The sequence below is a fragment of the Scleropages formosus genome, chromosome 4 (genome assembly GCF_900964775.1).
Source record: "Scleropages formosus chromosome 4, fSclFor1.1, whole genome shotgun sequence".
Taxonomy (NCBI): domain Eukaryota; kingdom Metazoa; phylum Chordata; class Actinopteri; order Osteoglossiformes; family Osteoglossidae; genus Scleropages; species Scleropages formosus.
Genome location: NC_041809.1, coordinates 21,798,805 through 21,870,590, shown reverse-complemented (window position 1 = coordinate 21,870,590; position 71,786 = coordinate 21,798,805). Strand labels below are relative to the sequence as shown.

The 71,786-nt window shown below is 40.5% G+C and overlaps 3 protein-coding genes and 1 long non-coding RNA gene across 5 annotated transcripts; 3 read left to right on the top strand and 1 right to left on the bottom strand.

The window, feature by feature from the left end:
• Positions 1-16,241: 16,241 nt before the first annotated feature.
• LOC108936126 (uncharacterized protein C11orf53 homolog) lies at positions 16,242-29,011 on the top strand. Its single transcript, XM_018755218.1, has 5 exons — positions 16,242-16,379; positions 20,965-21,065; positions 26,162-26,204; positions 26,704-26,999; positions 28,169-29,011. The coding sequence occupies exons 1-5, from the start codon at positions 16,370-16,372 to the stop codon at positions 28,574-28,576; spliced, it is 858 nt and encodes a 285-aa protein (XP_018610734.1). The 5' UTR covers positions 16,242-16,369; the 3' UTR covers positions 28,577-29,011.
• Positions 29,012-41,814: 12,803 nt separating this feature from the next.
• stk36 (serine/threonine kinase 36 (fused homolog, Drosophila)) lies at positions 41,815-57,577 on the top strand. 2 transcript variants are annotated; one of them, XM_018755590.2, is made up of 20 exons: positions 41,815-42,159; positions 42,400-42,540; positions 42,961-43,038; positions 44,342-44,472; positions 45,253-45,502; positions 48,744-48,837; positions 49,053-49,219; positions 51,122-51,291; positions 51,662-51,785; positions 52,107-52,235; positions 52,512-52,691; positions 52,805-52,893; positions 53,155-53,218; positions 53,361-53,471; positions 54,401-54,475; positions 54,715-54,826; positions 55,065-55,191; positions 55,363-55,552; positions 55,982-56,869; positions 57,277-57,577. In XM_018755590.2, exons 1-20 carry the CDS (start codon positions 42,076-42,078, stop codon positions 57,418-57,420), a joined length of 3,348 nt encoding a protein of 1,115 aa, XP_018611106.1. In that variant the 5' UTR covers positions 41,815-42,075; the 3' UTR covers positions 57,421-57,577. The 2 variants fall into 2 exon arrangements, with proteins under 2 accessions (XP_018611106.1, XP_018611107.1); XM_018755591.1 differs by lacking the exons at positions 41,815-42,159; positions 42,400-42,540; positions 42,961-43,038; positions 44,342-44,472 and adding an exon at positions 44,499-44,861.
• A 2,564-nt stretch (positions 57,578-60,141) lies between these two features.
• atf5a (activating transcription factor 5a) lies at positions 60,142-66,091 on the bottom strand. Its single transcript, XM_018755025.2, has 4 exons — positions 65,866-66,091; positions 63,375-63,611; positions 61,772-62,957; positions 60,142-61,467 (listed from the first exon to the last, which is right to left on the bottom strand). The coding sequence occupies exons 2-4, from the start codon at positions 63,514-63,516 to the stop codon at positions 61,281-61,283; spliced, it is 1,515 nt and encodes a 504-aa protein (XP_018610541.1). The 5' UTR covers positions 63,517-63,611; positions 65,866-66,091; the 3' UTR covers positions 60,142-61,280.
• A 524-nt stretch (positions 66,092-66,615) lies between these two features.
• On the top strand, positions 66,616-69,818 carry LOC108936132 (uncharacterized). The gene is made up of 3 exons (XR_001966253.1): positions 66,616-66,675; positions 67,568-67,626; positions 69,392-69,818. It is a non-coding gene; the product is annotated as an uncharacterized LOC108936132 (long non-coding RNA).
• Positions 69,819-71,786: the final 1,968 nt, after the last annotated feature.

Here is a 71,786-nt window from a genome sequence, read left to right as displayed (position 1 = left end):
GCAGCCAGAATGGATCCTTGCTTTTTTTCCCTAACTTTTCCATTGCATGTTTGGGAAGTAATGGAGAGCGTACTCTGACGCAAATGACAGGAAAAAAAAAACTCTGGGACACCTGTGATACTTTCCAGTCACCATGATGTCAGCCAGCTCGCATCTGGAGTCTCACTGTGAAGCGTTTTTTTTTTTTTCCTCATTTGTCTTTAGTGACCACTGACATAAATGATACTGAGACATTTACTGAGAGGACTTTGTGGCAGGACTAGCAAACAAATGTATGATTGGTTTAAATGATACAAACTGTAAAACCCAGCAACAACCTAGGAGAAATTCATTTAACAGTATAAAGTAAATTTTAGATAAATAAAACAACCATCTGGTAATCTTTTATCATTGTGTAACAGGACAGATAAAAACATGTTTCCACTTTGTTTTCTTACAATACTTGAAAATACCATACACACACACCATCTGAAACCGTTTGTCCCATACGGGGTTGCAGGGAGCCAGAGCCTAACCCGGCAACACAGGGCACAAGGCCAGAGGGGGAGGGGACACACCCAGGATGGGACGGCAGTCCATCGCAAGGCACCCCAAGGGGGACTCAAACCCCAGACCCACCGGAGAGCAGGACCCAGGCCAACCCGCTGCGCCACTGTGCCCCCTGAAAAGACCACAGCAATTAATTATTTTTTTACAACATGGTAAATGTTCTCAATGTTGAATTCAGTTTTTTCCTTACTAGCAGAAAGTTTTTGTAAACTTACGAGCCACTATAATTAAAGGAAACTCTTGTAGCTTCACCACTAGGCTTATGTCCTGTAATAGCCTTTAATTCAAAATAAAAGGTGACCTTTATTTTATACCATATTATTCCAGGAATTCCCGTAAGAGACAGCACTATTTACAATAACAAAGCAACAAGGCGATGCCAATTAAGGCACACACCTCTGAAATGCCACCATCTGAGACCCCTGCATACAACACAAATCACAAAAACGCTTCCAGATGTGCTAGGTATTCATGCCAGCAAATCGGGTTTGCTTCCATCAGTGATAAAAGCAGGATGTGCTTTAACCAGAGACAAACGTGCATGAGATACAGTGTAAAACAGTGTATTCAAAAAACTACGCTCCAGTCATGTTGAATCAGGAAAAGGTACAAAAAAAGGTTGATAATGTAACTGACCATAACTGATCCTTGCTGAGGCATCCCCAATCTGTACATGCATAAAAAAATCACATTTAGTACTTACACGCTGATCTACTGATTGCATAGTATATGCAATTATTACATCATCTTCTCTGGACCAGCCCTTATTTTATAAATGCATTTATGGTAATTCACTTTGAGTATACTTACAAGATATATGCACCATAATGAGTTGGACAAAGTTTACAAGGTTAAATCAAGTTTAATCTCTGATTTATTCTCTTTGACCCGCTTTTGGCAAGAAACTAGATTCAATTCAGATTGCCTATGAGTTCTTACAGTGAGGAAGAAAAATCACACACACTCACACAGAGTCTGAAACCACTTGTCCCAAGCGGGGGGGGGGGGGGTCGCAGCAAGCTGGAGCCTACCGCAGCAACACAGGGCACAAGGCTGGAGGGGGAGAGGACACACCCAGGATGGGACTCCAGTCCGTCACAAGACACCCAAAGCAGGGCTCGAACCCCAGGCCAACCGGAGAGCAGGACCCAGTCAAACCTGCTGCACCACCACACCCCCTTGGGAAGAAAAATGCCAAATAGAAATAGTTAAAGCAGGGGAAAAGAATAATAGTCACACGGCATTAATGATAGTCACAGAACAATATAATACAATATAATATAATATCTTGAGAGCTCTCAAAGTTTCTTGGTTCAAATCTGCAGAATTTTTAAGCAGCCATTTAACCCTGTGATCCCTGTTACCTGTGTAAGAAAAATAATTCTTACACAAGAATAGTACTCACACTCATAGAGAGAGTGTTTCACTGAACTGATGTATGGATGAGTGACACATTATAAGTAGTGTATCTAGCAGTGTAAGTCACCTTGGTGAATAAGGTGTGTGGGCTGATAACACTACATAGTATCCATTGGAATTTGCTTTGGAGATGAGCGTCTGCTAAATAAATAAATGTACATGTAAGAAAAAAACTCATATTTCACCAGTTAAAACCCTGTTCTTGTGCTCACTGTCCCCAGCTGATGAAAAGCCTAAATAAAACGTCCCATTGTAACTTACTGAGTAGCTGCTCATTTTCCATTTTATTCATATAATCAAAGTTAATGTGGTCAGTCCTTACAAATGTCATAGGAAACTGCATTATCTTGACTGAATTTACAACTCAGGAATGCAGGAGAAAAATTATTCCTGGAATTTGGAAATGGCTGAAAAAGCAAAGTCAAAGTCGACTTTGTTGTCATTCTGCCTATATGCGAGTTACGTATACGGGAGATTGAAATTCCATTTCTCATTGGACCTCCGTGCCATATAAAACATATAGTACAGTTTGTTAAAAAAAACATAAATACAACCGACATTAGATGGTGGAGACTAAACTAGAGACGCTGGACACTAGCTACAGGAGCAGTAATAAATTAATTACCTATTTTCAGCATATTGCTATTTGTGTCCTTAAAACTGTATTTTGTTATGAGTACTGGAGTGGGTTTATTTTTTGGAAACATGAATAGTCTGTTTTCACATTTTTCCGGTGAGTATAACAATGTGGCAAGTAGCAGGCAATGTGCTGAACCTTTCCCAGAGTGACTGGCCTGAAATATTCTGTGTGGGATCTGATGTGGGTGGATGGAGGTGGTAATATGTCAAGGGATGACCGATCAGTATTCAAGTGGGGGAAAATTAGCCAGACTATAGTTCCAAAGGATGACAGTGACTCATTATCAAAAGACTTCTGCCTTTTTATTTATTTATTTTTTTAAATTAAGAAATGGAAAAGACTGAAGTATTCTCAGAAGCTCAAGGAATTTGTTTTCATCACCATAACAGCCAGAGCAGCCTCTCTGGGGCCACCAGAGGGACTCATGGCAAGTCTCACTGTTAGACTTACAGAGCAAAATCCTGTTTTTCTTCTTTAAAAATTATGCATGTATGTATTCGTCCACTTTGCACCAAAGTTTGTTTCCTTTCCTTCCAAGGATCTTCATTGCTTTTGACGTGCTAAAATATAATCACATGGCAATTCTTTACCACAGAAAGTGATATCATGCCATATTCTGTTTACAGTTAGCAGTTTCACCCCTGAAAGTATAGCAAACATACGGTATAATTTGATCATAATAATTGGCAGCTTCACATCTATCCTGTAATGGACCAAAGGCCAGTACTTACTCCGGTATTCTTTCAAAATCATGAGTTGACTTCAACTAGACTTCAAACAAAAGGAATTTCACATGGTGACCAGTCTCAGTCAAGCCTCTTCGTGTTAAACAATTAAACATTGTGAGTTTCTTTATATTTATTGTATTTCCAGCACAAAGATTGTAATACTGCCATTCACTCCTACTCTCTCCTAGTTCTAGAACACAGAGTACACAGTGTATTTTGTCTGTCACGCCCCAGACCACACCCCAGCAGATCAGGTTGGCACACCTGCACGAAGTTAAGGGCAGGCACAAAAGAGGCACCACCACCTGCTCAAGCTGCGGAGTATCACTGGGACAACCGTCCCCTCCGCGCTCGCTCCTCCGGTTTCGACCTCCGCCCAGACCTTTGACCTGGATTTTGGATTTGGACCCAGCAGAAATCAAAACGATTCAGACTGCAGTGACGACACAGGGAAACCTAGTGAGTTCCCACGAACAAACTCTGCCTCAACGTCAGCTCATTTTCTGAAGTCTGCTTTAATTACACAGTACCAGTGCCACTCGGATCACGTACGTTGTGTCATTCCTTATTGATGCAACATTGGAATGGGTGATGGCGGATTGGTAAACACAGGCTTCCGCAATGTATGGTCGCTTCACGGAACAGTTCAAAGCAGTCTTTAACCCTCCAACTGCCAGGCATACTGTGGGGGACAGATTAATGAATATCAAGCAAGGAAACAGGACAGTGGCTACATATGAACTTCCATTTCGAACCCTAGCAGCAGGCAGCAAAATGGAATGATGACACACTGCTTGCTAGCTTTCAAAATGGTTTTAACCCCCACATACAAGCTGAGTTTGCTTAGAAGGGAGAGAACAAGACTTTTAATCAGTTTGTGAACAATGCCATTCTGATTAATACTCTAGTGTAAGAACACTCCAGGCTCCCTCTGCCTGCACCTTCCATGTCTGGATCTATATTCAAGGACTCGGAACTAAAGCAACTGGGACATGGCTGTCATACTCCTGCAGAGCGAAAACTCAGATTCCAGGAGTGCCTGTATCTGTACTGCAGCAGGAAGGATGATTTCTGTGCCTCCTGCCCAACACGCCCCGTACCAGGCTGACCCAGACAAGGACTATAGGTAAATGACTCTTGTAAGCCAGCTTCTCAACTCCAGTTGGCAGTAAAAATTTCATGGGCTTCTCAGATGCTGTACACGCAGGCATTTGTGGATTCTGGAGCTGCTAGCTACTTCATGGATTTGTCATTTGATGCCTCAAATGGCATCCTAATTAGAGTTTGCGACTTAACTCTCCAGGCTAGTGCACTAGAAGAGCAACCTCAGGGGACAGGGGTAGTAGAATTCATGACTGAACCACTCAGTAAGTAGGTCTTTGCCACTTTGAAACCCTGTCATTCTATTCCTCAAGCAACCCCAATATCTTAGAGTATACCTGGTTGGCTAAACATGACTTGGTGTTATCATGGAGCACAGGGGAACTGGTTTCCTGAGGACCATGGTGTGCAATTGTTTTAAATTGTTTTTAAATTTTAATATAATAATGTAATATAAGGTGTAATATCATGTGTTGTGTCACTTTCTACCTTTCATTTTGTTTTCTTACTTTGTGTATTTTTTTTTTTTTACTTTTACTTTTATGTTTAATTGTTGTGGTTAATCTGTTTGAGCAATCTCTGGCACAAGAATTTCCTTCGGGATGAATAAAATTTTATCTTATCTTCTTATAAAAGAGTGTTAGTTCTCCCGTGTCGAGCCACCTCCATTGAAAGCCCCAATGGGGAACAGGTCCTGCACATTCCCACTGTATATCAGGACCTGATAGAAGTGTTCAGTGAGGCCAAAGTACCTGCTTTACCCCCCTACTGTCTATCAATCTATTGCCAGGAACAATGCTTCGTAGAAGTCGCATTTATCTTTTGTTTTTGCTGGAACAAAGAGCTATGGAAAAGTACATCTTGGAGGCATTAGCATCCAGGATCATGAGGCCATGATTTTTTTTTTATAGAAAAGAAGGATGGTGGCCTACACCCGTGTATCAGTTATTAGGTTTAAATGAGACCACTACAAAGTACCCTCATCGTCTAGCCCTGATAGCTGTAGCATCAGAACAAGTTCCCGGGGCCACTGTTTTCTTCAAATTAGACCTGCGCAGTGTATATAATTGTAGTCATAATTTCTGAAAGGGATGAATGGAACAACACATTTAGCACCGCCCTGGGACACAACAAGTACCTTGTCATGCCTTTTGGCATTGCGAACGTACCCTCTGTATTTCAGGCATTTGTAAACCAGTTTTGTGTTGGTGTATTTGGATGACATTCTTATTTTTTTGAAGTCCAAGGAGGAACATATTGGACATGTTTGTCTAGTCCTTCACAGGTTATTGACGAATAACTTATACAAGGAGCAAGTCGCATTCTTGGGTTTCCTCTCGAGTAAAACTGGGGTGGAAATGGACCTGAAAAAGGTACAGGCGGTGCTGAACTGGCCTGAACCCCGCACAGTAAAGGAACTCCAGCATTTTTTAGGGTTTACTCATTTTAACCACTGTTTCATCCGGGGCTTTTCTGCTGTGGTTGCACCACTAAAAGCCTTGTTGAAGGCAAGGTCACAAAGCTCTCATAGCTGGTAGGTGCATTAGATGCGTTCAAAGAATTAAAGGATAGATTCACCACAGCCCCGATCCTTGCAGTTGCCCCCGCATTTCCAGTGGACATGGATGGCACCCACACATATACCGTTAAAGCCCTCCTGGATTTGAAATGGCAGCGCGGGGTTTATATTACCTGGTAGACTAGGAGAGCTACGGCCCAGAAGAACGTAGCTGGGTTCCTACCTGTGACATCCTTGACCCCTTCCTGATATCTGACTTCCAAGGGGTGCATCCGGATTGGCTAGCTCCCTGTCCCAGGGGGCATTCCCCTTTTCAAGGGAGCGCCATACGGTCAGAGCCACCCCTGAGTGGGAGGGTTCTGTCATGCCCCAGACCACACCCCAGCAGATCAGGCTGACGCACCTGCATAGAGTTAAGGGCAGGTACAAAGGAAGAACCGCCACTTGCTCGAGCCACAGCGTCTCACTGAGACAACCGTCCCCTCAGATACTCATGGCCTGCTCCTCACTCCTCGCTCCTCCGATTTCAACCTCCACCTGAACCTTCAACCAGATTTCAGATTTGCTTCCCTCAACTTTGACCCTCGCTCTGCCCTTCAACCTGGATTTCGGATTTCCTCCACGCAACAAAGCACCCGCTGTAAATAAAAACCGCGCTTGAGTCCAACCTCTTGTCTCCCCGCTTCCTCTGTGCGTTACATTGTCCTTAATTTTCATGACCGTGTCATGGACTTCAAGGTTTTGAGCTCTGTCTGACCATCAAAAGTCAATGAACACCAAAGAAGAAAAGCACTTGGTTTGTTACTAACGGTTAACTGCTACAGTGTGCTGAAATAATATTGAGCAGTATCCTGACCACCAGATTCCTCCAACTCCAGTTTAAGAAAAAAGAGAAACACAAGGCAGATAAGATTTCAACCTTTCTTTGGTGTCAACAACATTTACTCATGTTTTTCTCCAAAGCAATTCACAATGTTAGTTGACCTACAATTATTTACCCGTGTGGGTAATTTTTACTGTAGTAATTTAGGGTAAGCACCTTTTTCAAGGGTACTACAGCCAGAGGTGGGGATCAAACCTGTGACCTTTGGGTTCAAAAGGAACAGCACTAACTGCTACATTACCAGTTGCCCCAGATTGCAGGTTAAACACTACAGATAAAATGTTGGACTTTTTTTGCTGTGCTATAACCAGTCAGTCAAAATAGAGGTCTGAGCAACAATCTTCTTTTTTTAATGACTGAAGTGATCTTTGCTGGCCGCCCAGAAGCAAGAAAAAGGATGAAGCCACAGTCTGATGAACACAGTCATGTGATCCTGCTGTCCCATGAAACTGGAGGCTTCGTGAGCAATCTGAATAATGGTGCTAAAACAAAAACGTAAACTGCTATTGAACGGGTAAGTGTATTACATAGAGAAATAGAGACCTCTGTTGGAATACAAGCAAGTTATGGATCCATTTCCAAATTTCTGGGAACACTGAAGATCACTGCTAGTTCAGGAACTGTTTGTGAAAAGACACATTTGAAAGATTTACAGATCCAAATTCTCTCTTATTCACTTTATTTATTACTCATATACTTATTTGTTTTCAAGTATTAAAAGACAGTACGGGAGTAAGACTTTCATTTATTCATGTAGCTGATGCCTTTCTCCAGAACATCTTACAACACTAATCTACCTACAATTACTCACCCATTTGTACAGTTATGTAATTTTTACTGGAAGACTTGAGGGTAAGTACCTTGCTCAAGGGTACTACAGAGGTAACACTTGAACCTGTGACTTGTGAGCACAAAGGCTACAGCTCTAAGCGCCACACTACCATCAGCCACTGACACAAAGCTATTTGCAATTTGCCAACACTGGCAGTTGTAGTATGTCTTGTCAGAGTATTCTGTTAGCCCACACACCCTATTCACCTTGGCAAATAGGGTGTGTGGGCTAGTAGCACTACATGGTATCCATTGTATTGGAGAAAAGCGTCTGCTAAGTGAATAAATGTAAATGTACAAAGAACAGATGTAATTTAAGTTCACCATAATGAAAACATGGATTAGCTGTTTTATACTCATACAGTTTTTATCAGTGATTGACTTCTTAAAAAATACTATCTTGAATATAGATTAGAATATGCCAGAGTACCCCAAAAAGAATGATGCATGAAGTACAAAGAGAATGGAAAAGTCCAAATCAGAGATATTTTAAAGTCACTGGTGTTTTGCGATGCAAAGCCTTCTTCGGACTCTGATCAGTCAGTGTTTTTAGCTCATCCGTATATGGTCTAATCTATATAGTGTGTATTTGTGAGCAACCAGTTTTTCCACTGTATTTGGCGAAACTTATTAACACTGTCAACATTTCTGCTTACAAATTTCAGTATTAACATTGACATCTTGTTGTATTTATGAGAAACAAAAAATGGCTTTCAACCAAGTACCTATGATCTTTACAGCATTTCAGTCACTCTGTAAGTGACAGCTATCATCTCTAGGTCATGCAAAGAAATTACATTTTAAGCATTACATCTGCAGAACGGAAAAAGCAGATATATAAACATAGCTACAATATTTTCCATGTGTCCCCATTTTCCTCATAACTAAGCAGTGACTCTAGCGACATAAATTATCGGCTTATGCAAGTCTCCTCTGTAAGAACAAATCAAGGCTTCTGTCTTTCAGAGCCAAAATATTTTTAGATGTAAACATCTGAATCATGCCCTTCATTCCATTCCTTTCCTGAATGCATGTAGTGCATAATTACTCTTTTTGTACTATGATATTCAGAGTAGTTTGCCTCCCATTCCACAATAAAAATGGTAATGTGAATGTTAAACCCACAGATTTTGTCCACGCTGCAGGATACCCTGTGGCTTAATCCCTCAGCCATTCTTCAGGGAAAAAGTACAGCTTCACTCCTTCTGAAATTGCTGAGATACACAACAGAAAATCAAAGTAAATAGAAACTGTGTCCAGTGGAACAGATCAGCCACAGCGCTATCATTCGGCTGAGCAGCCACTGTCTTAAACTGGTATAAATGTCACGTTTGCTTGATGCTGTCTACATTTTCCTTGATCTCCACCTGCTAAAACAGTGGTATTAGAGGCATTGGTGGTACTGGACAAACTGACTGTATTTGGAAAATTGTGTGCCTACATCTATAACCCTTTGTCTATTGTGAAATGCAGTTCTGTTTATTCCAATTTGTGTACTGCTTTGGAGAAAAGTATTTGTTAAATTAAAAAATATAAATGTAACCTACATCTGCAACTTTCGGAAAGCACTATACGTGTGTTCGCTATAAGTTTCTGGTTCATTTTTCATACCTTAATATAAACTTTGCATAAACATATTCTATACATGCATTTTTATTCTAATCAATGTTATTTCTGTATGAGTGCCAGCCAGATTGTCCCTGTTCCTAACTGAGCATTTGCCATTCACTGAGACCACCCTCACCCTGTCCAAAGGGAGGTAGAGTTGCCATGGAGACCCAAATACCAGACGAATCCAAGGGTTTCATGACTCCCTCCTAAGGCTATATTGAAAGAATCAGAAGCCAAGCATGAAAAACAGTCTTTCTTTCATCTTCTGATGGACACTTAAATTTAGTACTGTTTTCTGCAAATTGTTCTGCCCCGCTGAATCTCTAAACTTGCACTTTTTTATCAAATAATTAATTCAGCATTTTAAACAACTAAGTAAAGGTGTGTTTTCTTTGAGCTCAGATTAAAATAATTTTAAGCGGCTGTCAACAGTAAAATGCGAATCCCCTATAATGTCCTACTGTGGTAAAGAGAAGCTATGTACATCTCAAGATCTACCTATGAACAGAATGCAGCCGCTGAGTGGAATAATCACAAAACGGACTGGGAAGGCATTGCTGAAGAACTCGTATTAATGTGAGGGGTGTTTTTACACACTGACAGTAACTTTTTGTTCATGACCCCGACCACTAAACTCTAACTTTAAAGGGATCGAAAACCCTTTGATGAAAAGGAAAAACAGCCATGTGAAGTCTTGCCAGATCTCCCGATGGAGAAAGACCCGAAAACGGCACACGGCGGCAGAGCAGGTGCATGTGAAACACACAGTGAATGTGAAACACACAGTGTCACAGGTGACAGAGGCCTGCTTCACGGCCAAGGGTGACCGGTGCTGGGCCTGACCTCAAAGGGTTCCACCCGGATGGCCCTTCTCTTGTTTCCTGCCGTGTGCAGATAACCATCATCTGAGTCGGCAGTCATCGGTGCCAATTCACTCTCCCTAATTACAGGTGCTGACAGCCTGCGTCCGCTGGGGACACAGTCCACAGGGCAGACATCAAGAGTCGCTTTGTTCCAGACTCTCTTCTCGTGGGATGGAGTCCTGGACAGACGCCACTTCTTCTCCCAGTCCTCACTTTCCTCGTCTGCAACCTGAGGGCACTGGGATCTCACAAAAGCACTGTCCAAATAGACCTTCATAGCCCTCCGCGACAGCAAGAATTTGGCACTTTATTGTGTTACACTCTGATAAACTCATGTCTCTACTTAAAAAAAAAAATTAAATAACTTCCTTTTGAACATATTTATCTCAATGACTTTTTCCAGGGCAAACTTGAAAAAAGTAACTGACAGACGGAGGTATTTTGTGAAATTGTGATCGGATACAGAATTCTATTAAAAAGAGAGAAACTGAACAGCTTTACATTGACCCTATTATCTCATCCTGAATGAGATATTGGGAATGCCTGGAAAAGGTGCTGAATATAATTATTAGAGTAGGTTCAGCATAATGGCAATAATTAAAAAAGCAAACAATTCACATTGGTAAGAGAGTAAATATATTTAGGGTACATGGAGTCAAGTTAAGGGGGGGGGGTTGGACCACGGTCCTGCTTTCTGGTGGGTCTGGGGTTCGAGTCTCACTTGGGGTGCCTTGCGACGGTCTGGCGTCCCGTCCTGGGTGTGTCCCCTCCCCCTCCGGCCCTACGCCCTGTGTTACCGGGTAGACTCCGGTTCCCCGCGACCCTGTATAGGACAAGCGGTTCTGAAAATGTGTGTGTGAGTCAAGTTAAATTCAACTCCTGGTACACGCTTTCATGGTTTTCATGGTGAGGGAGTGTACAGAAGTAGTTTACATTGCCTTCTTTCTCACATATTTTGTCTTTTGACTAAAACACTGGGAGAATAAGTGAACAGCACACACCTGAGCAAGATTCGAACCTACGTCCAAACATGCAGCTCAGGAATGGCGAGAGACCAGCATTGTGTCATCATGCTGCAGAAAGACATGTTTATGCCCAATATTGCCTTTTAACTGCAAACAGTACATGTATGAAAACTTTTTAACACTACTGGGGACATTAAATTTACCTTCTCCTTCCTTGCATTCAGGGGCGCTGACAGATTATTTTATACTGCCCCCTAATGTGCTTTATGTGAATGTTCAAATTAATGGAAACCTTTCAAGAAACAAACGGAGCAACTACTTACCGATGATTGACATGTAATATTCCACAAGAGCCAGCGGATTATTACATAGCTAAAATTTCATCATCTTCTCATTTCAAATAAAAAAAAAATGCCGGTACAATTTTATTCAACAACTGTATTTCTATTTCTCTGTCCTTATGGGCAGTGAAGCTTTACTGCGCCTATATTTGTACTTGTTCATTACAGCCACTAGGGGTCAGTGTTTCACAACAATAGATGCAAGCGACGACTACTGTACTTTACTCTGAACACATCCATTCACATTCTCTCACTTAGCTGATGCTTTTCTTCAGGTTCAAGGCGACTTAAAGTGATTTACTCATTTATACAGCTGGATAAATTTACCGGAGCGACCTGGGATAAGCACCGTGCGCAAGGGTACTATAGCTGAAGGTGGGATTCGAATTTATAACCCAAACAACGCCGCAGCTCAAATTAATACACTAGCCTATGATAAATATATTACCGGCGCTGCACATACACACGCTTTCACACACACACCAGGTTCTCGTACAACTTATTGTTCAATACTTTTCAGTAATTTTTGTCCATTACATGGTCATTTTCTTCTACAACATCACACATACTCTAACCTCACTGCCAAGGTTTTGTCCATCGGTGTTAGTCTGGCTATTTAACTCATTCCATAATATGATAAGAAAACCAGGTATATGTACCTCTCTTTGCCTTGACAAACTGGGTCAATCATAACCACCGATTAAAGCAACTAAATCATAATTGAAACAGCATATTTAAAACTATTATTTGTATCATGCACTGTCTTAGCTTGGTTTTCTCAAATTTATGGGATTAAACGACTTACAAGGGTGTATCCATTTATTATAGCTGAGTAATTTTTAATGTATTAATTCAGGGTAACTACCTTGATCAAGGGTGCTACAGCAACAGTAGCATTTGAACCTTACGGAAATAAACTAGCAGCTGACAGGACTGGTGTTAGGTTGAAGAAGAATTGCAGTAGATGGAAATATACTGCGGCGATTTGTCATTCATTGTAACCTTGAAAAAGATACATAGCCTGAATTTCATCTGTAAAAATTTATTAATGCATGTTTAAATATTGTAACACAGGGCATTATAAGCCACATAGAAGGTAAACCTATTTAAAGGTTCCTGCCAAGTAAATGATGTAATAGCTAAGAAGAGGCCCTAATAAAGAGCTAAAAGCTGATAACGGCTGTTGAAACTGATTACAAATTGTATAACACTGTCAGTGTTGTGTGGTGCTCTAGATAAGAGCATTGGTGGATTTGGAACATAATAATAGGTTGGTAGGCTGGCAGTATGCTATACCAACTCTTTTAGATGTGTGGGAGCCAAAGGTTGAAAAAGAACAGTGTCTCCAGAAGGACCAAGGGTCAAGTACCATCATTTGCAAGGGAAATACTAGTTGGGTCTCCTTGGAGCCTCCAGACAAAGATCTAGGACATATCTTTGGTCATGATGGTGTCACGGGTATTGTAAATTATTTAGTCACTCTGTAATGTGTGCACAAGAAAAGTTTCTTTCCTCAGGCCATCTACCTCATGAACAACTAAATCCCCCCCAGAGAGTAAACCAGTGCAATACACAACGCTATTTATATTTATAATTATATCTATTTATCAGATCATATGTCTTACTCACATTCCCTGCATTTGTATAGAACATACCTGTACATACATATAATGTCTAGTGACTATTTCTGTATATTGTGTACTTTATATTTTTATATATTTTTTATCCTTTATTCACAATTCTACCTTCTCATCTGCGTCCTGTCACTGTCATTCTGTCTGTGCTGTGGAAGTTTCTGTCACCAAGACAGATTCCTTGTATGTATGAACATACTTGGCAATAAAGCTCGTTCTGATTCTGATTCTGATGTGTCCCGTTTATTATTAACACCAAGGTCACCTTTCACTTCTTGTTTTCACTTAAGTCAGAAGTCAAATAATATATATTAAAGATCCTGCAGCAAGTGAACTGGAATTATGGATGTATAACTTAAAGGCAAGAAACTAAAGACTTGTTATTGATTTTTTGCTTTGGCAAAGTTGTTTTTTACCTATAAAGTAGTCATTATTGCAAATTTAATAAATCTCTACAAATGCTTTGACAAAGCACAAAAAGGCTGAACGTTAAAGAAAAGGTTTCTAGCTCAATGCCGGATTTTTGGGAAGTGTCTAATATGCACTTCAGCCATTGCCTTTAAGTGTAGTGTAGTGGTTGGAGCTGTTACCTTGCATCTGTAATATTTTTGGTTTCAGTCTCTGCTCCTGCTGTTGTGTTCTTCCGGAAAGCAATCGTTTCAGGAGAAACAGCTTTAAATGAGTAAAGAAACGCAAGAAGCATAGTATATAAACAAAGTATTTTAACTCATTAAACAAAGACATCAGCTACACACAGCAAATACATGAAATATTAAATAAATATCAGCTTGAGTATTTTGCACCAGGTTTTCAGCATCATATCCCATAATGCCCTACAGATTGGTTTTTGGCAGCAGATGCTTTAGCCTAACATGGCAACATATCAAGTTGATCTAGCTAATATGAGACTGTCAGAAACTGTTTCTGCTCATACATGTCTCTAATAACCGGGGTTCTTGGACCTTTCCCTGAATCTGAACCCTATTAATACTAAAATTACTGTCCACAGCTTTAATGTATGTACAATTTTGAAAGGTGGTGGAGTTCAGTTAACACCGGAAAGAAAGATGTCAGGCCTTGAACCGCCAACAGCATGAACTGTCTGGAAATAGACACTGACACAGTTTTAACCTACAGAGGCAAAGCCATGACTTAAACCCAAGAAAATTAAACATTCCATGAGACATGTGAGTATACCATGTCCAACCATGGGTGTATTTTTATACCATGGAACTGGGTAAAAGTGCAGTCTACTACTGGCTAAGATAAGTAAGGATGAGTGACTGGATTCCAAGACAAAATTAACATACACCTCTTCTTACAGCTGGTAAAAGGAGTCGTACAAAAGCATCAAAACAACATGATTATTTCTAATGTTTCAGATGGTGTAGTTCTCACTGTTTAACCTACATGTAGGAGACTAAACCCAACTTCTGAATTTCCTTATGAGCAGATGAAATACCAAATTACTGCAAATATTGCATCAGTGTGAGTGTTCGAACCAACCAATTGACAAGGGGAGTGAAATTATTGGTAGTGTGACATTCATGGTTACGTTTAAAAGCCTAATGTATGGGATATCCATCCACCCAACCAATTTCAATAACTGCTTGTCCTGAGCCTGTTCACGGTGATCCAGAGCCTATCCTGGAAGCACCTGGGGCAAAGCTGAGGGGGTGCAGCCTGGAGGACACACCAGTGCATCAGAGTCATTTATGGGATATTCTCAAGATAATGAACTTAAAAGCAATGGGAAGAATCTGTATAATCTCAGCTGGAACTAATAACTAAGTGTTTTAATGGAACACTGAGGACTGACTGGCTACATATAATTTCACCTCACAGAGCAGCAGAAAGATAAAACATATAATTAATTTGTTTCTAAGATAAAGTTGTATGTCTCAAAAGAATTCCTACATGAAACCAATTTCTAACATCTGTAAACAAATTTATAAATGTTTGGATGCAGTAAAGGGGGGCGCAGTGGGTTGGACCGGGTCCTGCTCTCTGGTGGGTCTGGGGTTCGAGTCCCGCTTGGGATGCCTTGCGGCGGACTGGCGTCCCGTCCTGGGTGTGTCCCCTCCCCCTCTGGCCTTACGCCCTGAGTTGCTGGGTTAGGCTCCGGTTCCCCGCGACCCCATCTGGGACAAGCGGTTCAGAAAGTGTGTGTGTGTGTGTGTGTGTGTGTGTGTGTGTGTGTGTGTGTGTGTGTGTGTGTGTGTGTAGTAATTTTTAAACTGGATGCCAATGCCAGTACACAGTTCTTAACTAAGTAATGACCTAGGCATCCAAGCAAACATTTACATTTCTTTATTTAATAGATGCTTTTCTCCAAAGTGACTTCCAATAAACACTCTGTAGTGTTATCAGCCCACACACCTTATTCACCATGGTGACTTACACTGCTAGATACACTACTTACAATGGGTCACTCATCCATACATCAGTGGAACACACTCTCTCTCTCTCTGTCACTCACACACTAAACAAACTCAAACACATTCAAACGGACATAAATATTAAAAGGGATTAAGTAATAACAGACAATCAGGTTATTCTGTGTAAATTTTGTTAATAAATGGTAAATTAACAGCAGAAAACATCTGAGGGTGTGGTCTCCTTCACAATTCTAGACTAATGTGCCAATGTTTTCAGAACAAATAAAGATTTATAATACCAGCAGACTGTAAAAAAAATAGATGGGAATAATTTAAGCAAAAAAAAAGTTATTCTGACAACATCATAACACATTATTATTATTATTATTATTATTATTATTATTATTATTACGTAGAAAGAATAATACTGTTTCATCTGGTTCTTCATTAATTCAGATCTCAACAAGAGACCAAAGAAATTCATCCAAGCACTTTGCGCACGATATGTGCAATTCCAATGAGTGGGATCATTTCATTATTAATAATTATTTTAATTAATTATTAAGGACTTATCATTATTATTACTATTATTAAAAGTCACAAGTATAAAGGCCTGTGTCCTGTGTGCGCACAGAAGGCTGTGTCCTAATCTAGAATGTCGATGCAAATGAAAGAAAAACGCCCTGGCGATCATTTGAATTTAAGCAAATAGGATAAGGTAAGTTCAGAAGCAATAGTTAGAGTGGTATATAATGGCTAAAAGTCCACCGGGCCGTTTTAGACCTGAGTTCCCTGAGTTCTGTCGTGTAGAATATGAGTTCTGCTCAGGTCGGTCACCTCAGTCAATAACCGTTATATTAATATTCCATAAGAACTGAGGGACTTGGAGCCCAGACTGCGCATCATTATGGAAACTGGTGAGACTCAGATTTTCTTCACACATAAATCCTACTTATGTTACTCACTAAGGCAGAGAGATAATAAAACACAGGTAGAATTAGAAACTGCAGATGGTAATATTAACCGTGTACTATAGTATAATAGTGAAATGTGACAGCAAAGCCGTTCGTTGTGGGATGAAGGAGCTAAATTTGGGCAAGAAGAAGAGGGTGGGTGCGTGGGTACTGCCGAATCATTTTTAGAAACTAATTCTATTTGGCGAACAGAAGACACGCCGTGAATTTCAAAACTCAAAACGCACCATTTTCTAGCAGCAACTCAAAAATCTGTACCAGAAATTTGCGGAAAAGGGAGAAACACGACAGCGCTGAACGGAATTTAGAAGCAGCACTGAAGAAGTGTCTTTCAATGTGAGGGATGATGATGTGAAACGGAGGGAAAACGCCGCAGAACCCTAAATGAGGAATGTAGAGGACTAAAGAAAGGTTCATGCCATCATCGCTTACCTGCCTGCAAAACATCTATAGGTGAGGAGTAGAAAATGCGTAAAAGGGCGCAAAGAGCGCACTTCTGACACTGTTACGATGGTGTAGATGCGCGCGGGGAGCGAGGCGCGGGCGTGATTTCTCACACTTCTCAGTCATCATTTGAGCAGCATCCCTCTCAGTCTTAGCACGAATGCAACGGGCACACTGTCCTCTGTTATCTGCAGCCACATTCATAAAGCTCCCTTATTTTACATAACACTATGTTTTTTGCATGCAATTTCCTATCGTAAATTAAATTGCAAATAATACCATCTGATGATGTGAATGGATTTGTGCTACCCAGGAAAGTTATTTCCTTTAGAAAAGCCCGGAAATTTCTCAAACTTTATCAATCATGTCCTGAAACCTGTCTTTTATTTTTATTCTATTAAGAAATAAAACTTCAGTTTGTTTAAAATGTTTAAAATTGAAAACATGCAGCTTTCTGCAACGTATTGGTTATTAATGTTATCTTTTTTAGAGAAAAGTGGCAAAACTAGTATACTATTGCTATTTTATTATTTTGTTTTCGAATAAGTTTGGGTAATTAACGTGATTGTTAAGATTACGCAGCGAATACAACACATAATTTCACCATTTTAACTGTAGTCAGTAATATCAGTCATGTCACATTTTTGCAGGTAAAACTAGTAAGAGTTCAGTCGAGACCTTTCATATCCATGGAGTCCAGGATTAACTAGGCAGGTTTTATTTTTTTTGTCACGCTGCGTACATTCATTGCGTTTAGGTGCGAACTAGAATGAATAATCCGCTGCGGGGGGTCTCTCGGTGACAGTGGAGATCTGGAATTATCTTTAAGAAGCTCAGAAATAAATTAAAAAAAAAAACTCTCTTGCATTTAAGAATGATTTGGCTTGTTGTATTAAAAATCACATAAAGAAGGCTCACCAGGCAGGAATTAATTATAGGTTTTTGTAAAAATGTTGTTCAGTGGAAATCGGCAGTATTTGTACAATTTGCGCATGATACATGTAAAGTTGATGTTTTACATGGTTCCGTACTGCTGTTGTACAGTGACTAGTCCGACCACCCCGTTCGTAGTGCTGCTTCGTCACGAGTTATTGTCTAAGTAATGTCTAATGACAGTATTTTTTTGATGGATTTAGATCCGTTTCAGTCTGTGTGGAGTTTGCATGTTCTCCAGGTGGATTTCCTCTGGGTACTCCGGTTTCCCCCCACAGTTCAAAGACATGTGTTCCGGGGGGGCTGTCAATGAGTGATGGAAGAGTGAATGATCCGTCAGTATTTCTGAGTGGTCTGCTGCTCCAATCGTGCGTTTTCAATTCCCCTTTGGAAATGTACACAAACCCTGGAGCTGACAGTGTGCTGCAACATGTCAAAGCTGCGTCTATAATATCTAGATCTCACAGCTCGTCGGGTGCTGGGCGATCACAAATACTGTCCACAGTACACAATGTTATTTATTTATTCTGTAATCCTGTGTCAGCTGCCTGTTGTCTGTCAATACTGGACGCATCAAGAACCAGAGCAAGATCCTCGTGTGCGTCTGTACACTTGGCCACTAAAACTCATTCTCATTCTCATCCTCATTGTATCTCAATGGTGTTTCGCACAAATACGGAGGGGACAAATTGGACGTTCTTGAACACAGGAGAAACCCCCCCCCCCCCCCCCCAACCAACTCCTATGAATACAATAATGAAGAAAAGAAGAAACAGCCCCCTTCAGTTCCACTGATCTGTCACACAAAGTACACACATCATGTACCGACAACACTCTAAGATCTTTTCAGATCTTTTATCATTGCAAACGTAATGTGGCCGTGCTTTATTTTAAAAATATTTGCTGCACATGTGCAGTATAATCCTAGGCTACTTAGCCTTCTTTTTTGCTGTTAACTTAGTACTTTTCCAGTACTTTTATTTGGTCTTCTTGTTGCTGGAGTCAGGGGATCATCATTACTTACCCAGTACTGACATACTTCGGAGTTTCTGTTTTGTAACTGTCGCGTGCTGACAGCTTGCTTGCGATCAGTTAGAATAGATGGATCGATGACTGATCAGTGATGGATTTGATCAGTTTGACAGATTGATTACAGAGACGTAATAAATGGTGTGGACACGCCTCTCCAGTGTTCAAGGAGTCGTAATGTGTCCCCCACATATCTGTGCATAGCTCCAGTCAGTACTATTGACAGTATTACTCCACTCCCCCCCCCCCCCCCCCCCATGAACTTGTTTCTATTTTTTTATAGAAGACATGATTTCATAGAAACCAGAGCTTTTAGGTATCAGTCAGGCTGCGCGTGTCTGCTGTGGTCTCTGTAGGTCAGTGTTTCGTAGTTAATTCTGTTTGGTATCAATCTTACCTCTATGTTGTCGAACATTTTAAATAAATCGGACGAGCACACCAGCCCTCACGGGTTCGTGTCTTTCACCAGGCCCTCATTTGCATTTTCCACGCCCACGCTGAGCGGTCACGAGACTTTAAAGCTCGCGCGCGGAGCTACTCTGTTCCTGTTTCGGCGGAAGTGTCTTTCCCAGGAATTTTAAACCTGATAAAGGGATTAAATAATTCTCTCGAACATACTAAACTAAGTGTTTAGGTATTGGCCACATGTCCAAATTGTAGAACAAAATTTTAGCTTCACTGTCACTGTGGTAAAACATGGTAGCTGGAACACAAAAAAAAGTGCAGGGATTTGTGCTTCATATATTGTAATCAGTCTGGTGGTTGCTTGGAGATTATTTTAGGTTGTTTTTGTTTTTATACACGTGAGGGTGTGTCAAAAGAAAAAAGTTGTTAGTGCTGCTACACGAGAACTATTCCGAGCTTTACCTTTTCCACTGGATTCTTTCCATATCGCATTTCAGGGTGAATTCAACATTTAAGAACTCGGCCTTGTTTGAGAGGTGGAGTAAGTTTGATATCGCATTGCAGTGGAGCCAAATCCTCTACTATAAATATATTTTCTTCCCAGTGCTATCCACATCCCACGCTACTTGTTTGGACACGTAAAGAACTATCTATTCAATGATGCTCGGGCTTCTTCCCACCAACCATTTTCTCTGGTCCATAAAAAACTGCATTTATTTCACAAATTTTCCTCCTAATAGCCAAATCATCTAAAATCCATATTTATTGAAAACATGTAGAAAATAAAAGTTCCTTTGCACTTACTAAATGAGTTTTAAAACAACACTGAGGAAGTCATATAGTTTATTACACAAGGCAAAGATGTATGATAATGTGGTAATTTTGTCATGTTTTATTGTAACGTGACATTTTTTGGGTGTTTTATTGGCTACATCGGAAATTTCTGTCTTCTGAAAAAAGTTGGTGTGTGTTTACTTACTGGTATGTAGTTCTTTAAAAATATGCAGGATGCACACTTGGAGTCCATAAATTGTATTAATGAGTTTTTTTCTCAAGCATGAATTTTGACTAACATGCGGCGATAGCCAAATGTGGGACCAATTTGTATACCAGATGTCATTTGCAATATTTTTTGTTTAAATTGTGAGTCTCTATGAGACTGTAGTAGTCTACAGTACATTCAGCGCTCTACTATGATCTTAGTTTCTCTGTTGGAAAAAGACATTTACTGGCACTTTTCTCCCTTCCATTAAAATCTATTTTTCTCATACAAAAGGTAAGAATGGTTTTTACATAATACAAAACCAATGAGAATGTTTAATATGGTCTGAACAGTTCTTGCTTTTGTAAGTTTATTCACTAGAGTGATAGATAACTTTTCAAATAGAAGCTGGGTTTTTTAATTTATCTGTCACCTGAATTTATTATATGCTATTTTTGTTTGGTAAATTTAATGATCACTTTTAGTAAATTATTTGGTGCTGTGTGTACATGTTGCTAATATTTGTTAATGCATCAAAGGCACTAAAGCCTTCGAAGGACCTTAGGTCCTTAGAAGGACATAGCCTATTATATTAAGTGACTGTAAAGAGTGAACATTTACTGTTGGTGTATTTTGGTCCCGGTGTAAAATTATGTTGGCAGTTTATTGATTTTATGCTGTTTTACTGTGATGAGACAGAATAAGATTTCAAAATGGGCTCTTTCTTTCTTGCAGAGTACTCCAAAAGAGTCTACCAGGGGGTCAGAGTGAAACACACAGTGAAGGACCTGCTGGCAGAGAAGAGGTCGAGACAGACAAACGTCCGTGGATACAATGTGAGTTCATGACATTACTGGTTAATTTGCCTTAAGTACAAAGCCCATTTAATATCCAGTTTTCTTTCTGCTCATTTATCTGTTCGTCTGCCGTATTGTAGCGTGACATGTAACCGACAAGATGCATCTGCATCTGTGGCTGCGGCACATTTTCAACCGTCCAAGCAACTCCCCCATGGGACGTTATTTACTGCTGTTTGAGGATGTCTGTGATGACAAACCGTCAACAGCAAATGTGAGCGCCTGAAAGGAGTGGAGAATGATAGGTGAAGGCAGGCTAACCGATGGATACTTACCACTAATTATCAGTGCCTGTGGTGTCTGCTCATGGCTGGGATCGGAGAGCACAACTCTCTTTTGGTTTTACATGGGTTCGCTATGCAAAGCTGCCTTTGGACACCTGTCAGGCAGCACTAGCAACCCCCTCTCACCACCGCCTCCCCTTCATCAGACAAGACATCCTTTGTTGCCTTAGAGACGCTGAAGTTGGCCTTTCTGGTCCCTGCTTAAATAAATAGGGGAAGCTTTTCTTCTGTGATAGCGTATTGTGTACCGCACAGTTTGTTCGGGGTACTAGCTGGGACACATCCAAGCCCCTCATCGGTCCATCAAGAAAAACTGCAATTTTTTTGAAAAACTGAATTTTTTCACAAGTAACATACCGTAACATATTTTTCACAAATAACAGTTTATGCTCCAGTGTATGGAATATTTTATGCTGGTATATAGGAATAAAGGTGTATTTATTTTAATCACAGCACTTATTTTGATGTGAGGTAAGAAGGATGTCCAGAATTCTAATCAAAATCAACATCTACACAGCAGGTAGTTATTAGTTATAACATTATCCTAAATTAATTTGCTCTTTGTTTGGCAGTTTATTCTTTCTGGGAAATAAGTTCTGCAATTAACATAAATATTCCTATGAACATAAATAACTGAATTCATAAACATGCATAAAGTGGAGTAAAAATAATTCTTATGTTATATGGGGAAAAATTAGTTCTGAACCTAAGAAATCAGTTTTTTTTTTACCCAATTATATTATCACCTGTCCATTTATGCAATGGCAAATTGAATTTATCATAACACAACCGGTTATTATAACACAACCTCTTTGAACCAGCACTTGAAGTATTTCTTAGAGTTTGATTTGGGAGAAATGTATTACTACAAACATTAACATGAACCATAGGTATAATACCCCGTTAAACACTTAATGAAAATAAAATTTAACAAAAAAACACAGGATACAAATATTTCACTTATGGGAGGTGTATGTTTGACTGCATTTGTAATCAACAATTAAGACATTGCTAAAAATCTGTCATTTAGCTGATGCCTTTTTCTATACAACAGGAAATTCCTACTACAGCAATTCAGGGTAAGTGCCTTGTACAAGAGCACTTTAATAGTGTGGAAACGGGAGTCCAACCAGAAGGTTAAAGGTCACTATCACTAACTGTGATGCCATGATTACCCCAGAGAAGACTCAAACTCATGTAGTGCCTCTGAAGTTGCTCATACTCTTTCGTGTCATGAAGGAGTGCAGTTCAGTGGCTCTGGTGTCACTCAACACTCATTGTGTATTCTTTAACATGATAAAGGAACACTTCTTCAGTTACAGTTTTGTCCAGCAAGGCATGTTTGGTTATTACAGTATGTGGCTTGGAAATCAATTTTAAATTTAAAGTTCACTTTTCAGTAAAAGTAAATGCTTGTAAATAAAGGGTGCATACTAAAGAAAAAAGTGGTATACAAACAACCTGCCACCAGTCCCAGAAATGTTCCAGTCTCTCTAGATTCGATGAGGATAAGTACCAGAAAGTATTCAAAGTCATGAATGTATCCAGTGATGTTAATGCCTAGAGGGAAGAATGAAACTGGTTAGGCATGGTTGGATTATCTGCAAAAGCTGTTAGTGTAAAGCAGAGTCATCATCCACTCGTGAACGCTGTCATCACGGCAGAACTGAGAGCATGACTTTATTGAACAGGAACTTGTTTCGTCCAACTTTCCCAGTGTTATTTCCTTCCTCCCACTCACCTGCCAACATACTGACTGAGCTTTCAACTGGTATCATGTTTCTATAGCTAAGGCCATGTAAATTGTTTTATTCATCTTTAATGCAGTTTTTTTCCTTAATAGCTTATTACTGTAACAACAGCTGGAAGCAAATATCTATATGCATAGTTAAATATATGCTCTTTAAGTTTAATGTGTGAAATAATTCATGTTTTTAAAGTGAATTAGTTGGGCATTGGAAGTATTATAATTTGCAGGCATAGACTCGCAGCAACTTGCAAATTAAATTATGTTTTTGACAAAGATTGTTAAAGGCAGCCTGAATTACACGTTCTCTCAATTTGTGCCTAAAATTCTCTCCAACACCAAGGATGAAGCATCAAGTTTTGTTCGAGGGGTTGTTGCCTAGTATTCCTTACTGCTGTGGCGACATCACTGAGATTCCATTTCAGATTTGGCTGAGTGGACCTTAAAGAAACAACTGAGTCCCAGCAAAAAAAATTACAACCTCTGAACATTACTTTATGTGTAACAAATAATTTGTCTCTGCTGGTTTGCGCTAATGAAAACATAATCAACAGTCCACATTCCAGCGTTATTCTTAGCAGATACTAAATGATGTAATCTGTCAGATCTGATTTCAGCATGTGCCGTCTGTGAAAACTGCCTGTCATGTCAGTCCTTTGCAAACTGTGAGGTTATGCATCCAGACCCAACCAAACATGGAGCAGCTCCAAAGGACAGCACATTTTAATTACAAACAGAGGGCATTGAGATAATTACTAATGGTACCTTGGTCTCTGAATGGACTGCTGAGCAGATTGTTTTGATTCAGGAGAATAAATAAAGTGGAAAAACACACAGAACCTCTGAAAGCCAAATTCTTTTTTTCCAAGCAAAGCTTTGTTAAAGAGTTTAGAGTCTGTAAAAACACATACAAGGACAAGACCATCCGCACTTATGATGACATGTCAGTTACGGACATACTGCTTGCAAACATCGACTACCCGCCATGCTCCGGCATGTGCGGTTCGCTGTCAGCAGGTACATGCCCGGACTAGACTTAGACTAATATCTACTGAAATACTGTTGTATATCTAGTCTTGTGTTGAAGTATACAACACAACGCATAAACGAAACGAGGTAACAGGTGTTTGGTATTTACAAAAAGCAGTATCTTTGTTGATCATTGTGCACAGAAGGTGTGCGGTATCAAAAAAGTCCAAATCCCAAATCATTTGAACTTAGAGCTTTCAGCTGATGAACAAACAGCGGGTCCATAAGCATGGAATGAAAGATGAACTTCTGAATGTGGGCAATGTGAACAGAGGGAGGGTGTCAACGGATGTTGACCTATCTCATTTTGCTCCCTTCTTCCCCCAGTCATACACTATGAGCACATTGTGCGCCTTAACGTTCGGACTTCCGTGTGGAGTCTGGGGGGGACATCGAGATATGTGGGATCCTTAGGGGGAAGTCTTGGCACAAGCATTCAAACGACATTCAAATTTAGTCCTCAGAATTTGCGTGCCTTCCAGCCAGACCTGCTCTGGTATCAGCTCCTACATGTTTGCAATATGCAAAGAGCTTATAGTTCTGTCACCCTCTCTCCAACTCTCTTTCTTTCCCTTAAAAAGGGTTTAAACTGTCGTAAGAGCAGGGCAGGCGTGCCCTTTGAACAGCTGCTGCTCTCTGTATCACTGCGAAAGGCGCATAGGGTCCTCTCAGCAGCCCTTGATTTATGACAAGCGCTTATGACAGGGGTTTTCGGCACGGCCCCGTGCCAGCTCTGTGACTGGGGCAGGTGCCTCCGCTCCACATTTATGAGGGAGGTTTTGCATATGCCCGCCTGAGCACTGACTCTTGGCTTCAGGAACAGACAGAAATGAGGTCATTGTTTGGCCGGCAGCACAGGGAAAAGGGGGCTGGGACCGACAATTTAGCTCATTTACACTTTTATGCCTTCCTGCTGTCATTCAACTATTTGCCAGCAGCTAGATGCGCACAGTTACAAAATGTACAGTGAAAACAGATCCATAGACTTCTTTTCATAATTTATTGATTTCACCAGGCTTTTCAGATTGCTCGGGCGAAACGGAGGTTTGGGGTTTGAGTCTCAGCCTGTTCACTATGCACAGATTGCCAATGAGGAAGAGCAGAATGGGTGGCATGCAACAAGGACACACCGAGGGCCCTAAATATCCTCATATTTTAAATGTTTTAAAAAAACAACAGTGATGCATCGACCTGTCTCAACTGGAGAAGTGACCAGTTGTGAGGCAGTACAGAGTGGTCATACAGAGTTTTACTATAAACATTAAACAAAAAGAGTTCAAATGTGCCATGTTAAAATTGTCTTTATGTTCTGATCATTTAATGTCTGTGTAAACCGTTATTGCAATTCTTTATATTAAGTGGGTGGCACGGTTGTGCAGCATGTAGCAGAGCTGCACCGTGGCCTTGATCCCTGCTCAGTCTGTGTGGAGACTGCATCTTCTCCCCATGTCTGTGTGGGTTTCCTCTGGGTGCTCTTGTTTCCTCCCACAGCCTAAAGACATGCAGTTCAGATGAAATGACAGCACTAAATTGCCCACAGTGTGTGATGGGGTGAGTGAGTGTGTCCAGGTGTAGCTACCCTGTGATGTTCAGGGTGTGCCCCTTTCAGCCTTGTGCCCAGTGGTTCTGCGTTAGGGTTAGGGTTAGGTTCCAGATCACCATGACCCTGCTCAAAACAAGCAGTTATTGAAATTTGATGGAAATGTATACAGTTTTTAATCTAAACTTTTTCTGTATCTGAAATGTGCATTTATGTAAAAAAAAAAGAATTATGTCTTTAGGCTGATCCAAAATGTAAAAGAAACTGGAAAGTATCAAATGGAAAAATTCGAAAAGGCAAGGTTAGACAGTACAAAATTACATTGACTTCATAGACTGATCAGATGCTGATGCAATAATGGCCATTTAAAAGTGTAAAAGTTTCATAAGATTAATAACGTAAAATTTAAGATTATTTTAATATCAAACAACAGAATGATGGAAGAAAATTGTGTGATCTGTCTACAAATTTGCAGGGTGGATCGAGTCCTTCCCAGCCAGCATTCGTCCAAATGTCTGGTGAGATTCTTATCTTTATTTTTGCTTAACTGCAGAATTGATATATTTATGTTGTTTTCTTTTATTTTTGTTTTTAAATTATTTTATTGTTTTGTTTTATTTACTGCTGTATCTGAAAAAACTGTAAGCCAAAAAAGAAGCATATTACAAACCTTCCATATGATAATCTGAACCAAATGCAAAAAGTGCAGTCAACATATTAGTTGTTCCGACTACATTTATATGAGAATATCAGAGGAAACAATAGAAAACTTTATATGAGTACAGCAAATGAGGGCTAAATTACTGACTTAGGTGCCAAACTGGACAACTCTGCAAGTCCTAAGCCAACACGCTGACTTGACCCTGAATGCACCTTAAGTGTCCTCTAACACGAAAAATTTCAGTGTTCAAGGTGTGGGTATACACCACATGAAGGAGACAGCAAAAGGAAAGTCACGTAGCTGTGAGCCAGATTCAATTGCAGTCTTTGTTCCCCCATTGCCCCTTTCTTGTGCAGGCTCCCACGTGCTCTCTGGATACTATGGTATGCGGCGGCCTTTCATGTCTGACTCAGAGCTCTGCCACCCGAGCAAGCAGTTCTCAACAGAGCCGTACTCTTCATCCCTGGGGGGCAAGCCGCTGCCCTGCGATGGTCCTCCGATGACGGGCTACCCTTCCCTCATAGACAGCTACTATCCAGAGTCCTTTGGGGACTACCGAGGGGGCACAGCATTTGCCCCAGGTGGAAGCTCCCTCTTCTCTGCCCCTTCTCTGCTCCCACCCTTCACAGGAGATTCTTCCCACTTCCTCCTGGTACGACTTCGAAACTTCTGAACCACCAGAGCGATGCTGTTTTACGACTATTCATTTTTATGTTTGGGTTCAGCTGGGTCGAAAAGAAAATTCCAATGTACAGCACTTTCTGGTACAGAATTGTTTTCTGAAATGTACAATCAGCGGGAGCACTTCAACTTATTACCAGCCAAGTCACTATGCAATTTAAATACAGTTTTCCCCCTCCTTCTGAAGGTAATGCGTTCCTAAAAACGATTAGTAAGATGAGTTCCCATAAATCAAGGGCATAATTGCCATTAGTTCCAATGACAAAAGTTTATACGTGTTCCTGAGCGCCAAAATTGACACCCATTTAGAGTAAAATATGACCAAAGCCTATTAAGATGGACACAATTACTTGAATAATTAATAGTTAGTAGTTGTAAAACAACGTAACAAAGCAGTTTCCCTTAATTAATTACTGTATAATACTGTATGTCTGTCTACCTGTTTGTTGAGCTGTTGTGTAGCTCTTAAGTACCATACACTTAACAAACACTCAAACATACGTACATATTGAATGACAAATACCAATAAGGAGAATTAAGACTGAGCAGTGTTTGCCGTAAAACATACCTGATTAAAACATGAGCACCTACAGCCAGGGAGGTCAAATGTAGGAAGGGTATAAATGTAAGATATAACACTTTGAGCTTAGCCAAAAGGCCAAGAAGCAAGTGTAAATGCAGGCACGCACACACACACTCTCTGAAACTGGCAAACCGGAACCTAACCCGGCACGACTGGTGTCCTGTCCATCGCAAAGCACCCCAAGCATGTCTCAAACCTCAGACCCGCCAGAGAGCAGGACGTGGCCAAACCCGCCGCACCCCTGCTCCCCGCACCCCCCAGTGTATGAATGTTTATGGGTAAATTCAACCAGGAGGCACACAAAATCCAATTTTGGTCCTCATAAATGCAAAGAAATGCCTTTTAAGCTCAAGTAGGGGTATTAAATTAAACTCCTCATAAAGTCGAATTCTCGTAACCTGAGTTGGCATAAGTAGGGCTATGACTGTAGTTCTTTCGACTGTTTTCAAAAAGTGGAGCCGTTCTTCAGAGTTGCATACTCAGATCATTTTCATGGTTTATTTGTTTATTTGTTTCGTCGTTATCCACATTTTGTCTCTTGCTCTTTCCCCCCGCAGAGGGACACGTGGGAGCAGCCAACCACAGACCCAGCCAGTCAGGCAGAGGGGATGTGCTCCGATGTGCTTGCCCCAGTGGTAGCCTCAACCTCACTGGCTGGCCCTGAATCTGGCAGCCCAGTACACTACAGGGCTTCGGGTCGTGGGTCCAACGGGTCTGGTGGATCCAGCTCACAGCCTTACTCCCTGCACTCCCTTGATGAGGTGCATTACCCCGGCCTGTACCCACCGGCCTCCAGCTACACATGCCCACCGTACATGTCTACCCCCTGTGATCTGGCTTCCAAAATGGGCCCACTCTCCTCTGAGGAGTCAGAGCATGGTCCAGTGATCAGTGATGCCCCAGCCTGGTCAAAGGATGATGGTGGTGGCTCTTGGTCATCGTATGAGATCAGGAGAGCCTACTGAGCTTTTCACTGTGAAAAGCTCCTTTTAACTCTTCACCAAGGACGTTTCCCCGACCTGAAGCCATGAAGTCTTTCAAAAGTGAAGGACATCCTGCAAGCAAAACTACTATATTTCTCTTCAAGTGGTTGTGGTCATATGTGCATGTGTGTATGTTAAGAATAGAAAACTTTTGACACCTTAAATATAAATCTGCTAGCAGTCAAGGACAGCCTTAAATTAATGTTGATTAAAACTGCCATTCTGTTTGTGAAGCAGCACTTAAGGGTGCCTCTTAAGGTGGCCAGTAAAGCTCAAGGCGATCTGGTGTATCGCCCTAAAGCCCCTGTTTCGGAAGGAGTTGAGCCACATATTTTCCACCGATGAAGTCTTACAGTTTTGCACTCCTAACATGAAGACAATGTAGAAACAGTAGTAATCAGAGGCCAGCCCTGTGAATTTAAATGACTCAAAAAATTAAATGATACTCTTGGTTTTAACATTTTATAATTGTAACTAACCTCACTTTCATTGTAACATGGTTTTTTTGCTGCTTACAAACTGAGCTGTCATAAATTAGCAGTTTAAGTTTAAAATTGTACTGTAGTCATACTTGTCAACTGTACAAATAACTGAGGATATGTAAATAAAGCTTTTAGTTTTAATGTTATTCTAGATAATTTGCATTATTTATCAGAAGACAAGGAGTTCTAAAGAAGTTCCAAATAAGAATATGCTAATGATATCTTAGTATAAATATTCTGAATACAATGTTGACCGTTTTCAAATTTTTTTCAATTTTTTAACTATGCTTTATATGTGCTTTTCTCAAATATGTCACTTTTTTTGTGATCCAAACTCTACTTTTCTCTTTACTCAAGAAAAGTTCTATGATGCTGAACAAAGCAAGGAGGAATAATAATATTGAGTATTTTGGTCAATACCAACACAAATTCAAGATTTAAAGATTTTTTTGTATGTTTTCAGTAGTTTCAGGTGAAATTAAGTGCAGATGTACAAAACTAAGGGGGGTGCGGTGGCGCAGTGGGTTGGACCACAGTCCTGCTGTCCGGTGGGCCTGGGGTTCGAGTCCCGCTTGGGGCGCCTTGCGGCAGACTGGCGTCCCGTCCTGGGTGTGTCCCCTCCCCCTCTGGCCTTACGCCCTGTGTTGCCGGGTAGGCTCCGGTCCCCCGTGACCCTCTATAGGACAAGCTGTTCTGAAAATGTGTGTGTGTGTGTGTGTGTGTGTGTGTACAAAACTAAATAACAACAGTAAATGGAGATCTAAAAGCAAAAATGGGCATGGATGATTGATTTTAAAGATACGTTTCCTGCAATTTAGTTTGGGAGGGTACATGTAGTATTTTTCATAGCTGATTTGTCATACCTGAAGTTACACTTTTAAAATGTGTTTGCTTTAAAACTGTATTATTTTTACATATTTTGAAAGAATAAACAGTGAGATCACAAAATGTAGATGACATATATTGTATGCAGGAATGCAGAGGTATAACGATTTTTTTAAGTATTGGGGGACCAAAAAATACATGCAATAGTCCTCAGAGATGTGATACAATAAGACTGGGGGACACATTATGCTTGCTTAAACACTGGGTGGGATACATCACCCTTGAAATCTGTATAAGCAGTGATAAGTGGACAATGCAGTGCTTTGGTTCCTCGGCTTATGGATACAAGTAGGACCAGAAGTGCATTTTAGTTTAATTTGGTTGTAAATTTAAAGTAATTTCTACTACTAATTCTTAATCAGTAAAACTGATACACCTTATTGCTTTTTATGTATGTTCTTTGGTATGGAAGGTAATGAAATGTGCAATCATTGGTGTGAAAATGTAATTGCCCCCTCAGTTAACTGGTTGGGCCACCTTTAGCTGAAATGATTGCATATTTTAACTAGATATTTTCCTGTTGCTGTTGACCGTGATCTCATCACTGTAGAGGAATTTAGTCCTTCCTGCAAAACTGATGTTGAATTGCTTATATGTTTGGGACTGTTTGAACTCAGCTTCTCTTTGGCTTCAAGTTACAGACTGTTTGATGCTCTCTTTTAGAATTTCCTGATACAAAAAGGAATTCAGGGTTTATTCAACATTAGCAAGATACTCATCTCCTATGGCAGCAAAACATCCCTAAATATCATAATAAACCACCATCCTTGATTGCTGGTAGAAGGTTTTTACTCTGAAATGCTGTGTTTGGTTTTTACTAGATATAATTGGATGCACGTCGTCCAAAAAGTTCTACTCTCAGTTCATCGCTCCACAGAACATTCTTCCAGAAGATCTGAATGACATCCAGGTGCTTCTTTGGTAAATTGTAAATGAGTTTTTGTGTTCTTTGTCATTAATCGATGGCTTACAGCTCTCCCATGGATCTTATTTTTTAAGTGTCTCATTCTGGAGCCATGAACCGTGGCTTAAGGTTTGGTAAGAGAGGCCTGCAGTTACCAGGATGTTGTTCTTAGATTCTTTTTAAGGTCATTAATGATTTTACACCTTGGTTGTGGAGAGATTTTAGCAGGACAACCACTCATAGGTAGATTCTCCACTGTTCCAGACTTTATGTATTTAATGAGTATGGCTTTGACTGTGGTTCGTTTGAGGGCCTTAGAGAGGGTTGTGTAACCTTGTCTAGATCAATCAGTTACTTTTCTCCAGAGGTCTTCAGAAATTTCCTTTGTGTGTCATATGATGTCCCTCTATTAATTTCTGTTTTGCCAGCATGACTTTTGCTGGTAAAGATTTAAGTAGTTAGAAATTATATTGGACAGATGCATGTGTGAGTGAATAAGAGCATGTGTGGCAACCATGCAGTGAACTGGCATCCTCTCCAGGAGTGTACCAACTGTAGCTTTGCACCCTGTGCTTCAGCGATAGGCTCTGGACTGCTACAGTCTTGACCTGGATGAGTGGTTAAGGATAGTGAGTGAGTGATTATACATTTCATTATCTTTAGCACGAAATAGCAGGAATAATGGTGTCGTTTTCCTCCTCTCAGGCTCCATTCATACAGTACTAAATCTGAATATATGATCAAACAATTTCAAAAACCTGCAAATACAAAGAAAAGTGGAAGGGAAATGTCACTATAAACATGTGCAGTTTTTGTCATCTTGTGATTTTATCAGTAACATTCACAAACACCAGAAACAAACTTTAAACACTGTGTAAGAGTTGAATGACAGTAGTCCCATGATCTGCTTCTGTTTGGGAACTGTTTTACTACCAATTACCAAACTACAGGTGGGAAAGTGGATCATTTTCATTCAGAAACAGACAGAAATTTTATGAAACAGTTAAGAGAAGAAAGTGTCGGCAGGAACGCTTAAAGAATACTGCTGCTGACTCACAGCTTCTGGGTGGTGCGAGAGGACATGGATTCGATCCCAGCTCAGTCTGTGTGGAGTTTCTATGTTCCCTCCGTGTCTGCGTGGGTTTGCTCCGGGTGCTCCGGTTTCCCCCCACAGTCCAAAGACATGCTGTTCAGGTTCCCCCATAGTATGTGAGTGACAGAGAAAGTGTGTTCCACTGATGGAGTGACCCAGTGTAAGTAGTGTATCTAGCAGTGTAAGCCACCTTGGTGAGTAAGGTGTGTGGGCTCATAACACTACAGTGTTCATTGGAAGTCACTTTGGAGAAAAGCATCTGCTAAATAAATAAATGTAAATTAATTAAAACAATTAAGTGGTTTGGAAAGGGGTTCGTACCTCGGAGAGTTAGTAACTCGAACTGACGTAACACGAGGAACCAATGTACAGAAGACGAATGAGTGACGTCACAAGTTTCGCTATAAACTTTACGTTGTCTCCCTCTGGTGGTGTCCAGGCGAACTGCTACACTCATTGACAATCACAGTCGCGCTGGACGTGCGTTCGCGGGATTTCTGAGGTCACTATGAGCGGAATGTGTTCTCGGGCCTCACTGATGACAGCGCTTGTGTGTTCAGGGACCCACAGTAACTCATTCCAAATCTCGCCTTCTGTTGATCTAATGCACTTTTTACTGATCTTGGATTATGACGTCGCTTTGGAGAAAAGCGTGTGTTAAAAGAAAATGTAGATCTAATAATTAGTCTGCAAGTGGTGTTTGCGGTCGCTGGTCCTTCAGAGCTGCACAGGACACTCCACGTTCATATTTATTAAAGCTCTTTCATTAACGAGACTCGTGTGGACCTGGAAGCCTTTTCCCCGACAACTTTTGGTTCACAGTTGTACTGCAATCGAGATCGATCGCCCACAAGGGGACGCCAAAATCTGATTTATCTCGTTTATTTCCCCCCCAATATTTTGTATATTACAGGTTCTAACTCTCCTATTCATTGTATCTCCCTTAGTTGATGGATTTAGGCTTCATTTATCCAGGGTCGATATTACAAGGTCCTTCTGAAGTGATGTTTTATGACCTATGTACAGCTGTAATGTAAAGAGGACCGAGATGTTATTGAAAAGGCCCTTTCAGGTTCTTCTGCACAACTGTTAACCCAGCGTTGTCAGATAAACGCATGGATTTATTTCAATTTAGCTCACGCCTTTTTTCCAGGTGAAATATAATGTCAGATCACCTTTATAATGGGTAAGTCATTCATTCAGCAGGGTACTTAGTGTATTATCTGGAGCAGGATTTCAAGATCTGGATTTCAGCCAAAGATGAAAAAAAAAGAATATGGATTTATGTAGGCGTTGTTATGCTTTTTTAGATGTATGGTAATTGATTTTTAGCTAAACGTCAAGATAAACTGAAAAAGGAGGGCAATTATAGAATGTTTCCGGAAGGCATCTGTTTACTTTTTTTATAAAAAATATTTTCCACGCCCTCCTATAAAGCAGCAGAGGTACTGCTAAGGCCTGTCATTTACACATTCCATGCCTCAGTAAACCTACGTGATGTAACAGTGTCATTGAATGGTCCTACTTACGATAATTTATGCCATGACATCAGTGTAACTTGGTTTAAAACGCTACATTTTTAGCACAGCGTGAAGTGCAAAGGGCAGGCAGATATTAAATGCTGCTCTTATGACTTTCGCTATGAACTCGAGCTGTTTGCTGACACCAAGCTGCACAAAGAGAGGCAGCGTTGCAGGGAGCTTTTACATCGGAAATGGGCCACCGGTACTATGGGAAACGGGTGAATGTGGAAGCAGCTCCAGTACTTTGGCCTCTGCAGAGCGTGAACTGGAGAAAATGAGCAGCACCAGAATTTTATACACTCGAGCACATCTGACACCAAAAATGCAGGTAGAGGTATTTGACGATTAACTTTATTTGTAACTCTGTCAAAACTGAACCATCCAGAAAAAGACAAAACATTACAATATTCAGATACGTGAAGCATGTGAAATCAGGAATTTTTCCTGTCGTTTACGTTAACAGTGAGCTGTGTCTTAAGAAATATATCGACTGATCAGTTTGTTACATAAATTTTATGAGCTAGTAAGAGATTACACTGTAGATCATTTCACAAAACAAATTGTTTTTGATCATTCCTGAATTTCAAAACCTTACAGGTAGCATTGGCTCATATGAGTTTACCGTGAGCGTTAATTCTGAAAATAATTCTGTTTTGTTAATATATAAAACTTGGTGTTATACAACTCTGGAACATGTACAGGACATCTGTCCTAACAGACCACACAGCAACTTTAATTTCAGTAAATCTTTTTTGCTGAAGGTTCGAAACAGTCCCAACATGCAGCTGCTAAACAGTATCTTGAGGTTCGGGTCCAAATGCCTGTCAGGGATTTGCTCAAGAAGTTCCGAATAGCCAAGGGTTTGGACCCGAGTGAAAAACAGGTATACAACCATTTGCCAATGTGTTTTTTTAAGGCATGTGGTTACATTCCTTCAAGGTATATAACATTTGTAATTCTCACTCAATTTTTTTCTCATCTAAGACAAGTCCAAGATTAGGACAGAAAACCTCCGGTATGTGTTTAAAGCTTAATTTCCTAGGAGTGCTGTGAGATGCTTCCATATGACTAACGCTGGATTCATCACAGGGAAGAGACAACGAGTGAATACTGTCTCCATTCGCAGAAAAAGGCAAGTAAGGAGTTCAAAATATTTACGTAAACTTATTTAACATGTTTTAAACAACAGTTATCCATTAAATCTTTGTATTTCAGTTAGGACATGTTTCCTACTTAACATTGCTGAAATTAAAATGTAATAATTTATGTTAATAGATGAATCCTTATTCTTCAGAATCAGCTGCAATCAGAGACCCTTGAGGACTTGGCAATTATTTTGGAAGTGTTGGAGGAAGACCTTAAAGCTGGAGAATTGTGCAGATACTCACACCATAGTACCATTTCTCCACATTCCTTCTTTGGTACTGTTCTGCAACAACATGCTTTGGAGAAGGATTTCCCCACCTTTGCAGCAGAGTACTGCCCAAGCTGTATGGCCAGTTCTCCAAATAGTAGCTATCATTGCCCCTTGCTCGTCAGGGCCCCTGATACACAAAGTTCTTTCACCTCAAGCAGTCAGACCACCATCTCTCCCACTGATAACCAAAGGGAAAACTGCTTGAAGCAGATGAAAGATGACCCATCCAAGTCCCTGGTGTCCTGCTCATTCGGTGCCAATGAGCACCAGATGCCGTTACCTAGGGAATTTTTCATTCATAGCACCTGACCTGTGAAAACCTCCAGGGGAACATCAGTTCCCCACAGAGCCTGTGGGTGACCACTGCAAGACTCCCAGTGCCAGCTGCAGAGGGAAGAGAGCCTACTGTCAGGGTGGCATGGTGGCACAGCGAGTAGCACTGCTGTCTCACAGCAGCTGGGTGGTGCAAGGGAAGGTGGGTTTGATCCCTGCTCAGTCTGTGTGGAGTTTGCATGTTCTCCCTGTGTCTGTGTGGGTTTCCTCTGGGTGCTCTGGTTTCCTCTCACAGTCCAAAGACAACCTGTTCAGGTTCCTCCATAGTGTGTGAGTGTCACGAAGTGAGTATGCTTTACTGATGCATGCATGCATGCATAAGTAACCCCTTGTAAGTAGTGTATCTAGCAGTGTAGTCACCTTGGTGAATAAGGTGGGTGGGCTAGTAACACTACAAAAGTAACCTGTAAAATTACTGAAGTACCAATTTGCTATGTCTCAAATTAGGCTATTTAAGAGTTTTTTATCAGTTCCGTAATCACTTCTCACAAAGTAAAACATTCAATGTGAGAAATACGAAAACAACAAGAAAAGGGTGCTGTAACTCAGTAGAAGTTCATCTTTTCTTTATGAATGTGTTTCTTTGCAAAGTATCAGTGCCACAGTATCAAAGTATAGTAATACTGAGTTATGTTTACTCCGTTACTTGAACTCTTTCAAATAACAGAGTAAACATAACTCAGTAATACCCACCTCTGGTTATGTATTTCCTTATAAAACAGTGTTTATTTTTCAGACGAGTAGAACCCCCCCCCCATCTGATATCCCAAGCTGACACTATGGGATTTTAGTACCTCGATGAATCTACTGGAAGACATTTAACTTTCAAAAGTAGAAATCCTGTTTCAGAAAATTTTTAGTTTAATTAGTTATTAATTGCTCACATCATCCATTGAAATGCTTTCCTGAGATGCTGGAAACATTTCCAACATATTTTCGGTAAAGGGACAGCTTATTGAGTGCATACTGAACGTTGTTTCTATAATTTGGATAGTTACACCTTTCACTCACACTTACATGTGATTTGGCAGCAATATGTCCCAGAAAGGCAGTTCTGAAATAATATTTGATGAGTACATACTGATAGTGGCTGGGCCTCTGTGCTCTCCCTGTTGCCACCATGACCCTAGTAGGACAAGTGGGAAAAAAAAAGAATAGATGGATGGGCACCTATCAGTAAGGAATTAGTACAGTAAGTGCAGTATGAGTGGTAAGGTGCTACGGCAAAGCTACCAAATGGGATCAAGCTAAAAAACATAGTAAAGGCACGAGGTGGGAGACGAGCTTAACCACAGGATACTCACCGGCGCCACTCTCTGAGTCCTTTGAATTCACCTACTGAGGTTACATTAATAGATGGACGAAAAGCCAGACTAATCTCATTTCTGCATACTGAAGCTTTTAAAAATGCAGTTTTGCTCAGCAGAAGGAACTTTGACAATTTGTCAACGCAGCAGTGCATATGCCTGCAAGTCATAATTACTACCTTTCAAAAATCAGAGTTACGGAGTAAAGACTAATGTTTCCTCTTGTCAGGCTGCTTCACAAAGTAGTGTGTGAAGGAACAAGGCCATTGGCTTACTTGATTGCTCAAAGAGTAGCTCTCCTGAGCCAGCCGGATGTCAAGGATGCAGAAGAAAAGATAAAACCAAAGTAACATCTTGTATTTTTTCAAAATGTATAAATATTCTTATTTACGCAGGATTTTTGCAACACATGCTGTACATTTAATCAAATGTTTTGTCCCAAAGTAACAATATTCCATCAGTCGAACCTACTGGTTTTCAACAATGGACATTGTGTACTGAGGTTTTCAGTTAACCAGAGCATCCTCACAGCCACTTGTTGAATACATATTTTAACTAATTAAGTAGTTTTCTGTTTCAGAACAAAAGATGTGTAAAAACGTCAGCATGGTAAAATCATACTCTTGTATTAAGTTGTATAGTTGACACTTTCTTTGCGAAACAAAATTGTGTTATCCAATTACACTACTTTATATTTTACTAGAATAAAAGTTCGGGTGTAGTATTTTCATCAAGCAGGTGACATTAGTGCGCCCTTTTGTCCCTACCAATGTGCTAGCTGTTATTTCCTGAATTAATAATTGTTTGTTTATAATTTTACTGCTTGTTTAATTCATAGGGGGTGCGGTGGAGCAGTGGGCTTGGCCAGGCCCTGCTCTCTGGTGGATCTGGGGTTTGAGTCCCGCTTGGGTCGCCTTGCGATGGATGGCCTAGCATCCCGTCTTGGGTGTATCCCCTCCCCCTCCAGCCCTACGCCCTGCGTTGCAGGGTCAGGCTCCGGTTCACCGCAACCCTGCTCGGGACAAGCACCTTCAGCTAATGTGTGTGTGTGTTTAATTCATAGCTTCCATTTTCAAACATGATTTATGACTTTGAGTTCGATTCCATCACGCCCACGGCCTCTGTGACGCTACACAGCCATTCAATTAGCCGCAATGAGAGATCAGCATCCGATTGTGAGCAGCCTGATCATCCCTGTGGCGCCAACGTCAGCGAAAGAGATTGGCATGGGAGAACATGCCTACACCTCAGTGCACAAACGGCATATGACAGTTTTGGAGGTATCACTTTCTTGTTGGCATAACAACAAGAATAATGGCAGCACATTTTTTACAGAATGTGCATTCAAATATGAATAGGTCTGCAACACAGGCCTGCACTTGATTGTGCCAAGACTGATGTGTCTTGGCATGATTTTATCTGGCATATTATCACCATGGATGACAAAAGGCTCTATGCATACTAGAATTTTTGTAATCGTTTTTTCTGGAGGTAATGTAAAATTCTAAATGCTCTTCAAATGCTTAATCTTCATAATTGCAAAAAAATACTACACTGGAAATCACATTATGTATGGAAGAATTACAGGGCCTGCTTGGTCTGTGAAAATCTTGCATTGATAGAGCATAATACCCCAAATGTCTTAGAATATGAAACACAAAAGGTGTTCTTGATTGCAGATTCTGAAAAAATACATGAACAGTGGAGTTTACACTGAAATTGAGACAAAATATTTGAATGGCATGGATGGATTTATTTTTCTTATTCAAATCCATTCATATCTGTTTTATTCTTTTAAAGTAGGGCTTGGTGCCTAATGAGGAAAAGTGTACGTACCATCACGACTGGGCTAGTCCATGCACCCTTCTTAAGATATCCAAAATTTTGGTCCCTGCTGGCCCAAATCACATTTAATGGGTGTGTTAATTAAAAATTAATACCATGGATTTTGATATAGTGATGTAAAATACATTGTGACTAAATAAGGGAGCACTTGGCAAATATTTTTTGTGATTTTCTCTCCCCTTTCATCCATCCTGGGTCAGGGCACAGCACCCAGCAGTATGTAACGATAGCTGTACAGGCAGTGATGCAGGAGTTAAAGAATGACCCAGACCCAACACTGGTCAGACTTCACGGACTGCAGAAGGAGCAGCTCACAGAGACTGTGATGCATCTGCTGCATATGAGAGGACACCAGGAACCCAGCCCTCCAGCTACAAATAAATATGAAAGCTATGCCCTCTACAAGTGTCTGGTATGGGATTGAATACTATATCATTATCACTGTATTTTGAATTAAATGGTTTTTGTAATAGTATTACAACGTATTTATTAACATCCATTTTGATTGAAATGATGGCCCTGCCTTTTAATTATTATTTGTTAAATATTTTCTGCAGTGTTTACAATGTCTGTTTAACAGCTCTAAAGGGTTTTATTTCCCACAACACATATTTCCAGAGTCATAAAAATCATACGGCATTGTGTTAGATGTATTCACAGTGAAGCCTCAGACATAACACTCAAGCTTTATTTGAAATTCATTCACAGCCATTTGAAGATCAGTCATGCGTTGAAATGAAATTCTTGTTTAAAACTTATTTATGCATAGAATACAAATTTCCATCAACATGCATAATTTTTTGGACTGTATTATGATCTATTATAAAAGGCACAAGTCTTTTATACGTACTCTTCAGTCACAATTTGTGTCAAGGCAAAGGGAAAAACTGCATACAGAGCTATTCCCACATTATCTCTTTAGGGCTACAAATCTCATCTGCCGCTTGTGATGCCGGTGAATCTGTGCACTTGTAGTGGTGCTTTGGAAGAATGTGATGCTGAAGAGCATAGAGCAAGAAGCAGAATCAACCAGCCTTCCACTTGATAATTTCTGTCCTTGATCTTTATAACTAGTGCTCATTTGAAACTTTTCACACTGAAAACCTTCAAAAAATCTTGAGATTATATTTTTTCCCCTGTAGGTGGACAAGCATGACTGTTTATGGTTGATGACTACCTGTCTGGAAAAGAAGACAGACAAGTGACATGTCAGTAAAAGGTTATGAATTGCTAGCGGCCTAAACAATGCCAGAGAACAAGTTACTGAAATGAAACCCAAGAAAAGACAAATGGGCTCCTATGTAGGCAGGAAGCAACAAAAGGAGTTATCATACTGCCTATATGCAAATCTACAAAGGAGAAAAATGAATCAATAAATCATGATTTTTCATCTGTCCTCCCCAACCTCTGCCCTCTGGGTATGGTTTAGATATGGTTCACAGCATGCTGCCAAGTTATAAGCAGTGGGAATCTGAAGGAGAGCAAATGTGTTCTACTGGCAAGTTATAACAAGGTGGCTGCTTATCTTGCTGGTTTCTGTGAAACTTTTTATGTTGGTTATGTGCTTGTATAACTTTACAGTATTAGATTTGTAAATGGTTTAACAATCTATCATTCAGGTTTTTGAAAGGTAATACATGTTCAGTCAAAAAATACAAAGGCTGAGAAATGTAAGAGCATGTAAAGGTGGAAAACATACAATTCAGTTTTATAGCAGTGATTTTACAATCAATATGAAATTTATGTTGGTCATGTATTAAAACATTGGGGGTGTGGTGGCGCAGTGGGTTGGACCAGGTCCTGCTTTCCAGTGGGTCTGGGGTTCAAGTCCCGCTTGGGGTGCCTTGTGATGGACTGGTGTCCCGTCCTGGGTGTATCCCCTCCCCCTCCGGCCTTACGCCCTGTGGTGCCGGTTCCCCGCGACCCCGTATGGGACAAGCGGTTCTGAAAATGTGTGTGTATTAAAACATACATTTGGATGTATTTTGATACTGGTGGTGTAAACTCTAATTTTAAAGTTTTTTAACCCAAATGTTCTGTAGACACATTTTTAAGACATCAGTCTTTATAATTTCATATCTTCCTATTTAAATGAATCGGTTCAGCGAAACCTACTGTTTGTTAGGGTATACAAAGGCAACTTTTAAGTTCAGTGCTTGATAACTAGGGAAATGTTCAAGATTTGACTTTATTTGCCAGACATTTGTGTGGCAACTAGTCAATATGCTCAGAACAATAATTCATATACTTTGTTATATAGCTTGATAGCAGTTATGTTTTTTAGTTCTGTAACATTGTCTTTGAAATGTGTGTGAGTGACACAGAGAGAGTGTGTTCCACTGATGTATGGATGAGTGACCCAGTGTAAGTAGTGTATCTAGCAGTGTAAGTCACCATGGTGAATAAGGTGTGTGAGCTGATAACACTACATAGAGTTCATTGGGAGTTGATTTGGAGAAAAGTGTCTGCTAAGTGAATAAATGTAAAAGTAAAATAATGACTGATTTGGTATTGATCATATTACTGTACATTTGTGAGTGTATTTTTTGCATATCTGCAGTGAAAGTGGCTGCATATTAATTAAAAACAACATTTTTCTACGGATTGTGAAAGTTTTTTTTGAGAATATATGACATGCACTGAAGAGTAAAAGTGTTGGCACACAAGTGGTGAAAAACTGGCATGCCATTACGTGGTGAGACTTAATGGACAGCATTATTTTTTCTTAAGTTGTGTCTGTTGGATGATATATTTTCATTCTTCAAGTCAATGCATAATCTGTGCATTAATAACCATACGAACGCTTACGATTTGTTTCTGGAACCAGTTATACCACTTTAAATGTCCCTGAAAAAACAGGGAACATTTACGGGTTGTTCCACAGAACAAAACAAATGTAATCCGTTCCGCTGTGTTATAAATGACGTCCTGGGTTTTCAGTCAATTTATAATCGTAGACATGATCTATTTTTAGTGTTACAACGCTTCAAATTATTATATAAATGGATGTGTTGTGCACTAATATGGTCCTATTAAACACCTGATACGCATTTAAAACTAATGAGGATGAGCCATTATTTTTTCAGTAAGTCAAATTAGTTCAGACATCCGATAAATATTGGAACAAATTTCCTTTTCTTGAAACTGTTGCCAGGACGCCACTTCGGTTGTTATGACGAGGCCCTCAGGAAGAAAAAAATATCGTTTTTGCTGTCTTCCAAATTGCCTGTTGAATTTAGGAAAAAGAAATTACTTATTCAAATACATTTGTGCCCTTTATGTCGATATGAGTACCACACCCTGCGTGTGTGAATATGCATTTATGTTTATATAAATTGTAATTAATGTATTCCACGGGTATTGTCATTCTTAAAAGACGGTCTTCCAGGCATTTCTGCTGCTTTGCCCGATTTGTTTTCGTGATCCAAAAACTTGCAAATGTTAGAATTTGTACACGCAAGACATCTATATGTATATTCAGAATTAATTTGGGCTTTAATTATTAATGATTAGACTAATGCAGTAGATAATTATTTCAAAAAGAGGATTTTTGGCTTTTATACGCTTGTTTTCTTCGTGAAACATTGTCCGACTCAATGAACAGTAACGTCGTGGAGGAACCGCGGTTCGTTCGGTTGGAGCGTGAAAAGCGATTTAACTTCTAAAAATAATAAAAGCGCAATTAATAAGCGATGGAGTCCTATCATGTGTTAGAAAGCATAGGAGAGGGCTCGTTTGGGCGGGTGTACAAAGGACGGAAAAAGTTCAGTGGCCAGGTATAAGTGCTTTTACTCATAACTATTTGTGTTTTATGCGCCTGCGCCGATAAATACGTATTGAGCTGAAGTAAAATATTACGAAGTGTCGTATATTTAATTTTTTCTTCCACTTGTAATATTCCATAACCCTAAGAATTCTATAAAAAAAACTCTTGTTAACCGCGCGAGGATTAATGTGACGTTTCCGCGTCGGTCAAGTTAATGACAGGAGGCGCTGTGGCCCTTTTCTGCTCCGAGGTGGTGGCTCTCAAGTTCATCCCCAAGGTGGGCCGCTCTGACAAAGAGCTGCGGTCCCTCCGGAGGGAGATCGACATCATGAGGGGACTGCGGCACCCCAACGTGATCCTGCTGCTCGACAGCTTCGACACGGAGCGAGAAGTACTTGACAATCATTTTCTGCACTTACTCGTGTTGATGTGCACTGCTTCATGTGCTGGAATGTCACAAATTAACTGTACTTTAGACCCACGTGGCACGTGTCTGCATCCAAATCTCCCCTTCTGTTGATGACGTAATGCATTAGCGCATACATCATTGTATTTTTCTAAGACGTACGTCGCTTTGGGGGAAAAGCGTCAGCTAAATTAATAAACTTAAATGTAAGCCTCAATTTATTATGATTATCATTGTGATTATTATTATTATTATTGTTGTTGTTGTTGTTATCATTATTATATTTCTTGATCGGCTCAAGCAAAGCAGCCAAAAGCAAAACTTACAGCTCCGATCGAAATAACCCAAATAGAAGTGCTGGTGCCGGGTGCGAGATCCACTAATGAGTGAACGCATTGCTGACAGGTCGTCGTTGTCACGGAGTATGCAGAAGGGGAGCTCTTCCAAATTCTGGAGGACGATGGAAGTTTGCCAGAGAAGCAGGTCTGTTGCAGCTCGTCCCGCCTTGTTATACGCTAGTCTCCACTTTACCAAAATGACCCGTTCCGCCCATTTCAATGATTTCGTGTGAAGACGAGCACGGAGGGTCCCCGCTACACGTGGTTGGGCGGGCCGTTGCTCCGCATTGGCGACCACGTGTCGCGCTCCTTCGCTCGTACGGAGCGAGAGCGCAGTATTAGGACTTGTTGCTGCAATTAAAAATCGAAAATTACAAACAAAAAAAAAATGTGTTTTTACATTTTGCTTAAAAATTTTTCTCTTTTCTGGTGACAACTAGTTATACTTCCTCTAAATATGATTTACTCTGTAGCAATGGGAAGGCGCGCTGGGTGCCCTCCTGCTAGCACTGGGTTCGAGGCACTGACTGATACTACCATGAGGGCCATGATGATGTGACATTAATTATAAAACAGGAAACAATGCAAACCAATTCAGCTTTTTACAAGGGATGCCTTAGATTCTCTTTTGGATAGCTTCATACTTTGGTTATTAACTCTGGTTAATACTTGGGGAAAGGAAATATAAACTGAATAAAAGTAATTCCATAATTCCACACTTTGTACCAAGAAAAAAAGACCAATGTAAGCAAAGCATCATCAGCCGCATTTATTATACATTCTTCTATTCTTAGACCTCTTATGTTTTCCATCATTTATTAATGGAAAAATCATCCCGCTGTATGTTTCACTTTAAGATGCACTTCTTCAGTCCACTTAAGCTTTGTTCTGGGACCATCTGTTCAACAGCAACCTAATATCACACACACACACACACACACACACACACACACAGTTTACAACCGCTTGTCCCAAGCAGGGGTCGCGGCAAACCGGAGCCTAACCCAGCAACACATGGCGCAAGGGGACACATCCAGGACGGGACGCCAGTCCATCACAAGGCACCCCAAGCAGGACTCGAACCCCAGACCCACCAGAGAGCAGGACCCAGTCAAACCCGCTGCGCCACTGCACCCTTGTAACAACATAATATGTAGGACCAAAATTAGGTCTACAGTACAGAAATGTTTAAAATATGAAATATATGCTCAGCCACATCTCACTCTCGATGCTACTGCCTTGATTCTGAGCAAGATTCTTAACCTGAACTGATTTACTTAATGGCCTTTTACAGAAAGTCTGTGTCCTTACACAGCATCAACAGGCAGAAAATGTAACATGCTCTAATGGTGTGCAGTCATACTTCACCTGATTTAAACTGGAATTTTTGGCGCTTCTTACTGCTTTTCCTGAGGCGAAATGATCATGTATTTTTTTTTTTTTTTTAGGTTCAAGTCATCGCTTGCCAACTTGTTTCCGCTTTGTACTATTTGCATTCTCATCGGATACTTCACCGTGACATGAAGCCGCAAAACATTCTGCTGGGAAAAGGAGGGGTAGTGAAGCTGTGTGATTTTGGGTATGTGTCAACAGTCTCTTGGCGTTGACTCCTGGAATCTTGCGTGTTGCACAAGAGCAATTCACATGGCCGTTGCTTAAACACAGGAATTCTTAGAAAAATGCACTGCGAAAGCCCAGCCAAAAGGAGGATTACCAAAATAATATCATTGTCTGTTCCTTAAAAACAGCAGCTGTGTTTTTGTGTGCACTTTTTTGTATGATTCTCTAGAATGTCAGTCATACGGTGCTCAGTGAACTGAAAACTACCGTCTTGATGAGCAGTCATGGTTATTTCAGGCTTTAAAGCTCATTGTTTGTCCTGCTGGAATGACAGGTCTTTCCAGAATCTTGCACAACACTTACATTTTGTGTTTCCATGGCAGCCCTTATGCCAAAAAGGGTAATATTGTGAGTATTGTCAATTCCTTGCATAACTCTTTCACTAGGTCTTCTGCTGAATAAGCGTGAGCTTCTTCTGCCACAAAAGAATTTGCTTTAATGACTGAAAAAAATCCAGCAAAATGAGAGATTGATGAATATTTCTGGTAATCTGATTTTAAAGCATTCCCTTTGACAGTGTTTTTTAGTGTTCAGTCAGCAACCAGTTTTCAAACAGTCCTGATGTTTCCAAGGGGTTTGTTTTTTAACATGAATATCACCGTTGACACATTATATAACATAGAGGAAACTTCTTGTAGCTGAACCTTGTAGTTCTTGGAGAAAAGCATCTGCTGAATGAATAAATGTAAATGTCATCCTGTTCTGGTTTGTACTGAGCTTGTTTACTCTACACTTGCAGTTTTGCCCGTGCAATGAGCGTGTCCACCCTGGTACTGACCTCCATCAAGGGCACACCCCTCTATATGTCTCCAGAGCTGGTGGAGGAGAAGCCCTACGACCACACAGCTGACCTGTGGTCACTAGGCTGCATACTATATGAACTCCACACGGGGGCTCCTCCTTTCTACACCAACTCCATCTTTCAGCTGGTAAAGTTGATTGTCCAGGATCCGGTCAAGTGGCCTGAGAGCATGAGCGAGGATTGCACGGTACAGTACATCAGTACACTTATAGCTTAGTCACTTGTAAGTTTATTCCTAGTCACAATTTAAATTACATTTACCTGATGCTTTTCTTCAAAGTGACTTACAATAGTTTACACAGATTATTCCTTTGCCAAAATCAGAGTTTCTGTTGCTGTGTTTTACAGTTGATCACCTTGTTACACACTTGACTAAGGCCAAGAGTTAGTTTGTTACTCAGAAAGTTCGCAGGTGAAATGTAACACCATGTGGGCCAGGGGTCATCATCGGTTCTATGTGCAGCTACTTCTGTAATGTATGCTGACAAAAACAACAGTATTGGCCCAAGTACACTTTTCTTTACTCTGAGTTGTAGGTGGCTTTGGAAAAAAGTGTCTCCTAAATGGATAAACGTAAATGTGAAGGTCAGTAACTCAAAAAGCACCGCAGGTCAACTGAGCAACACTGTCTCTCTTTGTCTGTTCTACTGAGCAGCTCACGGATGGTAGGGGGTGACAGCCCTTGCTCTGGTGAGCCAGGATGGCTCGTGCATGCTCATGCACTTTCTTAGTCCCCTGGCAGACAGAAGTATTTATTGCACATTGCAGATAAGAAAGCCCAGTAAAGAACCCTAGCACATAGTGTGCTCACCTGCAGCTCCATGATGGGCACCTTCTTTCACCCCACGCAACACACGAAATTCACAAATACCAACTAAATGTGTAATTATAAGAAATAAAGGCATAATCATAAGAAAATTTGAAAACAGTCTAATTTGATATTTACCCTGAAGCGCAGACATCAGCTGTGCGTCAACTTGGAGATGGAGGTATTACATGGTGGTGGAGAATGACGAAGAAGCTGCATTTCACTGATAGCTCAAAACTGGTAGATGTGGAAGGCAGAGGATCATGTAGAGTTTGATCACCTTGGTTCTTTTCCATCTTCTCCACTCTTTTAAAAAACTGTAACTCGGTGCTTAGTATTCATGATCGCTATCTGTTGGTGCATCGGGTGGCACTTTTGCGCATGATCCCAGTATGCTAGCCCTCTTTAAGGGAAAAATAAAAACAAAGTTTGTATTGGAGAAAAACTTGATACACAAAAGTTCGTAAGTTCGGGATTAACTGTATTTAGCTGATGTCTTTGTCCAAGGTGACTTACAAGATTTGGTTGTTGACCAGAGGTACACTTTGCTCAAGAGTACTACAGCAGGAAACTCCTAGTCGCAGTCATAGTACCATCAACTTATTATTCGTCACACATACATAGGCTAGCTGGTATTATTCTAGTGACAGTCAATATATCATCAACGTAACGTTATCGGCAACACATATGCTGTAGTTTGTGTTACACCTGTGTACTTTACATATCAAGAATAATTTGATTTCAGTAAGGGAAAGAAGTATGATTACTTTGCTGCCTTAACAAATATAATTCTGACTTTTTCAAAGATACTAATGAAAACTATTCCTTCTGAATACACTTCATTAAACAATTTATGACCATAAAACATTCGTAACAGTGGCTTGTAAATTTAATTTCTGTAAGTCAACATACATTTCAGTACAGAAAATTTATTTGGTTATTATTCCACATTTTTTACCCAAATATTCAAAGTTATAGGCTGATCATACATCAAGAACAAACATTTAATGGAATTTAACACTGGTAATTTTAATGCAATCTGCAAAGGCAGTTGTTTTGGCTCTAGAGCCTTGTAAGGCTATTGACATGTAGTTTTTTTTTTCTTTCTTAAAATTTTTGCGGCACAACAATAATCTCTGAACTTTGACAAGCCCATAACTATGTTATATCAGTGTTTCCTAAAAAACCAAATGCATAAAAGAAAACCACTGAGAAATTTATCACATAGGCAAAATCTACACACAGTCATATCAAGTTACTTGTGAAATGACAAGGAGCCCCATGTAGTGTCGGATATTGCTAGTAGAATTTGTGTGGTCCTCTAGTCATAAAGGAGTGTGATTTGTGCAAAATAATTTTGCTTATAAAACTAAGTAGGGTTGGAATTGAAACTACAGATTGCTGTTGCTTATGAAACCCAATGCTCATATAAAATAGTCTAAATGTACTCTTCATATGTACTGCTGAATATTTCAACGTTTCTTACTGTTCTTATTATCTGAAAAACTTCATGGTAAAGGTTCTCGACCATGGCAATAGTAGATAGTTGTGGGTTAAATTATTTTCAATTATGCCATGCTTGTTAGTGTAATGATTTGGTTTTCGTGATAAATGTACTTGCAGAAGTCTATGATTAAACTCATTAGGGCTCTTTGTGATGACAATGCTTGGTTTCATCCCCAGGGTGCAGCCCTCCATCATTCTCTGTGTTAGTGTCGTGTCATGAACCCCATGTAGGAGGCGGTTCCTCTTAAGGTTCCCGTCTGTTTCCCATCGGGGAGGTGTAACCCCTCCCTGCAGGAGTGAGCCCCTCTCAAAGCCATGCAGGGAAGATGAATGGCTTTTGCATTACAATACGCTTGCTGCCTAGCCGCCTGCTTACTACAAGAGACGTAAAGAGTCCCTTTTGCTCCTATAACAGCCTAGTCCAGTGTTTAGGCCTGTTCACACAGAACTGATTGAACCAAGGGCAATTCAGCCCAGTATTCAGCCATTTTTTTTCACACTGGCTCAATTCATCTGAGGTTTGGGCACCAAACTGTTTCAGTCCAAGTCTTTACTGCTGAGCACTTTTCAAAATAGATTCTTCAACATTGATACAATTGCTGGGATTCAGAGTAACCCTCCATATGTGTGTGTGTGTGATGTGACGCAGACAACTATAAAAGCATATTAAAATGTATGTAAAATAATTAATCATTACTGTCATTGAATCCAAAGCCTATTGTTATTATTCAGAAGAATTTCCGAGTGTTTGTCAGTACCTGTACCTTTGAGGAAGGTGTTTACTTGGACCTCTCAAGCCTTTGCTTGTGAGGAAGCATGGGATGAATCTTGATTGTTTCACATTTACAACAGGTTTTCCCTCAGTGTCAGCATAGGGTGAAACTTTTAAAGCCTCATGTCAAGCAGGGTTTTCTCAACCTTGTCTAAAACTGCCTGTGTAAAAAATGTCTTTTTCAAGCAGCGTGAAGGTGTATTTAATTAATTTTTTTTTTTTTTCTTAATTTCTAAGAGTTCTGTCATTTTTTATTGTGCAAACATCTTTCTATGGACAAGCATGTCAGTTAAATATAGAATAATGACAATAATAATTGAAAATAATTTATTTTCATTTTAGAGTTTCTTGAAAGGCTTGTTGACTAAGGATCCTCAGAAAAGGTTGTCATGGCCAGACCTCTTATATCACCCCTTCGTTGCTGATGGAGTTTTAGGTAAGGCTTCACCTCATATCTGAGGTTGTTCTGTCTTCTTTCATTGGCAAATTAAGAAATGGCAAACATTCAATGTTGCAGAGTGAGCTCTTAGACCTGCACAGACACGTCGTATCCTTTTACTGTGATGTGATTAGTTGGGTTTGTCGTCACCCCCCTTCCTAATGACACGGTGGAACGGTTTTTCTCGGCCACTTGTGCGTTCTGCCAAACAGTGCTCCCCGACAGCGGATCCGACAACCCGCTGACAGTGACACCCAGCCCGGGCCTACAGGCGCTCAGGCTGCAGCAGGTGAAGGAGAAGGCGGGACCCCACAGTTTGGAAGGGAGGCTGCTGTGCAAGGCCTGGGAGCGGAGAGGCAAAGACAGGAAAGCTAAGAAGGTGTATCGGATAATACCTGCACACCATGATTACTGTGTCCATGCAAAACATGTTTTTGAATTTCTGTACAAACATCATTTCACATTTAATTAAATTCAGCCTATGGGTCTATTCCAAATTCAGGGAAAGCAATTAAAATAGTTTAACAGACTTGCATATGCGTTCTACGGTGGGAGCAGATAATACTCACCCTTTGACTGTTAGCAAAATTTTCTGTTTCAACCAAAAGTTACAACACATTTGAATTAAGTTTTTTGTGTGGGTAACAAAACATACATTTAAATGTGCCAAAATCACTTTTCTATTAAAAGTACATAAAAACACAGAACTGAAAAATCCATCTTTGAAAAATATTCACTTAGTACTCAAGCATTTCATATTTTGTAGCAGCAATTATAAGGCTCTTATGGTGTATTGTAACTAGTTTTTCACATTTTCCAGATTTAAAAAATTGTTCCAACTATTGCAGGTTACATGAGGAGCAACAGTGTACAGAAATCTTACATTCCTGCCATAGAGTTTCTGGGATTGGGATTTAAGTCAGGATTTTGACCGAACCACTCAACTTTCACCTTGTTTTTAAGCCCTAAAGAGTAGCTTTGGTTTTGTGTTTGGAGTCATTCTCTTGTTGAAGCTGTCCCAATTTCAGATCTTTTGCATACTGTACAAGGATTTGCTCCATTATCTATGTATTTTCCTTACTCCATTTTACCCTCTATTTTGCCAAGCCTACCGGTCTCTGCCAACAAAAAGCAACCCCACAATTTTAACCACCACCACCACATTTTAACGCTGGGACAGTGTTCTATAAGTGATGAGCTGTGCTCTTTTCGCACACACATAGAGCTTGAGATAAAAAATGAGATATTTGGCCTTATCAGACGACAGAATTCTTTTCTACATTCTTTCAGAAGCTACTCCATGCAAGTTCGGTTTGCAAAATTCAGTCCTTTCCATTCAACCATATAGGGCTAGGCTGGTGCAGTGCCTGATCAGTTATTGACTCACTCAGTTTTTCCCATCTCCCTTGTGACTTGCTGCAAATCCTTTATTGTTTTTGGCCTCTTGACTGCTTCTCTGGCCAGGTTTCTTCTTGCTTTGCTGCTCAGTTTTTGGGGGATGACCTGTTCTTTGAGGATTTCAGGTAGTTCAATGTGTTCTCCATTTCCTGATAATAGATCTAACAGTGCTCCTTTGGATTTTCAATGTCTTTGAAATTGTTTTATACCCCATGTCAGACTGATTCCTAGTCCCTGAGGAAGCTCTTTTCTCCTCATATTGCTCTGTATGCAGTGACCAACTGGGTGATATCACACAAACTGGTATGTTTAAGCTGGCAAGGACTGGTGAATTCAGTTAAAACAGTTTAAGTGCCTTAAGTTTAAGGTGGATTCCCATCAACTGATTGTGCAAATTTTAATGGCCACAAGTTGAGGCTACACTTTGTAAAATGACTAAATGTCAACGGGGTGAATACTTTGCAGAGCCTTTTTTAAAAAACTTTAATAAGTGATTATTGCCTGTCAAAATGGTAAATATATCTTGTTAATTATACAAAAAAAATCCAGTTCAAATATGTTGTAGCAGCAAACTGTGGTAGCAACCAGGGAAGAATATTTTCTACTGTGTAACATTAGTACAGAAGACAGCAGATAAACAAGTATAAACGTATTCTTTGGGTGTTGATGTTTAACTGATAAAGGTAAAAGAAAATCACTAGAAATCCAAAAAGTTTGTACATGCTTTGAATTTGTGGATTATGTTGGTCACAATAATGTCGGCAAATAAATGTGCTGCTTTGTCCAAAAAATTGTGTTACTGGGAAAAAATAGTCATGGAGAAATCTGTCAGGTTGTGGCTAAAAAATGCTTAATACAGTGGGTCTGTCCTTCTTTTCTTTAGGGTTTTTCAGAAAATGGACAAATAGGAGGAACGAGGGGTGACTCCTCCAATAAGCCACCTACGAGAAGAGCTCCACGTGATCGGACCCCCTCAAAAGATTGTACGGACACCCCTTTAGAGAATGTGGCCGAGGAATCTGCACAACCAGCTGCTGTGAAACTAGCCGACAGGTACGTTCACTTGAACAGATGCAGAACTTCTTATTTTAATGCAAAGCAGCAATTTTGTTATCCGGAGACGAATACGTTGCTCAGGACAGGAGTACCTGAAAAGCTTAAATGGTTACAGTTTTACCACATGTCCATGCAGTGTCACTGTTGTACTGTTTAGAAGAGCAGCCACACGGAATGTAGTTGACACAAAAGGCACTTTTAACCACATTTAAGGAGGCTTGTTGTGGGCAAAAAAAAAAAAAAAAAAAAACATTTTCACTGCAGACATCTAGATTTCAGCGTATGATCACGCACTCATCAGATGCCCATTCCACACCGTTCTATCCATTTGCACTAAAATGACCACTGTGTGCCGCCGCGTACTCAGAATGGGTCAGATCAGCAGGGACTATGCCAAGGAGTTTCCTTCTGTAGAGGTCGGACCCAGGTGCATCCTCAAGCAACCGCACAGAGGCCAGGGCTGTCTGGATTCCGTTCACTTGGAGAACGAGGTCAGTGTCCTCCTCTTTGCCATATGACTCGGTGCTGCTTACAGTCCACACTTACTGGGGCTTGAGGGCATGTTTGCTAATATTTCACACTTAAATTTGGTTTTTAATATTTTAGTTTGGTATTTACATGATGAGGTTTGTGGGGTGTAATTGGATTTGAGAGGTCTGTGTGGGTGCGCATGTTCCTGACTAATTAGCCTGCTGGCAAAACATCACAAAAACGGATAATTAACATACTACACTTTATGTACTTTATGTAACAGTCTTAATGTAATTTCACCTTGCTTCATTGCTGTTCTCGCTTACCTGTTGTACAAATAGGATGTTGACAGCGATGAGGAATTGCAGCATTTAATTAATAAAACTGACCCAGGGAATCCAGCACTTACAGCCTTTGACCAGGCCGTCTTGCCACGTTTGAGGACCCGATTAATGACATCTAAAGTCCAGGTAAAAAAGAACCAATTTATCAGTCTGTGAAGCCCTCTGGTACAAGACATCCAAACTGAGTATAACTTTTTATTGCAGTCCCTGACATAGAGCTGTCATATGAACTTTTTTTGCCTTGTTATTCAGTCTGTGCGCTTGTGTCTAGCACTGAGAATTTTTTTTAAAACATACTGTTTATTTTTTGGTAACAAAGCTGAAAAGTCTTGTGTGAACTGAGCCCACACAGAATTCAGTAAGCATTCTGTCACATCTTCATGCATTCCTCTGCATCACCAGCTACTGGGCGGAATGTTGGAAGGAGCATGCCGAATCCGTCCACCTCTGCGGGTCCTGAGTAACCTTCTGACCCCAGACTTAGACTCCAAGGCTGCAACCTCCATGGCCACGGAATTGGGCTTGCCTGACCTCTTGTTCAGTCTAATTGAGGACATCCTGGAGAACCCTGTCTCAAAGCAGGTAAACGCAGGCCAGCCCTTAATACAACATTACTGCCGTTTTCCTCATGACAGCTATCCCTAGTCTTCACTTAGGGACATGAATTAATGTTTAGTCTTCCCCTTTTCTTGCAGCCTTGGTGCATACCAGTCCTAGGAGATTTGCTCTCTTTGCTTGTGGCATACTGGGAAAGGCACTTTGTTGCAGAACCAGTTGAAAAGCGGTGATGTACTGCACTTTTTTAATGAAACAATGATGAAGAATCCAGGTTGTACTGTAGTTATACCCAGGACAAGTAATTCTTAAATGAAGATTATAAATTGGCTGAATATGTAGGGTGTCATATGTCCAGTAAATGCTCAATTAAATATTGCCATAGTGGTAATGGTGCATCATTGAAAAAATGATGAACAAGTCTCAGCAGGAGCTTCTGACTTAAAGAGCATGTCTTTTCTTTTTGGAACTCCATGGTAACCATTGACAGACTGGAGGAACAAGCCAGACTCTTCATCACTATTTTGCTTCGTCCAGATATGGCTCCTTTGGCAGTGAGTAAATCATTTGTAGAAAAAGACCTTGTATTTCTGGTGTAACCTCAATTTCTAATGGCATTTCTGCACAGTAGCAGTGTCTGCACAGATTGGACAGAGGGTGGCCCCAGGGTGATGCTGTGCTCTGCCTGTGTCTCAGCCTTCAGCTGCCACTGTGTTAGCCCTGTTCACACAACAGGGCATCCTGGTGGATGTCTCCCCTGATAAGCTCATCACCGCCATGGAGGCTGCCCTGTCTTCCCATGTGGAGGTACATGTCACAGCAAGCTGCCGACCCGTGTCTTCTAAGCCAGAAACATCCTCAATGTACAAGGCTGACTTAGACATTTATAGTAAAAAAAAAAAAAAAAATTAAGATTATAGCGAGGGACAGTGTTTTCCTAATTATGTTCTGCTATGTAAATTTGTACGATATACATTTATTTACATTTACATTTATTCATTTAGCAGATGCCACATTTTCTCCAAAGCGACGTACATCTCACAGAAAAATGTATGTGCATCATAAGAAAGAGAGACTTGGATGCCGACATGTGATTCAAAGCACAGCTAATTTGTTACATTCCACCATATGAACCAGTGTGCATAATACCAGTAGCTGCATAAAACTTTATTCATCGATCAACAATTTCTAATCACAAAATTGTAACATTTACATAACGTGAGTAGTTGCGTAAAAGTGTATCTGTGTTTCAGAGAGTTATGATCACAAAGTTATTGAGCATTAAAAATTTATACATTAACGTGCACTTAAGACATCGTGGGAGAAGTGAATTCGGAAGAGGTGAGTTTTAAGACCCTTCTTCAATGTAGAAAGAATCAGTGGTTCTGAGTGAGAAGGGGAGGTTATTCTACCATTTTGGAGCCAGAACCAAAAACCTTTGTCCTTTGGATTTTGGACCTCTTACGTGTGGGACCACCAAGCAGGCAGAGATGGAGGAGCGTTATGAAGAGTAATTAACAGTTACTCTGGATAGTGGAGTTTCCTTCCTTTTCCTTAGAAGTTAAGTAGTTTGGTGCTTCTTACCAGCAGTAGAAAAAAAGTTATGTGTATTCTGGTCATTTTGCCATTAATACATTTCAGTGCTTCTGCTATTTTTTGTTTAGTTTACTTGTTAAGAGAATATTTTACAGCAGAATCGGCTTGACTTGTTGACCCTCTTGTTGCATTTTTCTTAGCACCATGTCCCTCCAACCCGAGACTGGGGACTTTTTGATGGCTTCCTAGTAGTGTTCTTTCAGACTCTCTCTGAAGCAAGTACATTATTTACTGTATTATTTCTCAATTTCTTGTTTATCAGACAGTTTGAAGAATGAGGCTTACAAGTACAGTTTACCCATTTATTTACCTAGATATTTACTGAAGTAATAATGAGTGTGCTAAAAGCTGCATCTTTATACTCATGTTATCAGGTTTTTTTTCTGTTTTACCAGATAGTGCGTTTTAAATCCTCCCCTGTTTTTTTCTACCTTCTGATGTTGTCTCTCTGCAGCAAGCAGAATTCCCTCACTCTCAGTTTTTGAACTCGGATCTCTGGCGCTTCCTGTGGGTGAGAGTTAGCGATGCACTCAAGGTGGACAACATGAAATATTTTTCACTTAGCGGTATGTCCTTGGCATATGAAAATGTCTGCGTTACAGAGCAGTTTAAATGACTGATATGTCTGTACCTTATTGTCCTTTAATGATACATCTATAAATTCACGTAACGTTCCACAAACCAAACAAAATTTGTATATGTATATGGTTTAAGTATACATACTGTATGTAATAATAGAAATATATATACATATGTATAAATATTTACATTTATTTTTAATCCTTCACCTTTCCCATCCTATAGGTCTGCACATCTTCCTCTCATTGGCTCTCTCCATGTTCACCAGAGAGCCCCAGCACTGCATCCCTCTTCTTGCTGATAAGGAGATGGGCTGCGTGGCAACCTTAGGACATCTACTTACAGCTGACCGGTCAGTAACTTCAGCTTTTGCTGCAGCATTTCTAAATACAGCTATTTGTGAGTAAAACCATCGCTATGTTGTCTGGTTTAAAAATGATTTCAAATGTTATTCTTGAGCCAAACACAACAGTGTAGATGTGTTGTGGATTGCCCCCCCCCCTCCACCTGGTATTCCTCACAGGGTAGGAATGAAGGACTGGACTTCAGAATGGAGACCCACCCCCCCATGTAGTGACACCAGTCAGAGCAGCCTATCACTGATGAGCTGCCACCTGCTCTGCTTCCCATTCGCTCTTGAGGTGTCCAATGAGACCATGGAGCAGATCCTCCAATCGTATCACAGATGTGACATCGTCTCCCGTCTGCTGCAGGTCCGGTAGCTGCTTTACCTTCAACTCTATGTGAAACACTACAGCAAAATAAATATAAAAATGTAAAAGGATATTGAAATGAAATGTCTGAGGAAATGTTTCTGAGACACACGTTTTTTAACGCTGTTGCAAAAAGGCCGCAGTTAATTGTATGTCACGTTATCATTTTTCTTATTCCTACACCTGTGAAATGGGGTTATTCGTGTTTATCATTAGTTGTATCGAGATATGTATCCAAATCTGATACTGCTTACTCATTAATATGACCGACAAAATATAGCAAAAAATCAGAGTAAAGCTGAAACAGTATTTTTTTCGAAATAAATTTATTTTTAGTGGGATTGAAATGTATTTTATAGTGTGTTTAGCTTTATTTCTTTATGTCAGCATCAATGAACACGTTGTACATACACATGAACCTGTGTTCAGCTCTCTTTAGGTCTCCCATTACCTCTTGTGGAGTTACCCCTCGCCCTGCTGTGTCGTCTGTTGCTGTGTGACCCAGAGCATTCCGTCTCCACGTTCATGGCTGCTGCTGAGCTCTCTGGCTTCTTCCGTCCCTCATCTGGACCGGAGCACACTGACGACTTTAGCCCCCCTGATGAAGGGCATCAGGGACTCTGCCACCCAGTGGGTAGAACAGCCAGTTCCCTCCTAAGTGCATTCCTCAATTCAGAAGGGTTCTCAGATTTGGCTGCAGAACTCATCACCGTGGTGTCTCTGACAGCCCGCTGTTTGCTGCGACCCTCTCTCTCCCACCTGTACATAGACCCAGCCTTACTAAGGACATCCTTGGCTTTCTCAGACCACACAGTGAGAGCTGCCACCTGTAGCTTGCTTGGTAATCTCAATCCCATGGTGGCGCAGACCCTTCCTGACGAGCAGGCCCTCCTGAGGCTCTTCCAAGATCTGATTGCCAGGCTCCATGATGAATCCTTGCCTGTGCGCAGGGTGGGTTGCCGGGCAGTTGGCACATGGTTGGGTCTGATTGGCAGGGTAGGTGGAGACAGTAAAGAAAAAGTTAGTGGTCCAGGAGGGGAGTCAACAACTTGCAGGGTTGATGGGTGGGTGAAAGTGGCTCAAGGGGCAGTACCAGCACTAGTGGCCCTCCTGCGGGACCCTGACTCGCTGGTACGTCGACACTGTTGCGGAGCCCTGGGGAATCTGGCTGTGCTCCAGGGCATGACGGCCTCCTTGCTCCAGTTTCATGCCCCTGGCAGACTCCTCCATACTGCTTGCACAGACTCCCAGCAGGAGGTGAGGCTCGCGGCCATCAGCAACCTCCGTGTCTTCAGCCAACAGACCGAGCTACAAAGGGTGAGCACCGTGCATTTATTGCACATTTGCAGACAGTTGGCACAGACTGAAAGTGGCTAACTTGGTTTCGGTCACAATTTTTGTGGCTTTTGTCCCAAGAGGGCCTTTTATAATATCAGTTTTCAAATGGGTTAATGATTTATCTGTATACGATCCACAGTTCATAAAGCCACCTGCAAAACTCTCACTCAGTTTACCCTACAGCGAGTGTTGTTCGGTTCAGTGTAATCAGTATTACCATCAAAGAACTGAGATTATCTGTATTACCGTAAAAGAATTAAAACAGACATTATGAAAAACTTAATTAACGGATACAATTTCCTTTTTAAATCAGTTTTTTCTTAAATCATTAAGCCGATTTGCATCTAATGGCCCACTCTGGCTTGTGTTTCTGCTCCTAATCTTAGGCTTTAGTGTCCTTGGATGCCTTTGAGAAACTAAGTCAGGTGTTCCAGAATGCACCTGCTCCGCATCAGTGCCACTGGCTCATCAACCAGCTGCGTCCCTCTGGAAGGCCCGGACAGCACCAGAATTCTCACACACACCGTTAGCGGCACTAAGCCATGTTGTCCTTTTTGCTTCTGACCTTTCCATTTCATGACAAGGTCAAGTCACATGTGGAATTTGTCATTAATGGGATTTACATATTTTGTAAAATTTGAGAAGATTTTTTTTCTTAGATTTGTTATAAAGGTTTTCTAAACTGAACCTCACATTTCATAGAATAAACTGTAATGCTTTCTATTGTGTGTTCCAGTTTAATTAAAATATTATTTCCTTTAATCCAGCCTGCTGTGATAAAATATATTTAGTTGTGGAGAGAAGGATAAAAAGGCACTGCACCGAACCACACTTTAAAAAGTCTTAAAATATTTCACATTTTTACGGACTAAGTTAACGGTTCCGTCTGTACAATACAGCAATACAATAGGTAATACGAGTGTTACACGAATTATGTTTTATGTAAAATTTTCCACCGCATGTTTTTATTGTGTGTGATGCCGTTTTAGTGTGTATTGTTACAGTGGTGTAATATGTAGGCTACAGATGTAAATGAATTCAAATGAAATTATAAATTGTTAGAATTAAGTAGGACTTAAATAGGAAAATGCTTTTTGGTACCACCCTATTTTGTGCAATCTTAAGAAATTCGTCCCACAGCACTACTTATTTACATCTTTTACTATATTTAACTTTCGCCCCCTACAATCGACTCGTTATTCCAGTTTCTCTTTTCAGCGGCTGGGGGGAAAAAGTTTCGGGTTGTGTTTTTCCCCTCCAGAATTATTAACAAAAACTAAATTCAGATTTCTATTAATTTAAGAAATGTATCGTCTGTGTTTATTTACTAAAAACGTTAATGCGGAAAAGCGACACACTGAACAATCCCGCTTTAAGTCTTTATTTTTTTGCTAACATAAATATTGGCTTGACGGCGAAACGCATTGTTTTCCCAGACGGCGATGTCTTCGTTGCCATCGTTTTCCCCCACGCACGTCTCGTGGCGCATCGCGGGTGGAAAGTGCTCCGTTCGTGGGACACCGACACAGCCGCACCACCGTCACGGGTCGCTCCCTACTTCATCACTTCGGCATATCATGATTAAAATCACATCTGCGAGCATATTAACTGGGGAAAAAATTAATGTATACATTCTTTGCGTGTTTTATTTTTTCCCTTTACAATTAACACATTTTATGGGTGGGTAAGGAGCGCTCCAATTTAGGGCTACACTTCTGTGAATCGGGTCCAAATGAGAACAAGCGCAAACCCGACATTCGCATTTTCAAAAAGTCAATTAAAGGACCTGAGATCCTTTCTTCATCAGTTTCGTTTTTTTAAATGAAATTGATGTTGACGTTACGCATTACTGGATGAAAAGTGGTTTTACTGTTGAAAATTCATGCCTCTTGTCCTTGAAATCATGTTGCACTGATTTTCTGCGCGTTTCCAGTGTTTCGGTATCGAAAAGGTTCGGGGTCCGATTAGAGACCGCTCTGAACGCAGGGCAGGACCGTACGCGCTTTTACAGCCCTGGCAGCACAAACCGCGAAATAGTAACGCAGAAATACCAGAGTAAAAGTGCAAACCTCTCGACCCGGGTCCGGGAATTCGTCTTCAATACTTTTTACTGCTGTGCCTTTAATATTTTTCGTTCTAAAACCACAGTTTCGTGCCCGTATTTTCAGAATAAAACGAGCCGCTCGTTTGTGGAAAGTTAACGCATGGCACTTTCTTGAATTTTTCTCTTAATGTATGCCGTTTACCATACATTGTATGCGGTCGATTCATGTAAAAAAACAAAAAAAAATTACATTCAGCGTTGCTGACACAAGCCACTTTATTTTGAATTAAAGAAATGACATCGTACACAAAGCAGATACCTGGAGACGATACAGAGAAATATTTTATATTAAAGTGGACAGCCCAGGGTATTGTACACCGATGCCCTGCTATAATAAAACAGAAGTCACAGCAGAAATATCTGAACACCCAAGATTTCAAAGATACACAAAAGGATGACAGGAATTGCGTTGCATATTAGCCATTGGAAACAGATGATTGTGCATCGCCGGGACGTGTGAAAGCACATTCACGAAAGGATGCAGCGTCCTACGGAGCTCCGTGGGGAACACCTGTCCCTCTGCTCTGCTCTGCTTCACTTCGCCATCTTGGGCCGACTTCACACCGCCTTCCCGCCCGTCCGCCCGCCCGCCCCTGCCGCTCCGCTGTCGGGACTAGTCGCGTTTTTAACGGCCGACTGCCGAAATGACCACTCTGAGGCGAAAAAACAAAGTGCTGCTTTTCCCGCCTTTTTTGCTGCAAGACTCTTCGACCGAATTTGTTACCGTGTGATCGCAGCTCCCACACGTGGGCAGGGCTAAAACGTGAATGATAATTGTGTGAAAACTTTTTAAATCAAAGTGTGTCAATATTCGGTACTATACAGTAAAAATACAAAATGCTCGTGTGTGGTGAGTTTGACTGTTGAGCCCAACTGATATGGCCTTTGTCCTTCATTTTAACGAACAGTGGAGTGGAGGAGTACTTCATGCGTACTTGTACTTCACTACATTCCGATTTAGGAAGAAGCTAATTAGAGTAAATATTGCGTTTTCTTAATTAAAAATCACATTTCAGCACCAAAAAGTGCAAGTCTAGAAACTCAACGGCGTACTTTTGATATCAATTCGAAAGGTAATAAATGAAAATTAGACGAGCGCAAGGACACTGCATCATTAAAAGCAAAAAAAAAAAAAAAAGAAAAAAAAAAGTCTAAATATCAACATCACAAACTATCATACACATTCTAGTTAAAAAATATAAAAACAGTGACTGTTTTTAGAACACCTTCTAAAAAAATCCTCCCTTCAAAATACAATTTTTAAAAGTCATACTAGTGAAAGCACGCTATATTGTTTATAAAATCATCAACCGAGATTGTATTCGCAGATTGAACAGGTACAAACACTGGGGAAGCAGGGTTAAATCGTGGTGTCAAAGGAAGAACCTCTAAGCAAATGCTCTGAATTAATTTATTGGAGAGGGAGCAGTCTAAGGCTAATTTTCAGGAGTAGTTGCTCTATTTGTGCACAGTAGCAAGCATCATTCATAGAAACATTCAGTTATAAAGTTGTGTAGGCTAAGCCATGCAGAAATGCAGAGATGGACATTTATGTTTCTAACATTCATTCTTGAGTAACACACTGGCATGCGCTTAGGCTTTCAGACATGCATCACATACATGGCCACTGAAACTGCTTGGGGTAAGAGTGAACAACTTCAAAAAGTCATTTTGCCGATGGGGAACGATGTAACAACAAGGATCTGTCCTGGAGAGTGCATTTCCTCAACAATAAAATTTTCCTGAGGGGCCAGACTTCTTCACACACAGTTTACCTGTTTCACCATTTGTTGACAACTCAAAAAGACAACAATTAAAAGCTGCCCATAAAATCGTCGCTCAAGACATCCAAAGTTACTCAGCCCTCACAAACAAAGAAAGTTTCACAAAAATTATGAGAAGCGGACACAATCCATCCAATTCAAGGCATGCCGGCTAAAGTCGACACATGACTGCTGGCAAAATTATGCGTAGCGCCTTTCATACATATGCTCATGGTTGATTACCACCAGTTCAGAAAAGGTGTGTTCACTTTGTGGTATTCTAAAACATCACAGCTTCACAGTGCTGGTGGGCATTATCAGCTTCTGTTTTTACAATGTAATCAGCACATTGTACACAGTGCAAAAGTAGGAAGTACACAGCTGGTTGACTCTCAAATTTATAGCCATAACAAATCAAAGAGGAAAAAAACCTACATAATGCCATCAACTTCCAACCTCCTTCCAACTAATGATTTTCCATCTGCAATCGCCGTCAAAATAAGCAGGGTGGAACCCAGTTCGGTCAAGCACTGCTATCTTGTTTGAGTCGCTGGCTGCGGGCCTTGTAGACCTCAATAAGGAGATCCTTGACATACTGGATCTCTCGTTCGACCGACTCCGCCTTGTCCCGGAGCTCACGGTTCCGGCCCTCCAATCCGTGCAGCTGCTCCTCAAGGGAGTCCAGCTCCGCCCGTTTTCGCTGGCGATACCTGAGGGAACCAACAAGCAACCAATGGTCAGCATCACAACAAGTCAACGTTGTAAGACATGATGTTGCCGTCACCATTTCATACTTTGGCCTAGCTGATAACGCACAGAACCATCTGACTGTACAAGTGTGTACAAGGGTTTTTTAAAAAAAAAAAAAAAAAAAAAAAAAAAAAAAAAATTTAAATGTGCTACTGCCCTTGTTGAAGATTTTTAAAAGATACTCTTTCAAATACCCTTCTCATAGTTCCTATCCAAGCAAACTCATCATAAAATAGAGGGTCATTTGAGATTCCCAGTTCTCACCTGTGAGCAGCGGTCTTGTTCTGGTCTCTTTTTTTCTGCTTGCGCTCGCCACTTTGGGCTTCCACTGGACCAGCATCATGTTCAGGCTTGACAGCACCAGGATCTTCCTTCAGCCCTGGAGCTTGCAAGCTACCAGGAGACCCTAACTCAAGCCCTTCCCCATCTCCTCCTGAGTGACACTTGGAGCTTTGGTCCTCCAGGAACCCGGCATGGAAGCCACTGTGTCGGTGCCCTGCCTCCATGACTCCTCTCAGGGGCTCATCTGGCGTACCCATAAAACTGTGGTAGGCCTCTGCCGTGGTATGAAGGAAGCAGCCCTCACCTGTCTCAGTTTTCCAAGGGACAGCTTTGGCCACCTCACTACATTTGCCATCATGAAACGTCTCCATCTCCATGCTGTCATCGCTACCACTAACCTCCTTTACACCATACATCAACTGATCCTCCTTCTTGTGCGGGACATCAAGTGGCCCATTAAAACCATAGCCGCCAAAAATTTTCTCCCCGCCAGTAACATTTTCCATGAAGCAATAATTTTTTTCCTCCTTCGGCAAAATGGTGCATTTTCTAATGTCAACTGCACCACCAAGACAGTATCCCTTTCCAACAAATTTCTCACCATCAACACAGCAGTAGTTCCCATTAATGGTTACCTCTGGGCTACCTGAGTTATTTCCTTTGGAACTCCAGATACTGTTCTCTAATCCCTGACCCACCCTCATTCCATCAGAAACTCTCTTACGACCATTACTAATAGGGCGACTGCAATTGTAAGGGGCATGTCTAGGGGTTTTAGGTCGGCCAATAGGGCCGCCGCAGAAGCTCAGCAGGTCTAGTTCCCCAGTTGCCAGGGTAACAAGAAGTGGGCTGGATTCTGATTGGCTGGAGTTGTACGAAGCATAGGGCAACTGGTAGTATGATTGGGGGCCCACTCCTGTAGGAATTTTGTCGCATTTTCCCAATTTTCCTACTTTTTCGGGGACTGAGTCGGACAGGAAGTAATCCTCTAGCTGAGCTAGTTCCTCTTGCAATAGAGAGGTCATGACCTCCAAGTCAGACGGGACCTGGATGTCATGCTGAAGGGGTGATGGGGGAAGGGAGGAATTAGGAGAGGGTGAGGAATGAGGGGTAGGGAGGTAAGAAGAAAAATCAACTTCTTCCGTCATCCAGTCAGTGAAACCATCACCTATGGAAACAGAAAAAAAAAACGTAGAAATTGAACGTTAGCTATACTGAAACCATTTTAATGGTACCGTCTTTCCATTTTAGCTACACGGATCGTAAATCAAAAATGTCAGCAATGGCCTAAACGTTTAATTGAAACTAAAGCTGTAGCTATAAATTGAAACTTCAAGAACTAGAACTCATGCAAAAGATGGACAAAAAAAAAAAAAGAAAAGAAAAAAAACGTACAAACCTATCGAAAAATGTCTCAAAATAAAAAATGAAAAATCTGCATAAATACCGGAGCATACCAGGCATTATATAAAAATCAACGACATCTGATTAGTTCTACTCACTGTACGAGGAAATCGAGTGTGCTGCAGTGCGGTTCTCACCTGGAACGGGGTAAAAATAAAAAGGCGTCTTCACCGCAACTTACCACTTAAGCGCTGGCTCTCCTCTGGCTCCTCCCCCCTCCGCCCCTGCAATTGGCTGTGGTTAGCCTGTGGGGGAGAGAGAGCGAGGGGGTCTACCGGGCAGACGAGGAGACTCTTCCAGAGAGGAACCGATGTCTCCATCATTTCGTCTGTTTGGAATCAAAAGGCCGAGTATGCACAACGCGTCAGAGTTTTCGAGACGACACAGGAGGGACAGAGATGGGTAGGCATGATGAGACCTGGCAAGAAACATGCAGTCAGTTAGTTCCATCAAAACATTTGCCATCTCGATAAAAATGACACCAATAAAGATGACAAAGTCTATTTATCTCTATATTTTCTGTTTAGGGCACAAAAGGTCAAGCCGATGCAACAGGTTGAGGCACCTTTGCAAAAAATTATCCTAAACGTTAAAAGAGACATTATTTAATTGTAAAACCAGTTAATATACTTTCAACTCGCATAATTTGTTCATTATAAAAATATAAACTATGACAGTCACAATCGAAAGAAGGTGGTTTCTTACTATTGACAAAAGATTTAATGTCATTCAAGGTGAACGTACTTTGGTCAGCAAAGAATAGCTAAAAATGTACTAAGCGTAGTTTCGAATCATTTCTTTTACTGCAAAATGAATGAAAAGTGATCACTTTAGCTGTGTTGGTCAAAATTTCGTAACACTGATTTCATTCAAAATTCTCATCAGTTCTCCTCTATGTTAACCGCTTATTCCCCTGAGAGAATTCCATGAGACTCCCAGAGCAATTTACTGATCAACCTACAGCACAAAGCACCACATGTAATTGTAGTCGCTGTCAGGTTCAGGATGACACGTGTGTACGTGTGTGTGTGTGTGTGTGTGTGTGTGTGTGTGTGTGTGGAGAAACTGTACAGCTTCTGAATCAGTATCATGTAGCTTCTGGCTTACATAAAAAGCTTCAAAATGATCAAAAATTAATTTATGGAAATTAATAGAGGGTCATCTCTTCAGACACAGACCTTTATGGATGAATAGTTTTAAAACAAAATTCAATGGATCCCAAAGCGATGTGAGCTCAATGTTCAAGAAGTGAATTGGTTGTAAACAAAATTACATTATCACCAATGGGGCAGGTTACACTGAGGAAAAAGTAATACACTGAACAATAAATGTATAATACCATTAATGTAAACAAAAGCACCACTAATTTAACAAACTTGCAGAGCACATGTATATAACACGTGTAAACAACAAGAACTCAGGTCACACACAGGAACAGTGAATCGCACAACTTTCAAGTTAACCAGGAAAACATCTGGAATCCATTCTCAAAAATATTTGAACATGAAAACAGAATAATACAAGTGAAAATAAATGAGAAAACACATTTTAAAAGGCTAAGGAGTATTTGTGAACATTACTGCCATCTCTATGCAAAAACACAGTGAATTGATTCCAAATAAGAATAAAAAAAAAAAAAAACTGCATACAGTAAAAAAACTGTAAATAAAGGTATTAACAAAGATGTAGTAACAAAAAGAAAAGCTTAAAAACATACATAGGATTTACGATGTAGGCTATGAGAACAAAATAAGGCTGAATAGAGGCACTAATCAGACAAAATATGACAATTCTACACTGAAGGAAAAACCAGTAGACCAAAACATTGTATAAAACAATAGAAATAAGATGCAGTAAAAATCATCAAATGTTCTCTCAAAATGTTTAGTTCAGCAGTACAAAGAACAGGTCCAGCAAGCAAAATATTGTGCATCATATATATAAAATGTTTTTTTAAGTGAAAACAAAAGAGCAGAAGTTACAGAACTGGACTCCATGTGGGCACGACCACTGCATCAGTGGTGAAGGGGGTCCTGAAATGTGACCAGCACGAGGACAACTGTACATGACGTAATGCCTAACTGTCAAGTGTTCTAGAACAAAACACAACTACTTCCAGCGCACTCCGCTCAACACGTCTCTCGAGTAGCAACGGGGAAGCGGCTCAAAGAATTATCTTAACTGTTTTTCCATTGTGTAAAAGTAAAAACCAGCAAACGGAAGGGTTGCGAACTGAGTTAAAAAAGAAAACTTCACGAATTCAGGCGCAGCGCTCGGCCGCATAACGGTGCCATGATCACAAAGATAAACAAAGACATCGAACAGACTGCGCGAGCAAGCCCAGAAAAAATGACAGCTAAACCAATTTAAACTATATTACAATGTCACCTTACCGTTACTATTTTTCCAGAAAAATATTTGTTGCATAAATAAGAAAGTTTTAAAACACAACGCGTGTTTAAGCCAAAAAATCGACAACTTTCCCCTACAAGTGAAGTGTGGCAAAACAAGTCGAAATCTTAAGTATAAACTAAAACAGTGTCACGACTACAACATTTCCCAATAAAACAACAGTTTGCTACTATTTACTTACGAGCCATACTGGTACATAGTGGTAGCAAAGTTTCTATTAGGAAAATATCGCTAGGAAAAAAACAAGAAATCAAACTTACTCCATTCTTGCTGAAAATATTGTTGTTTTGGGGTGCGTTGCAAATGCAAAGCACGGTGTTGCGAGTTGACGGTCCTCGAGATTTAAAAAGCCATGTTTTCCGCGGAATATCCGGGACAGTAATGAAGAAGCGCTGTTGCTTTGTTGCATTAATTTAAGGACCCAAAGTTCATTGAATCAAAGTGTATCTTCACCCACACCCAGCAACCAGCTACGTCACTCTGACAGTACAGTACACGGCGAAGATCCCTCCGCCTCTCAGGCTTCCCTCAAAGCACATTTGATCTGGCAGCGAACTTCCTATTGCGGCAACTATAGATTGGATTTTTTATGTGTGCGCTACATATTGAAATAAACGTTCCTTTCATGTTTACGAGACACAGTCAATATCGCAGATTTAAACTTTCGACAAGTATACCAAGAGAATATAGCAGTTTTACTCAGTGAATTCAATGGCAAATGCTTCATATAACGTCGCGATTTTGATATTTTTGAAATTACATGAGCAGACCAAATTATATGTTATAGTTTAATCAGAACTATTTAATTACACATAACGAGGAAGGACACAAAAATGTACACAGAAAGTGAGTGACCGCTATTGCAGCCCTGTTGCATCAGCTGTTCAAACTGAAAGTGGATTCGCTGAATTTAGGAAGCCTGTCGCCACCCCATTGGCTGGGTAGTAAAGTCTGATTGGCTGACAGACAACAACCGTCGAATCCCAGCGGTTTTATTTTACCGCTCTCTGGCCACGTGTTTCATGTAAATATCCCGAGTGTAAAACAGCATGGAAAAAGTTTCAACCGAGGTGCGTTTGATCATCTTCGTGGCGCTGACATTTGAATTTATTTCAGGTCTCTGACAAACATACAGTACGCGGTCGAATAATGACATTTTGGAAACGACTTTAACCCTACTGAGCTGTTTCAGGCGAAATAGTATTGAGATCACGACAAATATTTATTGTTTAAGTGCAACTGTAGATCAACAAGAAAAACGCGGCAGTGAGTGTACACGGAAAATTGCAAATTGGTAAATTAACCGCATTCTGAATAATAGGCAGCGTTTTTTTTTGTTTGTTTGTTTGTTTTTTTTTTTTTTTGTTTTGCACATTGCGAGATAAATTGCAGTACAAGGGACCGCGGTAAGACTAATATAGTGACCAAAAACGAAATTCCAAATGAGCACATGTGGCGTCAAGCGATTGACATCAGACTTCAGTGCGGATTTTGAAAGCTTTGTATATATGTGGATCTGGGGGATCTGTTTTTCAGAAGTAGAGATGACAGTGTGCGAGGTGGTGCGCTGACAAAGGGTGAAAAGTAGACGCCCTGTGTTGCTAAGACGGTATGACAGTTTGGAAGTGGTTGTGGAGAACAATTGAAATTTCTGAAACGAGGTCGGAAAGGTTTATCGGGGAAATAATACTTCATAGTACTCACTACAGCTTTTCTTCTTCTCTCTGCAGCCTAGTTCACTGAGGATTCTCTTTCCTCTTTTTGTCAAGCGTAGGAGTAATTTACGACTAATGTGTTTTTTTTTTTTTTTTTTTTTTTTTTTTTTCTTTCCTTCCCTCTCTCCGTAACCCGAGGTCACAGACGGCATTGGAAAGCCTAATCCAGACTGTGTGCCGTGTCTAATCGGAATTGACTGACGGGCAACGTTTCCACATCACACAGTGACCAACTTTCTCTTTTCAGCCTTGGCAGTTCAAGTCGAATAAGAACAATGCGAACCTTCCTTACCAGTGAACTGGCAGGTAAGCAGTCGAGTAGGTAAAATTTACAAAACAAAATGAAGCATAAGGCTTTGAAAAGCAGCAAAAATAGTGCATCTGAAATAGCTGTCATTTGCATTATCATTATGACAGGAACAAACTTGCCTGTCTGTTTGTGCTACTCTATACGATAGCGCTTTACCAGCTTCACTGTAGTAATACATTCCACCTTCCGAAAGGCTCTGTAAATAGCAGCAAAAACAGATTTACAGCTGCTTATTTAACGTCATAAACATTACCAAAAAAAAAAAATCAGAATAACATCAAAATATCATAAATAAAAGTATTAAAAAATAACATTTTATGAAATACGCTTTACTGTACACTTTTACTGCTGGTCGCCGACCACCTTTGTCATTTTGTAAGTGAAACCTCTGGTTTGCTTGGAACGTGGAAAAACTTTTATGCAACAACATTGGTGAAAATGTTCATCAAAGTGTGACTGAGCTCTCCTCTCTCCATCCACCGACTTTCAATCGTTTAATTCTGGCCTGGGCCCAGGTGATCTGGAGCCTATGCCGGAAAGCAAAGGGTGTTTAGGAGAGTACGCCCTGGACAAGGTGGTGCATCACAGGCCATTCACAGACAGCAGACATTCCGTGAGACGTGACTCAAAATCATCTTTGGGATTTTGACCACTGAAAGATTCACTGTTGGTTCAAATGTTAAAAACAAAATAAACACAGTTAAAAGTCGCTCACTTCCAGCGAGAGTTACGTATTAATAAAATTGCTATTGTTTACTCCACGTGGGTGGGTGTCTGGGGGCAGTCGATAGGATTTCCCTCAGGGAGGAGCATGTCTACTTGTCTACTTTTTCTTGATTCTGAATCTTACCCTTGGCAAGATCACCATGTTTACTCAACTTATTAACAGGAGTCAGAGTCATTTATAGGTTATTTCCAGAAATGCGAGAAGATTACAGCCATCTACTTCCAATTACTACAATAGTGACACCCCATAGTGACTACTACGCAAAGAATCAAACATTTTTTTTTTTTGCTCCTAGTAAAACCAAAAGCTGATTGAAGCAGCTACATCTTCCTGTTGCTATAGTAATAGCGAACACTGCCCCCTATTTTAGACATGTTTTTGGTTGCTGTTGCCATGGGATTTGCAATGCTTCTCTCACTCACTCACTCTCTCTCTTCCTCTCGCTCTTTCTTCGTCTGTTTACAGAGTTCACTCTTTTACTACACTACGCTCATTGCTAAGTTGATACTGACAATAGAGAATAACTGGTGCTAAAGCACTTTGTACATTACGAGTATATACACTCTTTGACATGCTGTGTGTTACAATATGAAGCAGAGACTTCAAAATATGTTCTAAAATGTTTCACAGATTATGGGTCAACAGAAATATTTTAAATGGAATTAATGTGTTTTCATCTGCTGACCAGAAAGATGTTCCGAGTAAAAACAACAATAAAAATAGGATCCACCTCATTATGTCATTTTTGGCATTATATGTATATAAGGACAAAATAACGTATATACATATATATATTCACATTTGTATATGGTTTAAGATAAGTGTAATAATAAAAAGTATGAATAAAACACAAAAACACTGAGTCGGGGAAACAGATCATAATGGTTCAAGTTTTTGGTTTCAATGTTTTCTATTGAACTTGAGGAGCTGAGCGAAAACCCCTCATAGACGTAGTATTGCTTCTTCCCCCGAAGCTTCTCTCTGTCAGTCTGCTTAAAAAAAGGTGTTTGTTTTGGTATTGTCTTTTTTTGTAGCACAACCTTCGACTGCGGTGGCCACTCTCACATCTCCATGTGCCTCATGCTGCGGTGGGGGGCATGAAAAAGGGGCCATGCTTTTGAGGATGCAGCAGTATGCGTGAGACGGGTTCAGCGGAGTTGCAAAAGATGCGTGACCTGATGCAATCCTCATGACCACGGCAGTAATGGAGACGGAGAACCTGCACAAGTTTCCGCGTCTCCGAGGAAAGAGCTGACTCCCTCTCCCGCCTCCTTTTAATTGGTCCAAGGAGGCCTGTTTGTGCAGATTGAGAGGGGGCCTTACAAGGGAACCACATGATGCCTCACCCACGTCCGCATTGTTGTTGCGATGTCTCAAGTCTCGGCGCTGATGCGCTTGTTTCTGAAAATAACCGCAGTGTGGAAAAATAAAAATTGTCAGTTGAAAGGAGTGTGGAATATGCTGAGGGAAAATAAAACTTATCTATAATGAATAGTGGTGTCAATCAAACCAGACAGTTCTGTTACATTTCTTGGAACGGGCAACATGCTGCACTTTTTAAATTGCCATTAAGATTTTTTTTGTCGCCAAATCGCAAAATGCATGTCGATGGTTCCCTGTGATCATCTGTCTAGAGCAGGGACGGAGAATTGTAGGCTTGGAAAGTGCCAGCCGGTGCTCCAGGTGAAGAGCAGTTAGCAACACACAGCCCCCAAAGGCTGGAACTGTGTTCTGTGTTACTATGTTGTCTGGGGACTTTGTCTGTTTCGCATTTTGTTTCCACCAACTGAATCAAACTGGACACGTCATGTTTGATCTCCACATTCATACTGTCAATAAGTATGGAAATTCAATCATTCATATGGCGACTGAAGTGTATGCTTTGTTCACACGGTTCACAAGGATTTTATCGCCATTGCATTTCCCCTTTGGCTGGTCAAAGCCTTTTCTATCACTAAATATGAATCTGATTGTAATTTCTTTGTATTAACATTTAATCACACATTGTGCCTGGGTACAGATTAAGTGCCCACACTGCCAAAAACAGATAATAGGATAATCTTTATATTTTCCACTTACTGAATAGCAGAGAAAATAGCTGAATGGTTCGGTGGAACGCAAGCAAAATATGCGTAAGATTTTTTTTCACTGGGAATTACGATTCTTAATAAGCAACTGTACTCGAGACACAAACGTAAACAATACAGTTTAAATTAAAAAAAAAGTACGAGTTATTGCAGTCGTGTCTGCAAGCAGTACCAACACCATACTTCCGAATGGCAGCGGCAGGCTCCGCTTTTGTGAAAGTCTCTTCGTACAACATAGGCAGGAAACACTTCTGATGAGGAAGAGGGAAAGAGGGCACACGTGCGGAACGTATGGCATATTAGTTACACTTACATCACCATTTCATCATCACCTTCCTGGAAGTTCCTTGTTGTCTTCAGTTTCTAAGGATTTTTTTGTAATGAACTCTTGAATCATTTCATATTCAATACATTTTAAATTTTTAATTACAATGGGTATTGATACAGTGAAGATGCAGATTGTCAAAAGATTGTCCCCAGCCAAAATGGAAACTCATTTCAGGAGCATACTAGTGGAAGCAATTAACTCTGTGACTAGATATGACTGCGATTGTATAGAAAAAAAACCATTAAGATGTTATTTTGGGCAGAATACAATATCTAAAATCTAAAATGTCAAACTACATTCTATAGCAAAGGATAAAGTAGAAATTCTCACAGCCCTGAGGCAGAAGAAAAATGCAAAGGTCAAATGTTATTAGCCAGTCCCTTTTTTCTTTCACGACATGTCGCCGAATTCGATTTTTGAGAGGTCGTTCACTGCAGCTGCTGAAATGTTTTATTCAATTGTTGGGCAGAAAAAAACTTTGTGTTGACAACTGTTTTTATTTTAAGTACTGAAAAGAACAGATGTACCTTTAGACAACGGACATCCTGAATTCAGCATTTTTCTTTTCTGCCCGAGTCATAAGAACAATATTATTGATGGGCAACGTTTTAATCTTTACCTTTAAATAGAAAGGTCAATTTCAGTTCTAATATTTCATTACCACGAGCCAAAAGCAACATGCACTGTAGCACGTTGTATGTAACAGGTGCATTTTCCTACTACGAAATACAATTTACTTTTAATAGACTTCAATCAAAAAAATCAGATAAAGCTAAATGTTTTAATTCGGTCATTTTTGTTTGAAAGAATGCCACTCAATTCAAGTGAAGACCAGTCTTTAAAAGAACACATTTTACTTACTGATTTTTAATCTTTTCCATAACCACAGAACAATAAAATTCCCCATTTTTCCTTAGGTTTATTAAGCAAAGAAATTTGCTTTTATTTAAGAGACTGGATAAATTAGTTACTTGCAAGAAAAACAAATGTTCTACGGGAATACTGATGTTTTTC

Bases quoted from the DNA above. Each gene is read 5' to 3' on its own strand.
- atf5a (XM_018755025.2), bottom strand. From the start codon at position 63,516: ATGATGGAGACATCGGTTCCTCTCTGGAAGAGTCTCCTCGTCTGCCCG. The intron at 62,958-63,374 runs GTAAGTTGCGGT...CTGTTTCCATAG, and splicing joins GGAGAGCCAGCGCTTAAGTG to GTGATGGTTTCACTGACTGG. The intron at 61,468-61,771 runs GTGAGAACTGGG...TGGTTCCCTCAG, and splicing joins AACAAGACCGCTGCTCACAG to GTATCGCCAGCGAAAACGGG.
- stk36 (XM_018755590.2), top strand. From the start codon at position 42,076: ATGGAGTCCTATCATGTGTTAGAAAGCATAGGAGAGGGCTCGTTTGGG. The intron at 45,503-48,743 runs GTACAGTACATC...TTTTCATTTTAG, and splicing joins GCATGAGCGAGGATTGCACG to AGTTTCTTGAAAGGCTTGTT. The intron at 53,472-54,400 runs GTACATGTCACA...CATTTTTCTTAG, and splicing joins CCCTGTCTTCCCATGTGGAG to CACCATGTCCCTCCAACCCG.
- LOC108936126 (XM_018755218.1), top strand. The intron at 26,205-26,703 runs GTGAGATTCTTA...TTTCTTGTGCAG, and splicing joins AGCATTCGTCCAAATGTCTG to GCTCCCACGTGCTCTCTGGA. The intron at 27,000-28,168 runs GTACGACTTCGA...TTCCCCCCGCAG, and splicing joins ATTCTTCCCACTTCCTCCTG to AGGGACACGTGGGAGCAGCC.